The sequence below is a fragment of the Piliocolobus tephrosceles genome, chromosome 20 (assembly GCF_002776525.5).
Source record: "Piliocolobus tephrosceles isolate RC106 chromosome 20, ASM277652v3, whole genome shotgun sequence".
Lineage (NCBI taxonomy): Eukaryota > Metazoa > Chordata > Mammalia > Primates > Cercopithecidae > Piliocolobus > Piliocolobus tephrosceles.
In genome coordinates, this window is record NC_045453.1 from 52,165,834 (window position 1) to 52,237,922 (window position 72,089).

Sequence of the window (72,089 nt, forward strand, 5' to 3'; positions counted from 1 at the left end):
TTTCTTCCACTCCCTAACTAGTATTACCAGATCTTTTCTCTCTATGGGTGCCCCTTTCTCTGACTGTTGCCCAAAAGGGATGAATATGGTCCTGTGCTCATTATTTCAAGAACAATAGATTTGCATGAGACTCTTGTGCTTCTGAAAGTTGATGTTGAACCACTCTTGTGTTGTAGCTCACATCCCCTTGGCCACATTTTTACAGCAACCAGCTTTGTGAGAGTGTCACCGCCAGCACCTTGCATCAGTTGCAGCATTTATCTCTTGCTTCTCTGTTACCATCTGTTAAGATGCCTTCTGCAAACTACTCAGCCATTCTGAAGCAGGTGCAATCTTTGAAGTCCAAGATTGTGAACACCTTCTGTGCCAACATGACCAATGGTAGAAGAAAGCCAATGGATCATCCTTCCTCTCATTTGTCCTTTTGGTGGACAATTTTGAAGTGTATTCTGTGTAGTTTCTCAGAGTGTCCCCTGGAGAACTGTGTCTCATTTGCTCATAGCATTGTTCAGATTAACACATCTTCATGGTTTTACTTTTTCCTGCATGTACACACTTGTGTCCAACCCAACTTTCTGGGGAACACTATGCTGCTTGGGTCCACATTTCCCTGCTTCTCCCTTCCTAGTAGCTCCTCACACACCCCTGGACAAATTGTTCTGACATCAACATGGTCTCTATCCTTAAAGGTCTCCACCCTTAAAATGAACAAAGGGGTAAAGGTTTAAAAATGAGAGTCTTGCTGCTGACTAACTGCTCTGAAGCTATTAACCATGTGTAAAACTTTGAACAAATGTTTATAACTCTAACTTGTTGAATCTTGTTGACATACTTGTTGAAATTTTAAATTTTAAAAAACTTCCTGATTATACTTGCTAAACTTTTGAGAACTCTAATTCTTCCTCGAAATTGGTCCTTCATTCATCTCCACTTCTCTGTTGAATGTACAGTATTTACAACTATGGCTGCAGATTTTTTTGGGCGGTGGTTATTGATTCAGAAAAAAATGCTTATTAATATGTCACTTGGGCAGGCACTATTAAGAAGACAGAGAGACAAAAATGCAGTTGCTAAAATTTAAGGATAATTTAATAATGAAATGGGAAAAGCTTTACAAATAACCAGAGCAAGTGAAATACAGAGTATGATCAGCATAATGAATAAAGTGTTGACATAATACATAATACATGAAGTCCTAATACATAATGTTATGGTGACAAGAGAAGCCCATCTGGTCAGAAGCATAGACTGCACACTGTTTTTCAGTTGGCTCATGAAGGATGCTCCTCTTGGGCTGTGCTGAGACTAGCAAAGGCAATTGGCGAGGTTTTTTTTTTTTTTTTTTTTTTTTTTCTTTCACAATGACAAAAATGTTTGTATTTGGTTGGCTAAGACATTTTGAAGAAACATTTTTCAATTTAATTGTTAAGAACATTTTGATGGCTCTCAACATCTCAAGCTCCAAGGATATTTCAACAAGTTTCAGTGCTGTGTCATCAAACAGCATGTTTCTCTTTTCCAAGGTTGAGCTTTTAAGAGTTATGGGGTCTACTTTTCCTGAGGTCATGAAGTCCTAATACATGCACTTTTGAAGCATGATGACTCTTCATGCCTCCTGGGTATTTCTGCTTCTTTATGAGAATTTCATTGTTATTCATGTGTAGATGACAGTTTGAATGACCCAGAAAGAACAAAACGTAAAAGTAATGATTACATAATTCATGCCTTCTCTAATTAACTATGTTTTATTTTCTAAGAGCTGCAGATGTTATATTACTCATAAAAGTCTGTTCATATATTATTTACGCCACATGAATAAAATGTTTGTTAGCTTGAAACACTTAAGCAAATTCTCTGGGTTTCTTTAAATTAAAAAAGCAAGTATGAGGGTATACTAACCTTGTGTCTTTTGATTTTCTGTATTCTGAAGGCTTGACATCCAGAGCCTTGCTCCTGCCTCACAGGGTTCACTAATTTCTAGAGATAGTAAGTCAACAACTCTCCTGCTAGCAAACGTTTCAAATGCAAACCAACCAATTCAGAGCCCAACCACTTCCTTACCAGGTCCTTCTCACGCACCAGTCTCTCCACCTCCCCAAATCTCCCCAGGTACCAGACAAGGAAGGATAAGCCCTGTGCTCAATATTATTTTTACAAGATAAGCACATACGCATTTCACAGTAAGTCTAAGAAAAACTTGGGAAGAACAAATATCAAGCTCTGAACAGTGGTGACCTCAAGGGCAAAGTATTAGAGAACAGATTTTTGAGTTCTCCCTTTCATAGGATTTTTTTTTTTTAATGTGAGAATATAGCATATTTTTATTTTTATATTTTTTCACTATTTTCAAATTTTAAAAAATATAAAGAGAACTGGTGAAATTAGTTTACTTAAGCACATACTTCATAGCTTTGTAAATATTTTTATAAATCCTCCAAAGTTTCAGTCTCCTTTCTAAAATAAAATGAATACAATTAAATGAAATTTTCTCCTTGTAATTACGCCTATAAGACTGATAAAAGGTATGAATTGGGTGGGCAGGAGGAGCGTGCGAATTATGGTACCAAGTTGGGAAGAAGGAAGAACACAGAATTTTTTCATTTTAAATTAATGTCATTTGGAAGGGGAGGGGGACAATCATATTGAGGGAAGAGACACCCTACTGTGTTTCTTTGATTTGAGGTGCATAAATTGTAAGTAAATAAATACTGTCTTAAAAGTTTTTTATGACACTCTTTTGAAAGACATATTTGAGAGTTCTATATATTGTCTTTCTCCCTTCAGCCCCACCTGTCCCTCCAGGGATCTTTGACATTTAAGGTTTTAGGAAATAAGGCACTTGAATCAGGAACTGAGAAAAATGAGAAAATAAGAATACTGAGCCAGGATCATGATTCAAATAATTTAGTGAGAGCCTTAAACAAAATTAAGAAGTGACTAAAATGAAGAAAATAGAATGAAAAAATGACCAAACTGGGTCAAACATTTGGTAATATTTTTAGTGTTTATTTTCAAGGATTCAAGTGGTATTATCTTTCAACCCTGCAACTTCTTGCTGTGGCTGCATGTGGAGATTACATCTGGAACAGGATGAGGCCTGCTATAAATGTGAAGCCTGAACCCTGCCCCTCACCCTCCCCATGGCAGGCACTGATGGACAGACCTCACTAATTCCTCCATCACTGAGAAACACAGAGTGGAAGCTGTGAGTCCACTGTACTATGCATGTGCTTAGAAAATGCCCAGTATTCATTTCCATATTTCTTATGATAATGAGGCAAATTTTATCTCACTTTCATGAAGTAATAAATTTAAAATGAAATTAAATGAAATAAAATGTTCTTATCTGTTGGGGAAGCTATGAGCAAAACCTAAGAGAAACTGTTACACCTTTCTTGTGTGGTGTCAAAGCAGTGCAGTGAGGAAGCGATGAATGTATAAGTATTTTCACTTTTTAAAACACTCGCCTATGCTGTGTAAGTGTCTCTAGCATAGTGTCTCCTAAATTGACATGCACCTGATAAATGACTATTGACTGAAAAGATAAATGAATAAATATATGATGCAATTTTGAGGAGGAGGGGATCATCTTGTTAGCCATCCAAGAGGACTGAAAATTCATGTTGAAGTAGGTTATTAAAATATTAGTTTAAGTACTATGTACTTGTAGGGAATTCCTTATTCCTATTGGTTACCAAAGAAAGCCACACTAGTTATCATGACAGACAAACAGATCAGCATGGCCATGGTACGATTCTTTTTTTGGCAACATTAAATGCTTCTGCGTCTCTCATATTGGGAACCCAAATGTGGTCATATATATCCATGCTGTAGATAAAATGAGGGATGACTGTGGTATTTGAAACTGGCTTCCTTCAGCTGTGATTGTATAGTGGTTAGTAGTCCGCATTGTGGAACTGGCATTCTTCAAACTTAATGGGAAAATCTAATTACTACTCATAATAGAACCCTTACAAAGATATTAACCTTGATGATTTGATCTAAAAATATTTAAGTATTTAATTTTTAATAAATTCTCTTAACATTTAAAAGTAATCTAGAACATGCTAGGTGTTACAGATTTCTAAAACAATGAAACATGGCCCTGACCCTGTGAAGCTTGGGGTTTAGTAGGGGAGTCAGGGCTATATATACTATCACAATACAAAATAGTGCTATACTTAGGAGTGTGAACAAAACAATATTAACTCACAGAGGTGGTGATGATATAGGAGTTAAGAAAAAATTATTTAGGCAGACAGTGAGGGTATGGGAATACTTGGTAAAGTTTTCCTTTTAATGAAAACCAGCCCCCAAATCATTTTCTTTTCTAACAAAGAGCAGCCTGTAAAATCGAGCTGCAGACATAGACAAGCAAGCTGGAAACTTGCACAAGTGAATGCCAGTAGTTGTGCCAAGAGGAAAAGGCTACCTGGGACTAGGCATGTTCAAAATGGTGACTCCATGTTCCCTTCTTTTGTCAGCTATGCATACAGTAAGGAGCAGACAAGATGGCCCCAGCCAAATGAAAAGCCGACTTGCGTAATAAGATTAGGGTGGGCTGGCCAGCCTTCCCTGTGCGCTATGTAAATATCACACCTGGTCCAACCAATCTGTGGGCCCTAGTAAATTAGACACGACTTCCTCAAGCCTGCCTATAAAATCTGGTGCAGTATATACACCACAGGCTGGTTTTTCCCTTTCAGGAGCCCCTCTGTTTCACAAGAGAGACAGCTATTCTCCTTTCTCTTTCTTTTAGCTAGTAAACCTCCACTCTTAAACTCCCTCCCCCTGTGTGTCCCCTTAATCTTCTTGGGCGAGAGACAAACCTTGGGTATTTACCCCAGATAATGACACAGCTTCAGTGAGGTCACTAAAAAGGAGAAATTTTAGTTTGAACTTATTTATTTATTTATTTATAGTTTCAATCTGTTTTGGAGTTCACTGGTTAAAAAAAGAGAAGAAATGAATAGTGAATAAATAAATGTAATGCCTCTAAGAGACAACAAGGGCAAAGGCAGAGAGGAATTTAAAAACATGGTATCACAGCACACTCACTGTGCAGTAGCTGGAAATAGAATACAAATCGTGCGTTGTTCTTCAATGTCAAATTACTGAAGGCCATATGGTATCTATTTGGCTTGTTTAAACTGCACTTTCAAATACAAGAAACAAAACAAATTGTATTTCAACTTACTTGCTTCTTTCTTAAGGAGGAACCTACCTACCCTTTCTAATCTCCTTGTCTAGAGGGAACAAACAGGTTTGCATCAGCAGCTATTCTGTTGGTGTAATATGCATGCCCAAAAATAGCACCAAATCAAATAGTTTTAATCCTCAATTTTGTTAAATAGCTGGATATACTGGATATTTTTCCAAAATAAATCTAAGTAAATATTGAAAAACAAATACATATACCAACATGGTATACTTTAGAACTTTGAGTGATAGTCCATGGGGTAGCCAGGCAGGTGTAGAAACAGATGTTGCCCAGCACAAGGTCTCTGGGTCTGTTTCTTCCAGCCTCCACCCATCATCACTCTGGCTGGACTGCTTGATCATCAACCTTTGTGTTTTACTCATGATTGTGCCTTTTATTCTTTATTTTTATTTATTTATTTATTATTATTTTGAGACAGAGTCTCACTCTGTTGCCCAGGCTGGAGTGCAGTGGCGCAATCTCGGCTCATGGCAACCTCCGCTTCCTAGATTCAAGCAATTCTCCTGCCTCAGCCTCCCAAGTAGCTGGGACTACAGGCACCCGCCACCACACCGGGCTAATTTTTTTTTGTATTTTCAGTAGAGACGGAGTTTCACTGTGTTAGCCAGGATGGTCTCAATCTGCTGACCTTATGATCCGCCCGCGTTGGCCTCTCAAAGTGCTGGAATGACAGGCGTGAGCCACCATTCTTTGTTTTTCTCCATTTGTCTTACTACAAATAAAGATACAATCTAATTTCCCAATAAGCCCATATTTAAAAAAAAATCAAATATGGACATACAGACAGTTCAGACAGGAATGAAATGAAAAAGAAACTTCTCTCCTTCCCCTGCAAGTTTCTTTCCCAAAGAAGTAATTGGTATCAATTTCTTGTGATCGCTTCTAGGAAGCGAATGTGTAAATATGTGCTACATTCTGTGACTGGAGTCAATCCTGGGAATTCTGTTTTTCAATACAATCCTCAATATCAGGAAAAATTTCCAACTTATTTGTAGTGTGCAACGTACTTTCTTTGGGTAGTTTTAGGTTCCTCTCTGTTTTTGTTATTCTTCATTTTCAAATTTTAATATTGTGCTTTTTCCTTTTGGTGACTAGGTTCATTAGCAAGTTACTTATAGTTACTATTTCACTCTTAGTTGCTTATTTTCAATCTATTTACCCACTTTGTTCCCTAATTAATTTTGCTTTTATCTTTATTATTTTCTTCCTTTTCTTAGGTTTATTTTGTTATTGTTTTCTAACTTTTGGTCTTGAGTAGCTAAATTCTTTTGTTTTTATTCTTTCCTGCTAGTTATATAGATATGCAAGGCTAGGTATTTTTCTCTGCTTTTAATTTCTAATATTTATTGTTTTAATTATAATAATTTCTAAATACTTTGCAATTATAATTTTGATTACTTCTTTGATCTTAGACATTCATGGGAAGAAAATTACAAATTTCAGGGTGGTTGTAGTTTTTCTCCCTGATTTTCATTATTACTTTTTATGTTTTGTGTGTGTTTGTGTATGTGCATCAAGAATGTAGTCTGTACTATTTCTGCTATGGGGAGGTGGACAAAACCACAATTGTTGGGTGGAAATTGTGCTCTGAGTGCTTCAAGGTAACTGGTTTTGAAAAAAAGTCATTTTTTTATAGAAAAATAATTTTATAGATGTCGACACAGCTGGCTAGATTATTGAGATTTTGAAATGATCCTCTTTAAAGTCAATTTGGAGACTTGTCCTGTATTTAACAGCACTGTAGCAATAAATGTGACATTTTATAATTATAAAAAAAATGCCAGGGCCAAGTGCAGTGGCTCACACTTGTAATCCCAGCCCTTTGGGAGGCTGAGGCAGGCAGATCACTTGAGCTCAGGAGTTCAAGATTAGCTTAGGCAACATGGTGAAACCTTGTCTCTACAAAATAAAAAAATACAAAAATTAGCAGGGCATGGTGGTGCACACCTGTAATGCCAGCCACTGGGGCTGAGGGAGGAAGATAGCTTGAACCTGGGAAGGCGAGACTGCGGTGAGCTGAGATCACGCCACTACACTCCAGGCTGGGTAACAATGTGAGACCCTGTCTCAAAAAATAATAATAATGATAAAAGCCAGAATATAATTGATCTACTTCCTTTTTTATTTTTTTTTATTGTGTTCAAATATACAGAATGTAAAATTTACCGTCTTAGCCATTTTTCAAGTGTACAGTTCAGGGACATTAAGTTCATTCACATTGTTTTGCAACCATCACTACTGTTGATCCACAGAACGCTTTTCCTTTGGACAAAACAGAAATCCTGTACCCATCAAACAACAATGCCCCATGTTCCCCTTCCCCAGTCTCTAGCAACCACTATTCTACTTTCTCTCTCTATGAATTTAACAACTCTGTGTACCTCATATAACTGCAATTATATGGAAGTATTTGTCTTTTTGTGACTGGCTTATGTTATGTAACATAAAGTCTTCATCCGGGCACGGTGGCTCACACCTGTAATCCCAGCACTTTGAGAGTCCAAGGTTGGCAGATCATAAGGTCAGGAGATCAAGACCATCCTGGCTAACATGGTGAAACCCCGTCCCCATCTCTACTAAAAATAAAAATAAAAATAAAATAAAATAAAACAAACGTTAGCTGGGTGTGGTGGTGCGTTACCTGTAGTTCCAGCTACTTCGGAGGCTGAGGCAGGAGAATCTCTTGAAACTGGGAGGCCAAGGGTTGCAATGAGCCAACATTGCACCACTGCACTCCAGCCTGGGTGACATAGTGAGACTCCATCTCAAAAAAAAAAAAACAGTCTTCAAGATTTATCCATGTTGTGGCATGTGTAAGAATTTCCTTCTTTAATGCTGAATAGTATTTCATTGAATGAATACACTACATTTTGTTCATACATTCGTTCATCAATGGACACTTTAATTTCTTCTGCCTTTTGGTGTTGTGAGTAATGTTGCTATCAACTTTGGTGTACAATATGTATACCAATATGCTTTCAATTCTTTTTGGTATATGCCCAGAAGTGGAACTGCTGAATCACATACACTACTTTTTAATTTTTGTGGAACTGGCATGCTCTTTTCCACAGTGGCTGCACCATTTTATGTACACAAGAGTTCCAATTTCTCCCATTCTCAACAAAACTTATTTTCTTCTGCTGTTTAAAAATAGTAATCACTCTAATGGGTATAAGGTAATATCTCAATATCTTATTGAGCATCTTTTCACGTCATATTGGCCATTTGTATATCTCCTTTGAAGACATATCTATTGAAATCCTTTGCCCATTTTTTAATCAAGTTTTTATTTTTGTTGTTGTTGAGTTGTAGGAGTTCTTTATATATTTTGGATATTAATCCCTTGTTAGACACATGATTTGTAAATCTTTTCTCCTATAATGTGGGTTGCCTTTTTACTCTGTTACTTGTGTCCTTTGATAAAAAGTTTTTAATTTTGAAAAAAAATTCACTTTTTCCCTGTGTTTTTGGTGTCATACCCAAGAAATGAGTGACAAGTAGTTCATTTACCTTTAGCAAATTCTTTCTGATAAGTCAAAAAAGATGATTTACAATGCAAAACAATTAGATTGTCTGGCTTTTCACATTCAAAACACAGATATTAAAAATAAAATCGAAGTTGGCAAACTCTGGGACTTTATTGAAACTTTAACTTTTGAAAAAGCATTACTTTTTTTTTTGTTTAGTTAATTACTTTACCTGAGGTTTCTAGTTCATGTTTAGTTCATGGATGCTTTCAAATGGAAATAAAATGAGAACTCTTTTGAAGTCTACATCTATGTGTTATGTTTCTTTGTTTTGCCAAACCCCTTAGTAGAGTTAATAGCAAAGAATAGCTACTCAATATACCCTTAAAATAATACTAACCCAGGTGGTACTCTTTGATAGTATTTACACCATATATTCATTTTATAGTTGAACAAATTGATATCTTGGGAGGCAAAAAAATCCAAGTGATTAATACTGAATATAAAACAGATACCTTGCTTGTACATAGAACAAAAATGCTTAGGTTTAGATGTTCAGATAGCCTGTCTGAACACACAGGACAATGGATACTTGTGGGATGTAGGTATGCATATCACGTTGCACTTTCATCGTGAGCAGGTGGTGCAAGGGGGACATGAAGATAAATGTCGGGCCCCCAAGAAAATTTATTCTAAGAGTTTACCTTTAGTCCTATAAGTGCTCCTGAAAACTCTCACCTTGCCCCTGAGGCTTCCCACAACTCATGCATTTCCCAGGTATTAGCAAAGTATAGTGACAGATGCTGAGAAACCATCTGTGTAAATTGCCATCTTGGCCAACCAGGTGTCTTTTCTTCCCCCCTCCTCCCCGCTCAGAGATGAAATCTTGCTCTGTTGCCCAGGCTGGAGTGCAGTGGTGCAATCTCGGCTCACCACAACCTCCCCCTCCCAGGTTCAAGCAATTCTCCTGCCTCAGTCTCCTGAGTAGCTGGGATTACAGGTGCACACCACCATGCCCAGCTAATTTTTGTATTTTTAGTAGAGACAGGGTTTCACCATGCTGACCAGGATGGTCCTGAATTCCTAACTTTGTGATCTGCCCACCTCAGCCTCTCAAAGTGCTGGGATTATAGGTGTGAGCCACCACGCCCGGCCGGCATCTGACTTTTAAACTCATTTTTTTGGATAACATTTGTAGTAGTTTAGGCCTTAAGGGGACTTCCAAGGCATTAGTTTCATATGCCCTTCTTTTCAGATGGAGAAAAAGAGGCCAAAGGAGGCAGTCACTTGATACAAATAAACGGCCAATAAGTGGTGTGGTCCAGATCCTAAAGGGACTCCCAGATCCAAATGCTTTTACTGTTATCCCTCTGTATTCGTGGGGGATTGGCTCCAGGATCCCCAGTGTTGCCAAAATCTAAGGATACTTTAGTTCTTTATATAAAATGGCATAGTATTTGCATTTAATCTATGCACATCCTCCTGTATACTTTAAGTAATCTCTAGATTACTTATAATAGCTAATACAGTGTAAATGCTATGTAAGTAGTTGTTACACTATATTTTTTAAATTTGTGTTATTTTTGTATTGTTCTTTTAAAAATTTTTTGAATATTTTTTCATACATGGTTGGTTGAATTAACAAATGTGGAATCCATACACAGAGACAGCCAACTGTATATTGTTAGAAATGTCACCAGAGGCAGAAACAAAAAAGAGACTATAGATATGCATTCCAGGAACTGACTTTCTCCTTGTCTTCTGGAAGCTTGCTCACCCTCAGCCTTCCACCAAGCCAGAAAATCTTTAGCTTCTAACACTCTGACTCCCCCAAACCTACTAATAAAGCCATGAGGATCCTGAACATGGGGACTTCCTTACTCCAGCCCCAGGGCCTCTTTAACTGAATCCACTGCCACCAGAAATGTGATGGCTGGACTCTTTCCCAATTTTCTCCACTCTCAGCTATCTTTGATGAAGGGGGCTTCATTCTGTAAAGATTAGCATAGCTTGCTACTGGAGGTGTTCCTGTTGCCGTATTCACAAAAAATTGTATTGGCAAGATTGACAATTTTCTAAAATGCTCAAATTTATCTGACCTTACAAATAACATCCACTGGAAAATTATCAGACATCTGTGAGAGTCATTTTGGGTTGAATTAAATTTTTGATGTGCTGTGAAATTGGGTCAGTGCATTAGAATTACATTTTAATAGTTATGAATGCACTCATAAAATGTTATTCTTCCGTGCAAATTGGCAACATTCCCAGACTTGAGGAAGTTTTGAAGAGATGAATTTCAAAATTCCTGATTAGCAAATATGTGCAAGAAGTCAGAAAAGACACATCAAGAATTTTCTAATAATGTACACAATAAATTCTAGATTTATCTTCCTACTATGATCTTAAATGGGGTATTTGCACTGAAAAAGGCAACATTATTCAATGCTTTGTGGAGAAAGCAGGAAATTTATAAAAGGAGAAGCTAATCTTTCTTCTTAGAGTTTGTGGTTCCTGTGAAGTCATTGTACTTAGTCAACTGTTTTCTGGATTGCTTAACAGAGTAAAAATAGGACAAAGCAATGAAAATTGTAGAGACTCAGATTTCCACTGTATGTTGTAAAGAACTTCTTAACAACACACTGCCTTGTGAGGGAAAAAATTGCAGCTCATGCAGAATGGCTAAGCAGAAGTTGGACAACTATCTTTCAGGGATATTATAGAGGAGGAGTTTCCAATCTTTTGGCTTCCCTGGGCCACATTGGAAAAATAAGAATTGTCTTGGGCCACACATAAAATACATTAACACTAATGCTAGCACATAAAATACACTAACGCTATCACACAAAATACACTAACACTAACGCTAGCTGATGAGCAAAAATTGCAAAAAAAATTTCATAATGTTTTAAGAAAGTTTATGAATTTATGTTGGCCCACATTCAAAGTTGTCCTGGGCCGCAGGCAGCCCACAGACCGTGAGTTGGACAAGTGTCTCATAGAAGATACTTCATAATATTGGATGAGAAGTGGACTCAATGACTCTCAAGACCCTTTTGAATTTTAAGAGTGGGCTGGTGTAGTCTAAAAAATAGAGCCAAAAGGTTCCTGGTTTGCCTGGTGGAATCACTGATAAATAATAAGTCTCAGAAATGAATTTTCACCTGACCGAATTTATAAGTTAGTAGTACTAAACTTACATTTCTGGAACCCACATAGAAATTAAGGGACAGACAGCTTTGGATGCAAAAATAACTCAAGTGGAGGTGAAGGAACCTGGCAGGTTACACAAACTTAAACACCTTGCGGGGCCAGCAGGTCCTCTGGAGCCAGGTATAAGACAGGAGTGCAGTGGATGTTGAGGACCAGCTTCAGAACACGTTCAAAACGTAAAGCATTTTTTATTTCCTTTCTTATCAAATCATTGCCATCAATCCTAATCCCTTACATTAGGAACACATAGGAGATAAACAAGAGAACTCTGGAGCAAATGGCCAAGACCACACAAGAAATCTTTGTTGGGGTCCAACCATGGCCCATCCCCAGTGAATGTTAGCACAGTAGAGTGTAGAGTTTTCTTCAGTTTCCAAAAGCTTACACAAGGCAAAGGTGAATGTTCACCTCGGTGCCCTTCAATTTCATCACATCCTGCATTCACATCATGTCTCTTTTCCACACTCCTCTTCCTTATCTCTGCCCCTGAGTTCTTCACCGTGATACCTGACTTCACCAGTGCCTCACATGCAGGACCTATTCTTCTGCCTCTTCTGAATCAACATTTACCTAAGTTATTACTCATCTCTCTAGACCCTCTACATATGTTATGGAGTAAAATAATGGCAAGATTTAAAGACAAACAGAAACATACTCTGGGCGCCTCTTCCAAGATATTTGCATAGTAGTCAAGTTTTCTTATAACTGAAAAACCATTTCATTAAATACTGCTTCCATAATTGTAAATTCCATGCAGGTAATCAACAATTAAGGGCAATTTTTTTTTTTTTTTTTTTTTTTTTTTTGAGATGGAGTCTTGTTCTGTCGCCCAGGCTGGAGTGCAGTGGCGTGATCTCCCAAGTTCATGCCATTCTCCTGCCTCGGCCTCCTGAGTAGCTGGGACTACAGGCCCCCGCCACCACACTTGGCTAATTTTTTTGTATGTTTAGTAGAGATGGGGTTTCACCGTGTTAGCCAGGATGGTCTCGATCTCCTGACCTCGTGATCTGTCCGCCTTGGCCTCCCAAAGTGCTGGGATTACAGGTATGAGCCACTGCGCCTGGCCAGGGCAATTGTTTAAGGTATTCTTCAGTTGTGCATCCCCCATCCCTCCAGGTAGGTCAGCCCCTCTACTTCTGTGCATAAACCTGGAAATGATGCAATGGAGATGATTTTAAAATCCCTTACTACAATCTGTACTCATTCGACAAAATTTAAGCAGTTTCTTCTGTGGGGGAGCTATTGTACTCTTCAACAAGCAGCATTACTGATCTATGGATAACATTATTATACTAAAGCACTTTATTTTTTTTTTTCTAAAAGTTTATGCATTTATGGCCTCTGAGGTTAAGCCTATTATTTTTCCTTCATTGAGTATGATTTTGCTACATTTTTTAAGGAATTCATTTAAATGTTATTTGACATTTAGACTGAAATGATTTTTCAGTTTGTTTGGAAGAAATACTTTTAATAAGTTAAGAAGTCAGAAATCTACAAGTCAATGGAGATAAAATATGAAAACAAGGACTTGGTTTTAAGAAGTTGTAATCACAACTGCTAAAATTAAATCAACTTACTAGAACCTTCTGAAAACAAACATATGTGCAAATACTGTAAAATATATGGATTTATACCACAAAAACCCAAACACAGGGAACCTATGGTAGTCTTTTTTTCTATCAAAAACCAAGGCACAACTGGTCTAATTTGCTTCCATTGAACCAAAGTTGTGAAATAGAACAGGGATGATCAAAGCATCCATTTTCTCAAACTTTCTCTTATACCAAACCTTTTAGCCAAACTGCTAGAGAAGATTAAAACCGAAGTTTCATCCTCTTTTGCCCTTTGTCTAATCAGTGCTTGGGAGAGAAAATAACATAGGTAGGATTCCTTGGTTTACTGGGTAATCGAGACTCTCAGCTATTTATAGAGGATGACAACTCCAGTTTTGAAATCTAGAAGGCAGTGATTAAAAGACTTTGTTTTTCTCCTCTCCTCTCAAGAATGTATCGCACTTGCATTAAGAAGGAAAATGAAGCTTGGTGTCTAAAATGCTTACCTTAAAAAGTACCTCTCAGTCAGGTGGGTACAGTGTTCTGGAAGTCTTCACATGCCTCCTCCACCGCAGAGAGCTCCTCACTCTTCAGAAGAGGGGACCACTCTCCTTGGGCAGGGAAGACCCTTCTCCTACAGCTGGAAAATGGACCGGAAGCAGCTTGGAGCTGACTTTCTTTGCGCCACCTGCCAAAGGCTCCTCAGTAGCATTGCGAGCATCCAGTGCCCAGATTCAGGGCTGGTTGAAGTTACAGTTTTTTTCCATCTCCGCTTTGAAAATACAGAAAACGACCGAGATGAAAATACCAATGACAACCATTAAATAAAAGATAATAAAAATGGCCAAAGCAAGCGTGAGATCCACAATGAAAATAATCAGTTTTGCCAACATGTTGGCATTTCTTCTCGTTCACAGAATGTATTTCGAAAGTCCCAAAGGCACCTACCGTGTGATTATGTCTTTGTAAAATGTGGGCAGGAATAAGGACATTTCTAAACATGCTGAAGAGTGTTGTAATTCTTCTAAGTATCTACCAGGAAGGCTGGTTTAATGAAAGTTTTGATTTCCCAACTGGTACAAAACAGGGGCTAAAGGTAAAATGTGGACTATTGCTTCACTGTGGGGACTCTAATGGGGAGAAGTCCAAGAATTTATTTCATCCTATAACTGTGTAATTACTGATTTTAATTTCCACAGGGTATAGACACCCTAATGTGCATTTATGGCATAAAAGGTTATTATAGATATCTGATGTTTCTTAGAAAAGTAAAATGTGCCAGCCCAGTGTAAAGGGAAAATAAAGCCATTTTCAAACATGCAAAGCTTCAGAAAGTTTATTTCTTTTGTGTATGTTTTTTTAAAGTTACTAGAGAATATAATTCAATAAATTATTTTGCTTGCTGAAAGAGAAATACTTGGCATGTAAGAAACTGCAAATTTAGCCAATAGAGCAATGAAATTAAATCCAGAATCATAGCTCAGCAGCAGACATACAAGGCAATAAATTCAAATTAGAAAAGGAACTTAGTGAGCTACCAGAGATAGTCTTTAAGAAGACAGTCACTTTCCTAAGTGGTATGATGAAAAAGCATGATGATCTAAAAATAAAATGGTCAGTATATATCTTAGTTAACAAGGTAAATGAAAGATAATAAGACAATTCAAGAAAAACCACAACGTTGAATAATGAGCCATGATCCTCATATGAAACAAACTAAACTGAAGCACAATTCTGAGAAATTGATAGAATACAGGAAATGAGACTTTATTTGTCCTTAATATTCAGAACATTTCTTCTTTAAGTAGCACAGATTGAGAGTGGGAGATTGTACTTCCAAAGAGTTCAATCACACTGCTTGATTGTACAATGAAATTGCCAAACTCATAATATTTCAAATACTGTCACATGTTTTACATGTCTAGAGACCCAAAACAAGACAAGAAAATTAAACTTATTAAAGTGATAGAACAAAATAAAAAGGTTATGAACTTTAACAATTTAAAAGTAATGATACAGCTTGACAAAAGTTGGGAGGCATAGTGGGAGAGGTGGAGAGAAGTGAGGGAATATTAGTTTCTACACCTTGCATGGCTGGAATTCAAAGGATATTGTCTAACACTAGTATAAGAAAAGAAGAGTAGGTATAGTTTTCAAAATAATAAAGAAGACTGATGGGAGATCTAAAAATACATATTTAATGAGATTTGTAAGATAGAACGCATAGCACAAGATGTTGAATTCTTCATCTTTTTGGCAGGAAATTAGCAAATACTGTTTAAAACTGCTAAACAAAAATTTTGATTTATTTAGCATATTATCTAGATCTTTACTGTCCAGTATGATAGCCACTAGCTAATGTGGCCATTGAATACTTGAAATGCAGCTAATCTGAATTAATATGTGCTATATGTATAAATACAGTTAAGATAAAACATAGAATTTAAAATATTTTTAAATATTGACTATGTTGACTATATGTGAAATAACATTACATAAAATGTATAAATAAGATTACATAAAATGTATCATTAACATTATTTTCACCTGTTTCTTTTTACGTTTTAAAATGTGGCTACTAGACAGATTAAACGTGGTTCACACTATGCTTCTGTTGAACAGCAGTGATTTAGAATTTCCAAGCTAATCATCACAAGAACCAAAACCAAAAAAAGTTAAACATAGTCCTCTTTGGAAAGTAGGACAGTTGTAGGGATAGAGGAAGACTTTATATTTTTATTTTGTGCTCTTTTGCATAGCCTGAATTTTTATTATCAAGTCCATGCATTTATTGACTGAAATACACATAAAATATAATGTATAATGAATAAAAATTATAATACATTTTTAAAGAATGTATTAGCGGGGTGAACTGAAAGCAAAAATCAAACAAATGAAATAAGAAGAGTAATTTAGACAAACTGTAAAAACAACACACCTATAGGAAAAGAACGAAAGGGAAGTGTAGATAGTTATAATTATATTTTAGATATGAAATGTATTATAATCTACGTTTTAGATATCAAATTTAGATTTTAAAATGTATTATAGTAATCAATAGTGCATTTTTTAAACTTAAGGTCCAGTTTTAGAAATCACTGGGTAGTTTTTACATATTGGATTAAATAATAATTTTTAATAGCCAGTAGAAGATGGCAATGTAATGATTAATACAGTGTACTTAGCTTTATGCTGAAGTAATACACACATGCTCCAATTTAACAAAGATAAATTTGGCAGTAATCGTTCTCACTAAGGAAGCATATCCTCAACTAAAAGAACCAATGAAGAATTTCAGAATTGAACACCCTCAAGTATTATCTCAGCTTTGACTCCCTAATTTCGCAGAACTGCTGGAGAAGTAACAAAGGCAGGGAAAGAATCTAGATTTTTCTAATTGCAATTTTTAAAGATAGAATGAAAGTAAATTCACATACAACATTTACTAAAATCAGATGTAGAGTCAACATTTCTCAGGAACATCAAGTAAAACTAAATAAATATTAGTATTAATTGGAAAAAATACTGAGTTCAGTCTTTCACAACGGAGAGCAAATATTTAGAGGTCACTGGGGAGAAAACTCTGTTCCTTTAAGAATTTGTTCCATCAAAAATGCCAGTAAAGCTGTGAGAGGAGCAGACAGAAGTGTAACATCCATATGAATCAATTGTCCTTTTGAATATTTGTTTTTAAAATTGCTCCACTATGTGATTTTAAAAAGAGAGGAATATATCCCACTTTCACTTTCAGTTGTCTTAATTTCCCTTTAGATCATCCTTCCTTTGGCCAAAACTTTGTTTTCTACTGATACTTGCATATGATGGCCTATGCTAGTAGGTTAAATTTCCTCAGTCTTTAAGGTATCTGATGGTGAATTTTAATTAAAAATAACTTCTTTTAAAGAATAAATTTTGAAAGAAAAGATAGAAAAAGATGAAAAGATAGGAAAAGAGAAAAGGGGAATTGAGGCATTAAAAAACATCATGAAATTCAAGTCCGGGCCCGGTGTCGGAAGCCTGTAATCCCAGCACTTTGGGATGCCAAAGCTGGAGAACTGCTTGAGTCCAGTTTGAGACCAGCCTGGGAAACATAGTGAGAACCTGGTCTTTATAAAAAATAAAAAAATAAGCCGAGCATGGTGACTTATGCTTGTAGTCCCAGCTACTTGGGAGGCTGAGGTGGGAAGATCACTGGAGTCCCCACTGCACTCCATCCTGGGAGACAGAGGGAGGCTCTGACTGAAAAAAAAAAAAAAAAAAAAGAAAGAAAAAAAAAAAAGAAAAGAAAGAAAAAGAAAACGATACAGAAAGAGCTGGGCTCAGAGAAGATTATAGCCAACTTCACCTGTTCTACAGATTTGGAACTCCAGGTGCCTGGCTAGTGTGAGACCATGAGGGCATGAATTGGAATTGTGGCTTTTAATGTCCTTCCACATAAAAACTGGTGTGATTTTGATTGTAGATTGATTTGTGGCTCAAGACTAAAAGGATCACAGAAATTCTTTTCATCAAGTTCAAGAACTTTGGGTTCTTATCATAGAACAGATTTAAGAAAAGGTTTTTAGATCTAGAACTAAGCATGGTAGAGAACAGTGCTTTGAGATATAAAGAGGTTTGCTGACATGTATTTTATTGATGGATGAGTTTTTTCTGAATATAAATCAGATCTTATTTTTAACTGCCAAAAATCACGTTTAACTTGTCACCCTAAAGAGCTCCCAAAATATACTTCCAATTATTTAAAATGCATTTTAAACCAGTAGCAATGAAGGCTGCAGTCCATTTAAAACTACTGCAGTTGACTATTGCAGCTAAATCACCCATTTAATATCTCTTACTTTTCAGATCATCAAATCCCATAAGACTTACTATAAATCTTTTCGCTTCCACCCCAAAATGATTTTGGCAGATACATTGTGAATTAAATGATGCTATAACTTGATTTATGTACATCTGGACTTTCAACCCAGTGGCTTCCCAGAGCTCAATCAATCTTTATGAAGTCCCGGTAACATACTCAAAAAGAACTGCAATGCAGTGAGTTATAAATGAAGCCTGGATTTTTGCCAATGTTGCTAAATAAGGAGCTGTGCGACCTGGCCGGTGCTTTATAGCTGCTGATGAAGGAGCACTTCCACTTTGGGCTCAGCAGCTCCCTGGGCCATGTTTCCTGCCCTCTCAAGTCAACTACCATGCCCTGAAATGACTTTTTAGTTTTTTCACTGTGCCACTGCTGAGAAAGGTTGAGAAGAGTTTCAATGCTTAGACTCCTTGAATTTTTATTTTATAGAGTTAGTTGAAGTTTCTACAGCTTGCTTGTATTTTCACCCTATTAATTTATTCAGATAGGAGCCTCCTTATGCCTAATATAATGTAATTCAGTAAGTCTGATCATTGTATTTTCTTTCCCAATATTAGGGGACTCTCCATCCTTATAAAGGATTAAACTTTCCTTCCCCATTGACATCAGGCTTGGCCACATGACTTGCTTTGGCCAATGAAATGTGATCAGAAATGTCAGAAGCCAGTTCTGAGCCAAAGCTCTAAGAACCACTCTGTGGTTTCACATCATTTTCTTCTCACAGCCAGTGGCCCGGTAGGTCCCAGGTAGGGGCTGCTCATTCAGCCTAAGTGGGTTCCAGATACAAGAGCCTAAGTCAATCTATGATTGACATGTAAAATGAGAAAGAAAGAAAACTGCTTGTTGTAAGCTACCAAAATTTGGAGGTGGGGGTGTCTTTGATTACTGTAGCATAACACAGCACAAGCTGACTGATACAATAAACATCCCACATAGAAACTGTAAGAACCGCTTGAACAGGAATAAACCAAGAAAGCTCAGCAAAACTTTATCCAATGAGAGTGGTATCTTATTTTCTTAAGATTTGGGACTTCTATACTTCTGTCCTATCATCCTTATGTATCCTTGGGAAAATATTGGAGACTGCGCAAGCTGCTTTCAGGAATGCTATATTGCCTATACTTGAAGGCATCTAGTAATCTCCTTTTTCTTGCCAAAGTGAAGACAGGTCTGGAATCTTAAAGTCTGAAGACCACTCTCTTTCCCCTTCCTCCTTGAGGTCAGCAACTGGCCACTATAGACTTCTCAGACAAGAACCTGTAACTGGGAAGAGTCTTGGAAGGGCAGACTGACTCTATTTATTCTGAAACCTACAGAGATGGGTGGGCATGAAATTCCAGATAGCACAGTGGTCGAGTGCAGAGAAATATCTGTGGTAGACCAACCTACCACAGTCTGTGTGTAGACCAGTCTAGATGGCACATATATCCAAGGGAGATGTAATTTTTGGCAAGTCAGGAATTATCCAAAGAAAAATGAAATGTGATTCAAGGAAGATCATCAGGCCACAAATCATTAATACCTTGGTTCTAAATTCAGTTGCACCTTTAATAGCTTGTTATATAAACTTTAATGTCCATTTTTACCTCTAAAAATGATTATGCAATGATTGTGTGAGTTTTTCAGACTATCTGAGTTTTAATTCCAGCTAGCTTAGTTGTTGTATATCCTTGGGAAGCAACTTAACTTTTCTCTATTTCAGTCTCTTTTGTTGGAAAAGGGGGAAAATAATAGTACCTACCTCATACAGCCATTACAAGATTAAATAATTTAATAGGTATAAAGTGCTGGAAAAGTGCCTTAAAGTATTCAAACTTAAGCTGGCATTATTAGCGATCTTGCCTATCTTAAAAAGTTGCTTAGATTATGAGGTGCATAGAAAGAACTTTATAAACTTTATGAAGCATTATTTTCATTTTATATATATATTTTTTAGAGACAAAGTCTCACCGTGTCACTCAGTCTGGAGTACAGTGGTGCAGTCATAGCTCACCAAAGCCTCGAACTCCTGGGCTCAAGCAATCCTCTTGCCTTAGCCTCCCCAGGAGCTGGGACTACAGTTGCACACTACCACACCCAGGTGTTTATTTATTTAAAAAAAATTTTTTTAGAGATGGAGTCTTGCCATGTTACCCAGATTTGTCTCAGATTCTGACCTCAAGCAATCCTTCTGCCTCAGCCTCCAGAGCTGCTGGGATTAGAGGTGTGAGTCACCATGCCCAGCTGAGGCATCATTTTTGTTGCTCCCTATTTCTCACTTTACTGTACAATGCAACTCATTTTTCTTTGTTTGCAACTCTTCGAGGGATAGCAATAATTGAAGATACTTAATGAATTAGTTTGAAGAGGTCAGTATCTTCTTGTGTGACCACTGGAATCAGAAACAATTTATCTCCACAAATCAGTCTGAAAATGCAAGTCCAATATGGTAAAATATTCTCAGTTTGGTTGATAATTTGTGTCAAATTTTAATCCCAAGGTGACTTCCTTTTCACAGCTGGACATCTTTCCAAACCATGAAGACTGATTTGACTAAACTAACACTAGGATGATAAATACCATCACAGATAAAAAAAGAAAAAAATCCATTCTCCATGCCTAAAGCAGTACTTTAAAGAGACTTTACTATTTATTAACTATTCATATTGCTGCTTTTTCCTTTACCATAGCTATGCTTCTTTTGAAAACTGTTTTTAATTTTATGGAAGTTTATTGCAAATTATCTTTTTACTTTATAAACTGTATTAGTCCATTTTCATGCTGCTATGAAGAAATACCTGAGACTGGGTAATTATATAAAGAAAAGAGGTTTCATTGACTCACAGTTCCACATGGATGGGGAGGCCTCAGAAAACTTACAATCAGGGCGGAAGGGGAAGCAAATATGTTCTTCCTCATATGGTGGCAGGAGAGAGAAGTGCAGAGTGACAGGGGGAAAAGCCCCTTGTAAAACCAGCAGATCTTGTGAGAACTTGCTCACTATCACCAGAACAGCATGAGAGGACTGCCACCATAATCTCCCTGCCACGAGGTCCCTCCTCCAACATGTGGGGATTACAATTAGGATTACAGTTCAAGATGAGATTTGAGTGGGGACACAGAGCCAGATCATATAACAAACTTCAAGAGCTATTCCCAAATAGTTCTCTCTTTTTCTTTTTTTCCCCAAAAGATAACTGTGGAATAATTCTACCAAATGTTACGGAAATCAAATGTATTCTGAGGAGCTTCTGAATATCCTCTATTTGGAAAGACCCCCATTCCAGTGGGTGTATTTGTCTCCTCTGCATGTGGATGTCTTTTAAGATCAGCTGAGCAATATGAGAGATCTATTGAATCCTTGCAACCTTCATATAAAAATGACACGTTGGCCAAAGCTTTGGCCTGGAACACAAAAATTGAGCACTTCGGTTCAACAAGACAGTGATAAGGGGTGGAGCTCAGACAAGAGAGACAAAGAAATGACACTGCCACCTTTTGGAGAATTCAGAAGTTAGGGATATGTGTTTGTCTTGTGCTCTTTCTGGCAAACAGTTTCCCCCTATGCGGCATCGTGTCTTTTGCTGGGCATTACACATAGCAATAGCACCATCTATTGCCTATTCTGTTGATTTGCTGTCAGGAGGATTTTACTAACGACTCATATACAGATACAGAGGATGCAGCTCACAGTTTGACTTTTATCACCCTACCCTTGTTATCTTAACGAGCATCTTTGTTGTATAGCAGTTTTATGGTTAGCTCAAAAGCTCACCACTATTACAAAGACATTTTAAAATAAACCATTTCTTAGCTCCTAAACTCTCTCTTCTTCAAAATAACAAATTGTGTCAGTAGAGGGTGACTAAGTGATTCATCTCAGGAGGTATCTAAAGTTAACTTTAATAACACAAGCTAACTAACTAACCCAATTCTGTTTTATTTCCTTAACCTCAAGTACTGTTTCTGCTTTCAGGAATAGACATGCTAGAGTTATGAGTTGATGTTAATTTCTTTTTTAAATGCAACTACTCTTTTTTTAAGTACAACTATAAGTTGTACTTGGTATTTGTATGCAATGGAATCTCGGGAGAGCTTTATGAATATGTTATTTATTTAAAGATCCTTATTGGAGAAGGCATGGGAATTCTGTTTTATTCCTACTTTTGCTGAATTGTGAAACTGACTGGATGAAATATGAGTCAAGATTGTTTTGAAGTTGTGTGTAATGATCTTCAGATCCAGAATGACTTCTAAAGAAATAATTAAAGTGAGCATGAATGTCTTACCTACAGCTTCCTGATGTTGGGCTATATTAAGGCAATGACTCACCCACAGTAAGGGATGTGAAATGTTTGAAAAACCAGGGAAGGGAAGATGGAATTAGTACAGAGACTATCGAATCACAGCACATGAAGTGCAGGCTCAAAGCAGAGCCTAGGACAGGGATCCCTGTGTGTGTGTGATGTACTGAGAAATCATTCTTCAGGGTAAACCCCCAAGGGGATTAAAATAGATGAGGAAGGATTGCAAGGATGTGGTCTCAGGCAAGGTCTAACCTCAGACTGATCCCATGGGGGGAGCTCTAAAACATAAGCCCCACCACAGATTTGTGTCCCCATATCACTCAGTCATTGCTGTTTGCCCATGGTTATGTAGAGGGAAGACAAAACTTTCCTGGCAAGACACCACTTTTGCGCTGAACGCAGTCCTCTGGGGAAAGAGTGCCTGGAAGCCATTTGGCATCTAACCTTCACAGCAACTGGGTGATGGGCATATGGAATGCCTAGGAACTGAAGGTAGACTTCAGACAAGAGTGCAACCAGAAAGAACCCAGGCTGTTGCTGATGAGCTACATGAAGGCATTAAATGCAAAAGACAAGGAAAGGACTGACGGGAGAGACAACTGCTTTTTATTCTTTCCTAACACGTGGACAAGGCAGGGGTTAGGGAGACTGACCCCCTGCACAGTCTGAAATCTGTGTGTAACTTCAGACTCCTTCAAAACTTAACTACCAATAGCCTGCTATTGATTAGAAGCCTTTACTAATAACATAAACAGTTGATTAACACATATTTTACGTGTATTATCTACTGTAGTCTTATAATAAAGTAAGCTAGAGAAAGGAAAATGTTATTAAGAAAATCCTAAGGAAAATAAAATGTATTTACTATCCATTAAGTGGTACTGGGTCATTATAAAGGTTTTTGGTCTCATCATCTTCGGCTGAAGAGGAAGAGAAAGATGAGAAATAGGTCTTGTTCTCTCAGGGGTGACAGAGGAGGAAGAGATGAAGGAGATGAAAGGGGAAGCAGTAGAGGCAGGCACACTCAGTGTAACTTTTATTGAAGAAGCGTACATTTAAGTGGACCTGCACAGTTCAAATCCATGCTGTTCAAGCGTCAGCTGTGTATTATCAGTCAGTTACGTTTAAAATAAAATTCTGAAGCTAGATATATAATTCATTGAAGCTTATTTCTAATTTAACCAGACTAGTTAGAGTTATAACCCCTCACCCCAGAGATTAATTAGAATTTTTTCCTGCCAAAGGATCATGAGCAGGTGCTTCAACCATTTATTTTGTAGATAGCTCTGAACCAAGTTGAATCCTAGGCTAGGAAGCAAGACAACATAGAAGAATGACCCTTGTGTCTAGAATCACATAACTTATTTCAGCCTTGGCTAGCTCGATTTAAAATGGATATAACAAAACTGCATTAATCAGTGTCCCAACATAAACCAAATGGAATTCTCACTACAGGATAATTCCAAGAAGTTTTAACAAAGGGGCTGTTTACAAAAGTTTGGGTATAGGGGAACCACAATAGAGGGTGAAGTTGGTTGCAGCCACAATGATGAAGGAAGTGTGGTTCCCAGAACACAAAAGGAGAAACTCCTGTAGAGTTTGCTGCCTTGCAAGGAATGGTGACTTTTAGTAGATGGACAGAGCTAGCCCAGGATAATCTGTCTCTTCCCTCCCTCCAATTTTTTGGGGCTCCCAATTGGCCCAGAGCAAACAAACAAAGTCAGAGGACACAGCAGGACACAGATGTAGCCAGCATAGGTCTGACTTCCGGGGAGGAGAGCAGGATGACAGAGGAAGAGAGAGGATCTTTATCTGAAGGGGCAAATGGAAGATGTCAGGCACAATTACTGAGGTGTCACAAGGTCCAGACTTCAATCATGAGCATCAAAGCATTTTGTAATCCACAGATGGCTATTGATATATGGGATAGTGGTTACTTGGTTGCTGTTTATTATTATTCTTGCCAAGCCCCTTCTGATTTAGGAAGCAGTTGTTTAATTGATAGGAGATTCTGTGGAACTTAAAAGAATAAGCATTTGTCATCAACAATTGAGAGAGTTGGCTTGAACATCTGTAGAACTTTCCTCAATAATGAGCCATATTTTTCCAACTTTTTCAGTATCTATTGATTCTTTGTTTTCAGAACTGAGCAAATTAGTGTAGAAAACATACATTTATCTCCAGAGTTTAGGAGATTATATTTATAAATTTTGTATTTATAATCTATTTTGCAATCATAATGTCAATAGAGATTTCGTCTTAGTTTCATGTTTAAATGCATTTGAGATTTACTATCAATCATTTTATTTAACATTTCTATTCCTGAGTTCTTCATTTTTTTTTTCAACTCCAAATTGACTGGACTTGATCCTCAGGAATTTCTTTTTTTCCAAAAAGAATTCACAGGCATGATAGGTTGTATACTTGAAAGGTTTGTTTCATCTTTACATTTGAAGGGAAATTTAGGGGGTATAAAATTCTTGGGTCACACTTTTTTCTTCTCAGTAGTTTATAAATATCACTCTAATCTTGTGGCACTTATTATTTCTGGAGGGAGACAGAAGCTAACCTTTTCCCCATGTATGTCACTTACTTTTTCTGTCTATAATTCCCATATGATTTTTTATCCTTGAAACACTGTAATTCCAGCAGGATGTATATTGGTGTCTGTATTAGTTCGTTTTCATGCTGCTAATAAAGACATGGCTGTGACTGGATAATTTATAAAGGAATGAGGTTTAATGGACTCACAGTTCCACATGGCTGGGGAGGCCTCACAATCATGGAGGAAGGCAAAGGAGAAGCAAAGGCACATCTTACATGGTGGCAGCAACAGAGCTTGTGCAAGGGAACTCCATTTGTATAATCATCAGATCTTGTGAAACTTATGCACTACCATGAGAACAGTATGGGGGAACTGCCCCCATGATTCAATTATCTTCACCTGCCCCACCCTTGACGTGGGGATTATTACAATTCTCAGTGAGATTTGGGTGGGGACACAGCTGAACCATATCGGTGTCCATGGGAGGCTGACTGATGCCCCCTCTCCCCAAAGACAGCCCACATCTTAATCCCTAAAACTTCTGCACATATAACCTTATACGGAAAAAGGACTTAGTAGATGCAATTAAGGATTTTGAAATAGTGAGATTGTCTTAGATTAATCTAGGATGTGTGATCACTGTGTCCTTGAAAAAAAAAAACTGAAGGGGACATGAAGATGAGAGCAGGGTTAGGGAGAAATTTGAAGATGCTATACTGCTGGCCTTGAAGATGAAGAAGCCCCAAGGCAAACAATTCAGGCAGTCCCTGGAAACCAGAAAAGGCAAGGAAGTTATTCTCCCCTGGAGCCTCCAGGAGGAAAGCAGCCCTGCTGCCTCCTTGATTTTAGCCCAGTGAAAACCATTTTGGGTGTCCAACATCCAGAACTACAAGATAATTAACTTGTATTGCTTTAAACTGTTAAGTTTGTAATAATTTATCACAACAGCAATAGGAAACCAATAGAGTCAACCAAAACATATCTCTCCCTATAGTTCCCTTTGTATGTCTTCTGTAACTATCAATTCCTTTATAATTGTTTTCAATGCTCTTTTCCATTTTGTTTTGTGTGATGTTTTTCAAGCCTGTCCATCATGATTTTGATTACACTTTCCACAGTGATGTTTCAATACCTGTTATTACTAGCAGGCCCTTTATCTCAGGAATGCTTTTATATTTTCGTTCTGTTCTTTCCTTAGGCTCCGCAAGTTGATTTTTCATCTACTTTGTCTTACAAGTTTGTTGCTTGAACTCTTTTGTTTGATGACATCCTTTAAAGGGGTGATGTTTTTCCTTTTTCTTTCTTTCTTTTGTAGTCATCATGGTACATGTCATTTTTTTGAAAATATGGGGACCTGTAAGTTTCTCTGGGACTCCTCTTGTTATACACCATATTTTCTTCATCTACCTTTTACTTACATTATATCCTTTCCTTATTTTTATTTGGTGGTGTCTGTTAACAAGTCTCAAACTGGTACCTAATTGATATGCATTTTGAATGAGTACAGATATATGCTATATAATTTGTAGGGGAGTAAATCATCGAGGTTCTGTTACAGTCTGGCTCTAATAAAATCTGTTGTTTCTGGCATCCTTTGAATACACATGATTTTCCTTTGGGCCTTTCATATATATCTCTACTTACAGCCTTCAAGAAATTGATATGGTTCACAACCAAAGTTTTTAATTGCAAGCTGTCATTTGAAATTGACAATCACTTTCTCTTTTTTTCAGCATCGCAACCAGAGTTCTTGTATCTCACTCTAAGACTGTTAATGCAAGGCCATGTTTGTGCAGATTTCAGTTTGGGACAACTACTTTTCCATGGTTTGAGGTTGTAGCTCCCTTTTCTTTCCTTTTTTTTTTTTTTTTTTTGGTACAGTTTTAAAAATTGAGACAATTTGCATAATATAAAATTCACCTTTTTAAAATGTACAATCCCAGAACATTTTTATCACCTCAAAAAGAAACTTTACACTTGTTGGCAATTAATTCCCACTCCCTTCTCCCCCTAGTTCCTGGCAACTACTAGTTTATTGTCTCTATGTATTTACTTATTCTGGACATTTTGTATAACTGGAATCATACTCTGTGTGTGTGTGTGTGTGTGTGTGTGTCTGGCTTTTTTCACTTAGCAGAATGTTTTCAAGGATCATCCCTATTGTAGCATGTATCGGTACTTTATTTTTATTATCAAATAATCCTCCTTTGTGTGAATATACCACATTGTATTAATCTATTCATTTTTTGATGGACATTTGAGTTGTTTCCACTTTATGGCTATTATAAAGAGTGATGCTACCATGAACATTTGTGTACACATTTTTGCATGGATATATTTTTAGCTCTCTTGCATACTCCTTTCTCTTTTGAACATTTTCCCTCTCTGTTTATTATTCTTTTTGATACATTTCAAGAGGGAATTGAAATAAAATGTTTTTACTTTTCCATCCTTTGTCAGAAATACCCTTCTCTTATCTAAACCACAGTTATGAAAACCAAAATCCAAAAGCTTACGTACATTGCTGAAGGGCATCAGTCAGTTAACAATAGAGCTGGGAGTAGAGGGCTTTTTGACTTTAGGACAGAGCATTTTATTCTCACTTTCCATTATGTTCCCATAATACCTTGATTATTTCCCCCAAATCCTTCAGTTAGCTATTGCTGCCTAATAAAATATCTTTATGTTTAGCAACACAAAACATAAACCATTTATTATTTCTCTGGAGTTTTCAGGTCAACTGTGCGGTTCTGCTGATCTGAGCTAGGTCTGGTGGGTCTCACTCACTCATTTTGGTCAGCTGCTGGTTGGCCAGGTAGCTTTATTGCTTGTTACTGTGCTCTTTGACATATCCAGGATCTTGGCTGGGATGACTTTATTGCTGCTTCTCATGACCTCTCATCTTCCAGCAAGCTAGCCTAGACTTGTTCTCATGGCAAAGGCAGAGTTTCAAAAGAGAGAAGAAATATGCAAGTTCTCTGAAGGCCTGGACTCAGACCTGGCACACCATCCCTTCCTTACACTATGCTGGGTCAAACTAGTTACATGGCCGAGACCAAATTCAAAGGGTGGAGAAATAGAATCCACCTCCTCCTGATGGGAGGTGCTGCATCTTAGTCTGTGTGGGTGTTATAGCAAAGTATCATAGTCTAGGTGGCTTATAAACAGCAGAAATTTATTTTTCACAGGTCTGGAGGCTGAGAAGTCCAAGATCAAGGTACCAACAGATTCAGTGTCAACTGAAGGCTCACCTTCTGGTTCATAGAGATTGTCTTCTCACTGTGTCCTCCTATGATAAAAGGGGTTGAAATCACCTTTGCAAAAGTTGTATCAGTGAGAAAATTATAACAGTAAACTAAGATAACCCAACCCCCATGTTGCCTTCCCTTAATTATTCCTGGGCTATTGGGCCAAGCTAAATTTGGAAGACATTTAGGCTGTAGTGTAAATGATAATTGGCCTTGCTTTATAAAGCTAACAGGAAGCCATCAAGCTGGGGGAAGGAGTGAAGCCTGAGTCCTGCTAAGGTGCAGACATAAACAATTGTCAGCCATTTTGCTGATGTTATAAGATATGCATCTTCTGCAATTACTCCTGTGAATATCACCGTTACTGCAGTTGGCCTTTTGAGATATCTTTCCACTTTTTTTGCATGTCTGACATCTGTGGGTCCACTTGGACTGCCAACCCAGCTCCTATGGCCCTACTCAGAAGCCATTTTACCCATCAGGAGGACAGCTTCAACCTCCTGTGATTTCATCTCCTCCTTAACCAATCAGCAGCAAGCACCTGTTACCTGGCCACCTCCACCCCTTCCACCAAAATGCCTTTGAAAAACCCCTAACCTACGAGCTTTGAACAAGATGGTTTGAGTATGAACTCCATCTCCCACGTGGCATTGCCAGCCTCGTGTCTATTAAACTCTTTCTCTACTACAATGTCTGGCCTTTCTTTATGCAGTGGGCAGGAAGAACCCCTCAGGCGGTTACAGGGTGACTGAGCTCCCTAGGCCCGTTTTTAGAAGGCCACTAATCCCATCGCTGAGGGCTCTGCCCTCATACCCTAGTTTCCCTCAAAGGCTTCCCCTCCTAATACCACCACTTTAGGGGTTAGAATTTCAACATATTAGTTAGTTCTGTGGGGACACAGAACATAGCAAGCTGCATGCTCACATAATGTGGATACAAGAAGGGGTGAAAACTTGGGGTCATTTGGCAAGTAATCCACCACAGTGCTTGTACTAAGAATTATCTTGCAATAATCATATGACAGTTGACAGGAAAATGACAAAGAAAAAATAGTTTGAAGAAAAATAAAACTAGCACTGTGTATGGAATTCTTATTGGAGTCAAATACCTATTTAGGGTTTTCTAGTAACACTTTATTCTAGATAGGCTGGTATGAAGGCTGTCCTTCAAATCTACTCCTAATTCTCCTGGTCTCCACCATGGTTTTGATGGTGCTTCTTGTACGGCATGGTGTTCTGTCTTTCCAAATTCCACCAACTCTGGACTCTCAGCAGCATCTAGAATGTTCCTCTTATAACACATGTGGAAGTTGATTATACAAATTGTGCCATTCTTGTCACACCCAACTAAATCAGAGTTGAGGGGCCAGGAATAAAAAGCACATGAGACACTTAGCACCTGATCCAAAAATTTTGTTTTCCACAGGCCCAGCTGCTAAAACAGCCTGCTGTAGACCTAAGACCAATTTTACCTCATAGCTACTGAAATGACCTGCTATGAGTCTAATACTAGTTTCACCTACCACCCTCACTTACCATGCAGAACCTGCCAGCTCCCAAAAGCTTCCCTAGTGCAATGAGCTTTCCTTCAAAACAGCATACAACATTTCCCTTTCTAATAAATGCCCCAATTTCAGGCATACTGAAGACCACCCAGTCTGTGTGTATACCCCAAATTGCAATTCTGTGATTCCCAAATAAAACATTTAATTTAGAGATTTGTCTCTGTATTTTATTTTGACTTTGACACACATTCCTATAATAAATTTACATGTCTGCTCACCACATCCTGCCCCACTAGACCAAAACTCCTTGATGACAGAAGCATTGCCTAATACCATTTTGAATCATCTAGACCATGGAAGCAGTTTAATAAATGTTTGTGAAATTAATAAATTAATGAATGAAGCCATAGCTGCCTTCTCTGACACATTGCGATTTTTCTCCTATGGCTTATTTTATGTATTATCTGTATTACTCCATCTTTTTCCCGTTGTGATATACTGTACAATATGTGTATATACACACATATATGCACACATATATACACACACATGCACAAATACACACATTTGTGTATGTATACATCTTAATACATACACCTACATTTTTGGTCTTGTATGGTTATTTAATTATTCCACTGTTGTTTGGTTTAATTAACTAATAATATGTAATATTATTAACTCTAATTCTTAATTTATATTCTACATAATTTTAAAAAGAATTTGAGTTGACTTTTTCAAAGGTACAAAATTGGTCATTATAGGTAAATATTTTTTGAAATGGAAGATCCCTTTAATGGTAGCAATGTTCTGCCAACTCAATTTCATATCATTGCTTTAGCAATTATGGTAAGTAGGGAGAAAAAACTAGAGATCATATTTACAGAGAAACTATTCTAAGAGGAATTGACATGGCTGCTTATATAAGGAGTGTCATAGAATATAATCAATGTTATCTATAAAAGTAGTTTTGTAACATAAGCACAAAATTGCCTCACATGGCCATTTTTCACACTGACCTTCAATTAAACCCAAAGTATTAAACCATAGCTTAATGAAGGCTTTCCGTGGAGAGCCAAGCTCAAGTGACCTGGGAGAGCTTGTTTCAGGTGTTCCAGCTCAATAATGGTAAGGCTTAAAGAATATAGGATAACAAGGAACTGTTATACTCCTGAAGAAATGCCCTCAAGAATCTGCAACCTTCCTTTCTAATGGAAGGATTTCAAGATCAATGAGTTTAACATTGAACTCTCTAAAACATTCCAGAGATATAGGTTTTCCTTATTGATTGAAGTGTGATCCACGGTAAAGTTCAGATACAGATTACTAGAATATATTACTGATATATTTATAAAAATTAGTTTCATAATAGAGGGCTTCTAGCAAAATACAAGAGGGTCAAAGAAATGCTTCCAAGATATGTTTAAGCAGGTATGCTTTCTCGCATATCTCAATGATCTTTTCCTTATGAGTAAAGCTTGTTCTTTTGTTTCCCCAAATTTAATAATGCAACCAATGAATCCACGCTGAATACATGAATGAAGACACTGGAAGCTAGGATTTTGCTACAGTGGGGCCATTATTGATGCTAAAGATGCAGGGAATAAGGAAGGCAGATGCACTGGCCATTTTCTTTTGCCCTCCTTCCATATCCATTCCCAGCCTTCTCTGCTCTGCTCTGTGCCCCGGGAGGCTCATCACTCTAAATGGCAATACCTGCCTCCCTTGCACCTTGGCTTTCTTTTTGATTTGAGCAATGGGAGGCCCTTCTGGAGATCCCATGGTGAGAAAAGAGCTCGGAATCATTTCTTCCCCACTCCCTGTCAGTTTTGACTTTCCAGTTCTAGAAATGGTTGAGTCCTTGCATAACGATAGCATCTAACTGACAGCTCATCTTCCATGGCTCCAGCTCTCACTTGGCTCTGATAACTTCATCACTGCCCTGCATCCTTTCAGATCTATGGATGATAGCCATGGATGCCTCATCTTTCCTCTTTTTGGTTCCTTTAATGCTGCCCATGCCTCTGTTAATAGATTCTTCATTTGATGTCTTTCACTAAATCATCTGAACAGAGTGCTGTTTCCTGCTAGAAATCCACTTACTAATTATCTATTGCAAACTTGTATTCAATTGTAATATCCTGTCTCCTGTTTTAGTGGAGTCCTAGCAAGGAAACAGTGATGAGGAGTTTAATGTTATTTATAAAATTATGTAACCTGATCATCTATTTAGAAAATAAAGGTATATTTCAGAATATTTGCTAGGCCACCATAGAGTTAAAGTGTGAGTGGAAGGCAAGATTTAGGTATTGCAAGTAAAGGAATAGTGGGAATAAAGATGCAAGTCAGCTCCAACCTGGGTATGATGCTGTAGATATGTGCAGGTGTGCCTGTGTGTGTGTGTGTGTGTGTGTGTGTGCGCGCGCGCGCATGTGTATGTGCATATGTGTGTGGTGCCTTTGCATGAATCAGATCAGGTGAGGGGATGAGATAATCCAGATATATATTTTCCTGTAACAAACACTTGGCTAAGTAATTTAAGGTAGATATCAGGAAAAGAAAGCATATGAATTCCTATTTTAATTTCATAACCGTGACAAAGGATTAAGTGGTAAATAAAGACCCAATGAGAATTAACTGGCAAGATGGTGGCTTCAGGGGAGAAGCCCGTATTTTTGGTTTTTCTAGGAGCCAGAATATACAGGCTTTTCTTTCTCTCCTAGGAGTTACCACTACCGTGCCTATCAGGACAAACTTTTCTTTATAAGCCTCCAACTTCATCTTTCACAGAGTGATGTAATCAACAGATGGAGTTAACTGAAGGCTGGAGAGGAGAAGGGACTTCAGCAGAAGCTACCAGTCACTCTTTGATAGAGTCTGGATCCTGTCTGTGTGCTCACTTTTGCCTCCTTGTTGGACATTCTTTCCTTTCCAGGGTTACAGTTAAGATTCATTGAGACAATGTTGCATGAAAGCCCTCAACACTGTGCTTCGCCTGTAGAGGGCAACCAGTAATTTTATTTTTCTCTTCTGTTGCGAAGGATGATGATGGTGTAGCGTCTGAGGACACAGATCGGAGCTTGAACCCGGCCTCTGTCTTTTTAGCCCTTGTTAGCTGAGGGATCTTGAGCAGATTATTTAACCTCTTAGACTTTCAGTTCCTCATTGGAAAAGTGAGAGATCAGAATACCCAAGTGCGACTGGATATGTAATTCATGTGCAGCAAACACCATGTCGGTCTAAGCCCGTGTTTTCTCATCACGATAATTATCCTGATTCCATTGGATTGTTGCTGGGAGTAAATGAGATGACACATGTGCCAAGAACCCTCAAGGTATGTTAGTCTTAACCCTTTCCTCAACCCTTATGACTTTGATTTATGAACGAAAGATTCTATGCCACACAGAAGGGCCCAGTGGCAAGGCAGGTTTGTGCCCAGTTAACTTGAGTATAGGAGACCCACCAGAGTATTTCAGGCATTTCATTTGGCCCTACATTTTTTTAAAAAAGGCAGAAATGGGTAGAGGCACAAAAATGGGAAAGCACAAGACCATAATCTAGGGTTTTTGCAGGGAGAAAGCAAGAGAAATATTGAGGAATGATGACTAAAGCCAAAATAGGAGGGATGACCTTGAATGCAAGGCCAAAAAATAGGTTTTTATTCATTAAATGGTACAGAGCCGTGGAAAGTGCTTAGGACAGTCAAAGATCTGATCATACTGGATCCAGGAAGGAAGTCAGGCATGAAGAGGGATCATACATGCTCCACATTTTGGATGAAATCATTATTACTGTCTACTGAAATGTGAGAGTATAAGCAAGTCCCACTGAGTCTCATTAACGTGAGTGGGAAGAGAGGGGTGGGTGGTGGGAAGAGAAAAGATTATTTTGCTAACTGTTGTGTCCTCAAAACCAGCATGAAAAAGGACCTTGGGGTGACTTCCCCACGTGCCACAGCAAACATTCTATAGGTTACTTTGCAATTTATGTTCTATTTGCTCACCTTCCTCCCACCAACCAGACCCACTGTTTGCGCTTTTCTGCCCTGTTTTAGATACTGGGAGGGGATGGTGGTAATGGTGTCTATGTACTTCCTGGCCTAGACTCTTTTGCCCTCTGGTTTCTAGTTGGATTTGAGAGTCAGCAGCAAGAGATAGGATGGTGAGAGGACAGAGGGAGGTCAGGGCATTTATTCCCTTGACTCCCTCTCTGTCTTTGCTGTTTTTGTGGCAGTGGTTGCCTTGAGGTCCCTACCCTTATTAGCTTCATTACCGCTGCTTCCTCCCCTTTCCCCTTCAGGCGTGTGGTGGTAATAACCTCCTACCATGGCAAGTCCCTGGATGCCATAACAATCCTATGGTTTCCCTTACCCTACGCATACCTCCTAAGAAATCTCCTCATTAAAGTCTCTTGAGCAATCTTCATTAGGTCCTGTTTTCTTTTGTATTTGTTTGTTTTATTTTGTTTTTGAGATGGAGTCTCTCTGTCGCCTAGGCTACAGTGAAGTGGTGCAATCTCGACTCACTGCAACCTCCGCCTCCCAGGTTCAAATGATTCTCCTGCCTCAGCCTCCCGAGTCAGTGGGACTACAGGCGTGGGCCACCATGCCTGGCTAATTTTTGTATTTTTAGTAGAGATGGGATTTCACCGTGTTGGACTGGCTGGTCTCGAACTCCTGACCTCAAGTGATCCACCTGCCTCAGCCTCCCAAAGTGCTGGGATTACAGGCGTGAGGCACTGTGCCTGGGCTCAGGTGCTATTTTCCAACAGGATCTTGACTTACACAGTTGCTAAGCCCTGATACTGATATTAGTGCCAGGACATTCAGACATCCAAGAGGTTTTGCATTCATCTCTATTTATTTCCACTCACACTTCCTCTTGTCTTGACTATCTCAGTAAATGGTTCCACCACTCACTCACTTGTTCAAACCCAAAGGAACTATTTTTGTTTATTCTGGTTCTCTCCACTTATATTGTCCAATCAATCTATTGCAAAGTACTGTAACCTCTTTCTGCGAGGTATATACTAAATCTGCCCATTTCTTCTCATCTCCTCTGCTGACAACTTTGTCCAAGCCTCCATCATCTCTATCCTGGAATGTTTCAGTGGCCTCTAGACTGTTCTCTTTAATTCTTCCTTCCAATTCATTTTATACCCAGCAGCTAGAGGGACACTTCTAAAAAGTAAATCAGACTACATCATGCATCCCTGCTTCCTCCAAAGCCTTACATTGCTCTTAGATTAACATCAGCATCTTGGCATGAAATAAAAGTCCCTGCATCATCTAAGTTCTTAAATAACCCCTTACCTCCCTGCCTTTTTCTTCCTGGGATGCAACTACTGAAGCCTTCATTCTATCCTTACAACACATCACATTTGTGTTCTCAGGGCCTTTGCACTTGCTGCTTCCTCTGCTGGCATCTCCACCCACAGCTTGTAGGTATCTGGCTCCTTCTTGTTATTCAAATCTCCACTTAAATGCATCCTCCTCAGAAAGCCACTCCCTGATGGATCATCCACTGGAATTCACTGCCCTTCTCTGTTACTATTACATCACATGTTCATTTTCTTCATTGTCTCAAATTCTCATGGATGCTTTCTGAAATTTCTTTGTTTTTTTATTAGTTTATTTCTTGCCTCTCTCAGTTTCTCCAGAATACAAACTCTAAGGGAGCCATGGTGTTTGTCTGTCTTGTTCACCACCTGCACTCATAATGCACAGAAAAGGGCCTGGCCACAGTGAGTAATCTATACATATTGATTGAATGTGCAAATGAGCAAACATCCTAAAAATTAAGAGAAAAGCAGAATATACAACTCAAGTGGCCAATCAACAGTTTAAAAGAAACTGAATCTGATTAGTTTTCAGAAAAATGCAAGAATTTAAATTTAAAAAAAAGAAGAAGAAGAAAAAGAAATGCCAAATTCATCCATCTGATGGGGAAATTTTTTTTTAATCTGCTAAAACCAAGTCTTGGCAAAGTATTGAAAACAGTGAAACTTCTAATCATTGCCCTGAGAATGTCAAATGAGACACCCATTTTAGAGAGCAATTTGGCAGAATAAAATTGAAAATGTGCTTAGAATTTGACTTAACAATTCCACTTCTGAGAATTCACAGTAGATACATGATTGCATATATGCATAAGCAGATGTTAGGAGAGTGTTTATTGCAACAAGTGTACATTACAGAAAAATTAAATCAATCTAAATGTTCATTAATGAGGAAATAAATGAAATGTAACTTATTTATATGGTGAAATACTATACAGAAACCAAAAGAAATGACTGTTATGTATATGTACATAAACGTAAAAATATATGAAAATCAAATGGCTAGATCTCCAAAATATAACTTTAAGAAGAGGCAAGATACACTTTGATACTATTTATGTAAGTAGTAAACACATATATTTTATATTCTATTATATTTATTGTTTATGGTGTAAAACATGGAGTGGAAAGAAATCCACCATTGACCATTGTTCCCTTTGGGGAAGGAGTTAGAAAAATCCCAGGGGATTTCTGACTGAAAGGGACCACGTTTCTAATATTATATTTATTTCTGAAAGCAAATATAATCAAATATTAACAGTTGCTAATTCTGGATAACTATATGGGCATTTTTACCATTTTAAAAATCATATTTAATAATTTTTAATTTATAAAATTAAAAATAAAATAATTACTGTGACATAATAAAAAATATATAGGTAGTCTCTGTCCCCAGTTCCCGACACAGAATTCCTAAAATCCTTGTAATTCTGGGGGACAGAAGCAACTTTTGTTCTAATGAGGTGAGTCTTAAAGGTTGAGGACTGATCACCCCAGGAACCAACTATGTGATTCGAGGGTTGGAAATTTCAGCCCCACTCCTGACTTCCAAGGAAAGGAGAGGGGCTGGAGATTGAGTTAATCTCCATAGTGCCAACGATTTACTCCATCATATCTATGTAAAGGAACCCTAAACAAAAGTGTTCAAAGGGCTTCCAGGTTGATGATGCCCCCCCATGCTGGGAGGGAGGGTGGTGCACTCCAGCTTCACAGAGACAGAAACTCCTGTGCTTCACCTCACTCTGTGCCCCTCCCCATCTGGTTGTTCTTTTGTATCATTTATAATAACCGTTATAAAAAAACAGTAAGTCAAGTATTTCCCTGAGTTCTATTAGCCATTACAATAAAAATCCTCTATTAGTAGCCAAGTCAGACAGAAGCATGGATAACCTGGGGACCCTTTACTTGTGATCGGCACCTGAAGTTGGGGGCAGTCTTGTGGGACCAAGTCCTTGATTTATGGTGTCTGCACTAGCTCTGGGTAGTTAATGTCAGAATTGAATTAAATTGTAGTACTCCCTGTTCGTGTCTTCAGAGAGTTGGAGAATCGGTTGTTGGTGAACACACACACACATATTTGGTGTCAGAAGTGTTGTAAGTAGAGAAACAATTTTCTGTTTAAATGCTGCTAAAAATGGAGTAAATTATTTGCAAGTGGAAGCAGATGAGAAAGGACCATCAGAAAAAAGCAGAGACAGAGAGGAGCTGCATCAGGCTATTATCTGCACTGAAGGGCCTGGGAGGGGATGCTACTAGGCCTTATGCTGTTTACTGGCTGGGCCCGTACACCCACCAGCCTGTGCTGCCAGTGTCCGTGACTGCACAGTTGTCCTGTTTTCTGGAGCCTTGCTTGACCTTGCAGCCCCTGAGCTGTGTTACAGAAGACCCGAGGCCATTCTCAATTCTTGTACTCTTCATAAGGCCTGGATGAATGGCTGAGATGACAGTTCATATGTCCATGGGGACTTTATTTCAAATACTTCGTTAAGTCTTCCAGTACTTAAGATGACTTCTCTGAGCTTTTCCTTAAAAAGCCTAACCCAGTGAGCTCTGTAGAAGAAGAATGGATTCAAAGTAGCTCAAAGTGACAAAAAAATAAATTCTAGACCCAGGAAGGAAAAGATCCCTTAGTTTTACCATCCATCTGATCTCAATTTGTTGAGGCCCCTAACCCTAATATGGAACAGATACACTCATTCTACAATTGCAACAACAGCAACACAAAGTGTAGTGCCAAGAACCAGGAAATGTCAGTACATTTAATAGTTTGAGTATATTCCCCCTAAAATTATAGGATTACGATTGTCTGATCATCCACAGGGAGAAGATTTGAAATCCAGAAGTCAGCTGGACCCTGCATGTGAGGGAAGCCAAGTGCACTGCCTAGTAAAGTGAACCCATCTGCTAGAGACCCACTCTGCTATCTAGACCATGTTGCCAAAGGCAGGCCCAGTACCTAGACAGAGAAAAGTTGTGTCCAAAGGCCCCTCACCTTGCTACCTGGAAAACTATAATAAAAGCCCCTGCCCCTATCCAGATTCATGATGATTTTTATATGGAACATTTCAAAGAACTAGACAGAATTGGACAGGATACCAAGTTCCACCACTGAGTAGCTACCGTGGGCTATGAGTAAATTACTTAACCTCCCTGAGCATTTCATGTTTTGCATGTAAGATGAGATCTAAAAGTTGAAATAATGCATTACCTGAATCCACACTAGGCATATTGTCAAGGTCAGTTCCTTTTCTCTGAGCCAATGCAGGTTTGGCTTGGCCTTGATGGCAGTACCTGCAACTCCCTTTGGCCAGGGCCTGCCTTTATGATGCAAGATGATGGCTGTAGTGAGTGCATTGATGATCCCCTGTCCCATCACATTCATGAGGTTTCTAGCCCTAAATATGCTGCCAACTGTCTTCACTGCCCAGGAACTTAGGCTAAAGTGAGGCTATGGGCCATTTTTTCAATACCATACTCGAGCACTTAATCAAAAAAAAAAAAAAAAAAAAAATTAGACGTATGTGTTATTTATGAGCTTGCAGTTGCTCTTATCCTCCATCTATATGTAAAGTAGCACAATCACCATAGCTTGTCACTAGGAGAGGTTGGAAAAATACCTTGGAAAAAAATTCAATTCCCTTTGCTTTCTCCGCCCATTCCAAAGCAGCTGCATGTTTGCCTGATATAATGCATTTGGTGGCAAACAAACTGGTAGATGTTATCTGTTGCAATTTTGGGATATTGTTTCATTAGTGGGTCAAACAGGGATTGACTGTTTCCCATTTTCTCACTCATATCTTTGCCCAAATTTATTTATTTTCCTCCTATTTACTCTTTTGCTGGAAATATTTTGACATTTCAACTTCTTAATAGAGATGGGTGACTGAACACATTCATTTTCTGTCCCCCTGTAAACCTTATTCATATAACAGTAAACTAATTTTTTTTATTATACTTTAAGTTCTGGGGTACATGTGCAGAACATGGAGGTTTGTTACGTAGTTATACATGTGCCATGGTGGTTTGCTGTACCCATCAACCTGTCATCTACATTAGGTATTTCTCCTTAATGCTCTCCTTCCCCTAGCCCCTCACCCCCGACAGGTCCCCGTGTTTGATGCTCCCCTCCCTGTGTCCATGTGTTCTCACTGTTCAATTCCCACTTATAAGTGAGAACATGTGGTGTTTGGTTTTCTGTTCTTGTGTTAGTTTGCTGAGAATGATGAATAAATCAATTAAAAAAAAAAAAAGAATAAGACCTACTAGTACAAGGGACAGGAGAGGCAGCTACAACATAAAATATTAGAAGCTAGAAAATTGGGGAATCAGAAGAACCTGACTTAGCAAACCAAAGAAGGTCAAGTGATAAGCCTCAAGTGGGGACTGATGAGAAGCAATCCAATTAGCAACCACTGACCTCCAGCAGGCTCAGAAGTTGGCAGCACTGGGTATCCCTGGAAATGGGGAAGAAGGTGGTGCCAGTGCACTGTACCTAGATAGAGAAAAGTGGAAGCAGATGAGAAAGACCATCAGAAAGAAGCAGAGACAGAGAGGAGCTGTGTCAGGCTGTTATCTGCACTGAAGGGCCTGGAGCGGGGGATGCTATTAAGCTTTGTGCCCTTTACTGGCTGGGCCAGTACACCCACCAGCCTGTGTTGCCAGTGTCCATGGCTGCACAGTTGTCCATGGCGCTAAAATAGGGATTGGTTAGAAGTCTCTTGAGTTTGATTGCAAGATCCTACTGTCCATTCTATGTGGCCGGGCAATCGTCTTTCCGCATTCTGGTAAAATATCAGAAGTTCAGTAGTGGGAGAGAGTAACTAAAAGGTCTCTGGGCTGGAAGGTTGGAGGTAACAGTGAAAACGGGAAGGTCCAGGCCTGCATCTGGCATTTTCAGAGCCCAAAGCAAGAGGATTCATGGGGGCTGTGGCCCTGGCCTCCCTTCCTTGCCTTCACACCCTGATTTCTTTCTTGACTGTCAGGGCCTTGAATGAGCACCTGTGGACAGCCAGCCCTCCTGTGCAAGCTCTATCAGACTCCTGCAGATGGCCACTCTTGTATATCTCTTGGTTTCAGGGGTGCACACTGGTGGGTAAAATTGTTCACCCTCAGAGGGACAGACTGAGGGAACAGGCCCACACAGTCCCTGGAAGCAGGCTAGAGGCCACTTGGCAGAATTCTGAAACACAGTCTACAAACAGGGGCAGGTGCCCTTGACTGTTGGAAAAGGTATCAACAAGGAAGGGCCAGAGAAAGGTCCTTTAAAGAATGTTGTCCAGGCTAAAGTGACTGTCTTGGTTTGCCTGGAACCATACTGGTTTTAGCACTAAAAGTCTCACATCCCAGCAGACTCCTCAGTCCAGGGCAAACCATGATGTTTGGTTATCCTTCCAGCTTAGTGGTGGACCTGTATTTGCATACTTAACTCTGAGACCTCCAGCCTTCTTTTCCCATTTAGTTCCCAGAGTGCTGGCAGCAAGGCCTATATCCTCCAGGTATGAAATTAGAAGTTTTCCTCTGGGGCATCTGAGCAGCCCAAGGAGAAAGAGCTAAGAACTCTGACTTTCAAGATTATCTTAGAAACCTCCCTTAGACACCTCCACAGGAAAGCCCAGAGTTAACAAAGCCCATCCACTGGTTCAGAGCATTTAATGAGCTTTCAGGGCCCTAGGTTTAAATATAAGCAAATTGTTAAGGATCACTAGACATTTAGGAAATTCCTTATCATAAAAGATTAAGACCAAAATAAATAGACAAAAAAATCTATTTGGAGAAAACACATTGTGCAGTGAGAAGAAATTTTAAAACACCTAAATAATATGGTCAAAGTCATAAAGTAAAATATTGTATTTATGAACAATAGAACAAGATATTATTAAAAGAAAACTTCAAATAATTTTAAAAACGCTTAGAAATTAAAATGTGAGAACAGACTTAAAAACTCCATGGAAGTATTGGAAAATAAAGTTGAAAATGTTTCTACAAGTGAAATAATGTAAAAATAGAAATGGAAATAGGAGAAGAAAAAAGGAAATACTCCCAAAGATCTAAAAGCAAAAAAAAAAAAAAAAAAAAAAACAGAAAAAAAGAGAAAGATAGAAAGGAAGGAAGGAAGGAAAAGAAAAGGAAGGAAGGAAAAGAAAGGAAAGAAGAAAGGAAAGAAAGAAAAAAAGAAGGAAGGGAAGAGAAGAAAAGAAAAAAGAGAAAGGAAAAGAAAAGAGGCCGGGTGTGGTGGCTCACGCCTGTAATTCCAGCACTTCGGGAGGCTCACAAGGTCAGGAGCTCGAGACCATCCTGGCTAACACGGTGAAATCCCGTCTTTACTAAAAAATACAAAAAATTAGCCGTGCGTGGTGGCGGGCACCTGTAGTCCCAGCTACTCGGGAGGCTGAGGCAGGAGAATGGCGTGAACCCAGGAGGCGGAGCTTGCAGTGAGCCGAGATCGTGCCACTGCACTCCAGCCTGGGTGACAGAGCAAAGACTCCATCTCAAAAAAAAAAAAAAAAAAAAAAAAAATTTGATTATGGTAAAATGCAAATAACATAAAATTTATCATCTTAACCATTTTCAAGAGTGAATGAATGACTTTGACTTCAGTAACTTATGTACGGTTCATATTCTCATGACAATAGTGCCAAGTCAAGAATTAAACCCTGTAAGATGCCACTGCTTATGCCTTCTTTTTATGCTCTTTCTTATCTGTTAATTCCATTATATAGGAATAATGCAGAATTAGAATCATGAAAATGATTATAGAAAGAATATTTGAGCAAAACTAGGACATACTTTGAAATGGTCATTTTAATATAATTATATGTTAGGTCATAGAATTATGGAATGTTCGAGGAGACAAAGATCTAGGTATCACCAAGTCTATTTCAGTCACTTTACAGGGAAGGAGACTCTAAGCCAGGGAAAAGATGCAACTTGTCCAAGTTGCGTAACTAGTTGGAATCAGAAACCAGCTTTTCCTTTATGTCTGTAGTGACAGTCATAATTTTTTAAACAGTAAGTAACAGCAAACAATTGACACTAAGTTTTGGAAAATTATCAGCGATGTGATTGATAAGCTGGTAGATTGCAGTCATGGCTTGATCTAGGGCTACCAATAGTTTTGTTTCATTCAACTTTCTCTTTTTCTTAACCATTTTTAAAGTGTATTGCTCAAGAGTTTTCAGTCCATTCACATTGTGCACCTAATCTCTACATCTTTTTGATCTTGTATAACTGAAACTTTATACCCATTAAACCACTCCTCATTTTCCCCTATCCCCAGCCCCTGGAGACTATCATTCTATTTTCTATCTCTATTAACTTCATTACTTTCGTTACCTCATGGTCCTTTCCTTTTTGAAATTCTTTACTCTTTTGCCTTCCATGACATCAGACTCTCCTAGTTTCCTCTACAGCCTCTCTCCAAAGTTCCCCCTTCTTGGCACTTGTTTTCCTATGATAGTTTGGGTTTCCCCACAAGCTGACCCTGAGATAAGAATTTGAGTGCAGTAATTTATTTCAAAGGGCAATCCCCTAAACAGTGTTATGGAAGTGGAGAAGTAAGACAAGGAAGGGAAGCACTGATAAAATACGTATTATCAATAAAAGGTACATTTATAGACATCTGGAGCTCAATTCCACTGGGGGTCTGTGAAACAGTGTAGGACATAGTTCAGGGTTGTCCCAAGCAAGCAAGGAGGAGGCTGGGGGATCTATCTACCAACAACTCCCAGCTTTCACCAGCTGAGGGCTCTTCCTAGGGGCATTAACTCTATGGCATTTCCAGCCTGTTCACTGCATGTGCAACCATCTTCCAAGTACAGAAAGGCCTCAGACAGAGGGTGTAAGTGCTAGCAGAGGAGATCTGAGGGGCACTAAAAATATCTGCTCATGTCCCCATTTGTTCCTTACCCCTTTTTCTCTACACATGGTCTTGGCTGTTGCATCTTAACAATGCTCCTGTCTTCCATTACCTTCCACTTACTGAAAACTTGCAAATCTTTGGCCCAGATTTTCTTCCTATGATCTGACCTGTTAAGTTTATCGGTTTACATCTACTTCTGGGGGAGCTTATGGCATCTCAAAATCACCAAATCTCCTCCTCTAATTCTAACTTTGGCTATTGGTAACCCTGCTCTGGTTCCTGCCCTTCCCCCAACCCTGGCTAATGGAACTGTGACTCTGTTGGTCTTTTGGGCCTCAGCATCCCCGCTGCTCACAGCACTTCTTAAGGATAATCAGTTATTAAGACCTATCCATTCTAATTCCTTAAAAGCTCTCTAATCCATCTCTTCCACCACCACATTCATTTTCTTAATTCAGGTTCTTATCATCTCTCACCCTGATCACTGTGGTATTCTCCTAACTGGACCTCCTCCTACCTATAATTTAAACTTCATCCAGTCCATGCCCTAAGCAGCGGGAAGAGTGACTTTATTCTAAGTTATAAGAATTCAATTGTTGCAAATCAGGTCACATCACTCTCCTCTTTTAATTCTTTGAGTGTTGCAGTCATTTTTAAACTCTGTTTTATTTGATCAATTACAGAAAGATGGCCTTTTCTCTTTTGCTAGTTTTCTAGAGAAAGTGGTAAACCATAGACTTAACCCTTTCTTAAACGTTTGGGAGATCATACTTATAAAACCTGTTGGATCTGGGGGCGTTTATGAAGAGGAGGTCTTTTCTTGAATTCTTACTGGTCCATTTTAATTATCTCTGATTTGTGACAGTTTATATTTTTCTAAGAATTTGTTCATACCATTTATATATTCAAATTTAGAGACAATAATTTACAGTATTCTTTTTTATTTTATATTTCTGTTGCATATATGTATATATAGTCTATCCTTTTTACTTTACGGATTTGTTTATTTGCAAATTCCCCCTTCTCCTCTTCAGTCTCCCTAGAAATCTGTCCTTTTTATTAAGCATTTCAAAGAGCTAGTTTAATTATTGCTACTTGCCATTATTTCTATTTTTCACAATTTCATAGATTTCTGCTATTACCTTTATTTCTATGTCTTTGCTTATTGGATGTGCTTTCCTGCAAACTTTCCTTACTCTATTTGAATGTTTGACTCACTTTTTTTCTGACTCTTTTTGGTTTCTTAATACATGTTTTAAGCTACACATTTTCTTCTGTGTTCTACGTTTATGTCCCCAGAATTTGACATGTGGTGTTTCATTCATTCCTAAATATTTAATTCAGGTGTTTTGTAGAGTAGGGAAGTAGGAGTGAGCAATCTAACCTCTTAAATTCCTCAAGTCAAATTCCTTAAATTCCTTAAATTGCTCAAGAGGAATCTCTTGAGCAAGATTCTAGGAGAACAAAGCAAAGAGGTCATTAGAGACACTGAAAGCTAAAATATCAATTTCTTTCATGTGTTTAAATGTAAGCAATTGTTTTGGTCTCTCAACCTTCATCCCTAGAAAAGGGAAGAAAAGGACCTTTGAATGAATGAAAATGAATCAAATTCATTTCACTTTAACTGGTCTGTTTTCTAGGATTAGCCCTTGTTCTGGATACAAATCAGAGGTAACATTTTGTTAGACTTCTTTCACATTTGTTGTTATTAAATAAGAGAAATAAAACCTTTTATCAAATAATATCATGAGCTATTTATCTTGATTACAGTAACCTTATCTGGTTTCATCTTACAAATGTCACATTGTTTTTCTTGCAATTAAAATAATTAAATTATATACTTGCTGTTAGACCAATTTGTTTTTTAGCAGTTTCTGCTTTTCTTGTAAAGTAAATACATTGAGAAAGTTCAATCATGGGATCTAATAAAATATAAGAAATTCTTTCTAATTTTTAATACTAGTCTTACTTCATTAATCTCAAAAACAGAACAGCAGAATACAACATGCACACAAACACAAATATACTCTCATACATACACACAAGTCCAGATGTGTAAATGATTTGTTTTTTCTAAGACCAGCCCAGTGGGCACAAAAGAACCAGCGGGTAGACAACTGTAGGAGCAAAACTGCACATTTATTTTTGGTAACCTAAGGTGTGCGGGAGAAGTCTGTCGGCCTCCGGCAAAGTAGGCCGGCAGAGTCCCCCGGTGGGGCTCTCGGACAGACTTACCCCAGTCCCGACATCCGGACAGCAGTGGGACTGCCAGAAGGCCTCCGGGGCTGTGAGAAGACCACCTGGCTCAATGGCGGAGAGCGGCTTTTCTAGGAGTGGGAGGGCAATAGGTGGGGCATGGGCGTGTCAGGGGCGTTCCGCATGTGCGACCAGGTAAATCTTGGTCTCTTCGGATTGACGTCACCTGGCGCATGCCCAGTTGGTCTGCACCTTCCCGGGCGCCGGCTGCCTTTTCGCCGGGGCGGGAAGAGTTGGGGGTGGGGGATGAAGAACCCGGAAGTGCACCATCTTGCCTCCGTTCGTCCAAACAGTAAATAAGTAAATATTTCAAAGAAATGGTATGTTTTCTTTCATATTTCATTGTTTATAAATAATTCATAATTTTAACTACATTGAATAATTACAACTTAAGTAATGGAAAATTGTATATTGATTTATTATTTTCATTTTATAACACCATAATATTTTTCTCATGTTTTTGGTAATATACACCTCAAGATACATTCTGTAAGACAGGTGTTTTCATGTGTATCATAATATACCTGTTTGTATTGATTTTTGTTTTTCTGTTTTTCTTTTTTTTTTTTTTTTGAGATGGAGTCTCGCTCTGTTACCAGGCTGGAGTGCAGTGGCATAATCTCGGCTCACTGCAACCACCGCCTCCCTGTTTCAAGTGATTCTCCTGCCTCAGCCTCCCGAGTAGCTAGGACTACAGGCATGCGCAACCAAGTCCAGCTAATTTTTGTATTTTTAGTAGAGACGGGGTTTCACCATGTTGGCCAGGATGATCTCAATCTCTTAACCTCCTGATTCACCCACCTTGGCCTCCTAAAGTGCTTGGGATTACAGGTGTGAGCCACCACGCCCAGCCATCTGTCTGTATTGATAAATAATGTCCCACTTTTGCTGACAGAGAAAATGGGTTTGGCTAATCGGTTTTAAAATTAGGCCTAGCCTTGCCAGTTAGGTCATTCAGGGGACTTTTTAACTCATCGATCTATATATACCTCTGAGATTTTGATGAAAAAAAATGTATTGAAGGCATGTGGTATTTTAAGACATTTTAAAAGCATTTAAGAAAATGCTTTTTACAAAGTACAATACAAATTACAGAAATAAGCAATATTTTGATTTTCCAAAGATTTTCAGAGTATATCTCTGGTTGAAAGAGTAATAAACCTTATAAATAGTAGTTGATTAGCCTTTTTGCTATTTCTCCCAGATATTGGGATCTTGAACTACTCTAGGGATTGGGATAGAAATCCTTTTACAAGTCTGGGGATTCCCATTTATGAGCTTTCAGCAAAATTGACAGAGGGCTTCATAAAGCTCATAGCTGATAGAATCATTAAAAGGGTTGTATGATGGGCAACAATGTGATTTTGGCATATATTTGGAAAGTTCAAACAATTGAATGCCATTGCTGCATTAAAAATCCCTTTTACTCTTATGTACTTGCTTATAAGAGCAAGCTTTCACAGTGACTATACATATATATACATATAATAATACAAATAGAGTCCATGATTAGACCTGTGTTCTTTTAGCAATAAAGAAATATTTATGGGCCGAGTGAAATGGTTCACATCTGTAATCCCAGCACTTTGGGAGGCTGAAGTGGGCAGATTTCTTTAGCCCAGGAGTTCACGACGAGCCTGGGCAATGCGGCAAACCTTGACTCTAAAAAAAATAATAGCTGGTGTGGTGTTGGACACCTGAGGTCCCAGCATCTCAGGAGGCGAAAGTGAAGGATTTCTTGAGCCCAGGAGGTGAAGGAGGCTGTAGTGAGCTGTGATCACACCACTGTACTCCAGCCTGGTAACAGAATGAAACCCTGTCTCAAAAAAAAAAAAAAAAAGAATTGTGACCTTCATAGATATCCACAAATACATGAATTGGGAAACAGTCCCATTTATCTCATTAAGAGATGCATTTGTGATAAAATTTACTTTTATGTTTAATACTTATTTATCAAAATTTGTGATAGCTTTATAATACTTTTATCAATTGTGAATTACTAATAATTATAATTTTATTTCAATATATTTTAAAATATTTCACACTTTATGATCATCAACAAAAAATTTCAATTTGTTATATATATTTTTGGTGTTCATAAGAATGTAGAATGACTAAAAACAATTTTCAAATATAAAATAAGTTAGGATAAAACTCTATAGGGGAATCATACTAAAAATTTGATTTCAGGTAGTAAAAGAAATGATGTAAATTTTCTGACTGTCATTGGAGAATTTGTTCTTTTTGATGAATGATGCTAAATTTTAAAATGTCGTTTAGTATTGAGATTCCTTTGGGTATATTTAAAATATGATGTAAGAGTGTTATTACGTCATTGAATTCAATTTAAAAGTTGTGGGAGGATCTATACCTTTCCCATATTAGTTTTGGAATATGGCAACAAAATATTTAAACAAAGCATGAGGATTGCTTGAGCCAAGGCATTCAGAACCAGCCTGGACAACATAGTGAGACCTTGTCTCTACAAAAAATAAAAAAGTAGCATGTTGTGGCACACACCTATAGCCCCAGCTACTCAAAAGGCTGAAGTGGGAGGATCGTTTGAGCTTGAGAGGTTGAGTCTGCAGTGAGACCCTGAGTGAGACCCTGTCTCAAAAATTTTATTTTAATTTGGAAAAAATAACATTCAAAGACCATTATTTTGAGATGCCATTTATAGGGAAACAGGCTCACATGTGGGCAGTATTAGGGCCCATACAGCATCCCAGCCACAAGTGGTTAGAGTGCTTTGAAACTGGGATGAGTCATGGTAGAAGTTCCATGCAAATATGTCAGGAACAAAGCCCTTTGGCATACTGGCTGCCAGCACAGCCAAGCTCTCATCTCAGTTTTCATGACTCTTCAAGTGAAACTCAAGTTCTTAAAATTCATGGCTCCTTCTATTATGAAAAATTATCCAAAACTTTGCATTTTCATGTCGTGCTACAGTATTATTTAATAAACCTGCCTGTGGTTCATCTGAGGCTCTAGGGCAGTGTGGTCCAAGAGAAAGCTCTGTGATGATGGGCATGTTCTCTATGGGAGCTGTTACATATGGTTGAGCACCTGAAATGTGGCTAGTTTTGCTAAAAAACTGAACCTTTAGTGTACATAAGTTTAATTAATTTAATTTGAAATTTAAATAGTTACATGACATGCAACTTGACTACTGTATTGGATGAAACAGCTCTGGCATAATGTACCTTTTTTTGATTCACTATTTCCTATTGATTAGGGCCCAGACTGTAATCAAAAAAGTTAAATGTTAACTTCTCAAAGACTGGTAAATTACAAATGATTTCTGTCCTGTACTACAGGGCAATAAAACAGGGCCACAATTGTATTTCCCTGTAGTACATTAACTAGTTTTGTATCTAATTAACAATCTTATTTCAACATTCTTTCACTGCTAATATGTGCTTCAGTCTATTTAACCCTCCTTTGAACCAGATTTACCGTCCCACTGTTTCTGCCATTAAGGAGTTTCTGCTACAAATTGACACAGCTTTCCTATGTATTTATGAGAAAGTAGTGCTTGTGAAGTTTTCGGAAATTATACTCTGGTGTTGCATCCCATCTGACTTTACTTACTATTTACTGAGTTCTGCTAGTCCTCACATTTTGCTCCTGGCTATGATCCTGAAGCAACTGCTAATCACTTAGATTTGCTTGGGACCCAATTTCTATTTGCATTTGCTAGAGGAAAGAAAGTGGCTTTAGAAGTCAGATAGAGTGGATTAAAAATCCAGCTCTGGGCGGGGCGCGGTGGCTCATGCCTGTAATCCCAGCACTTTGGGAGGCTGAGGTGAGTGGATCACCTGAGTTCAGGAGTTTGAGACAGCTTGGCCAACATGGTGCAACCTCGTCTCTACTAAAAAAAACAAAAATTAGCCAGGTGTGGTGGCGGACGCCTGTAATCCCAGCTACTCAGGAGGCTGAGGTAGGAGAATCACTTGAACCCAGGTGGCAGAGGTCGCAGTGAGCCAAGATCGCACCACTGTACTCCAGCCTGGGTGACAGAGAGTGAGACTGTCTCAAAAAAAAAAAAAAAAAGAAAAAAAAAAAAAAAAGAAAAAAACCCCAGCTCTGTTGCTTATATCGTTGTATATCCTGAAAAAAATTATGATGGTAAATATAATAGGAACTGTCTAACATGGTTGCTATGAGGAACACATGAGTAATTTGCTCAATGCACTGCCTAGCAATTTTAAGTGTTCAATGAAAATTACTACTTCACTGGTTTGAAGTTTCTAGCCCTATCTCCTTTCTCCATATCCACTGGCCTTTTGCGTTGCAGAGCTCCCTCACTCTGGAAGCTTTCTTCCATCCCCACTTTTTGCTGAATGGCATTTACCAAAAGTCACCGTTATGGTCTGAATTTTGTCCCTCCAAATTCATTTGTTGAAGTCCTAATCCCCATTACCTCAGAATGTAACCATATTTGGAAATAGGATCTTTAAAATGGTAATTAAGTAAAAATATCATCATTAGGGTGGTGTAGTTTTAATCCAGTATGACTGGTGCACTCATAAGAGGAGAAAATTTGGACATACGCATATACAGAGGGAAGGCTCTGTAAAGACACAGGGAGAAAATGGCCATCAATGAGCCAAAGAGAGAGGCCTCAGAAAAATCCAACCTTGATGACACTTTGATCTCAGCCTCCAGGGCTGTGAGAAAATGAATTTCTGTTGTTTAAGCCACCTAGTCTGTGATACTTTCTTATGGCAACCCTAACAAACTAATTCTGTTTAAAGATGAAACATCTATCATCTCAGGTAAAATGCAGAGGTCTATTAATAAGAAAAATACTTTGTCTATTAATCGTTTATACTATAGCATGAAGTTGAAAGGTTTGGGCCAAGTATTGAAGTGAAAAAATCAGGGAAATGAGACAGGAGACTTCGGTTTCGAAAGAGTTACTACAGAACTGTCATTGGGTTAGGGGAAAGGTCCACGGGTGGGTCAGTTTGAAGCCTCTGCTCTAGGATGGCTTTGACCTGAAAAATTCAGCTCTCTTTCTAAGGGCCTCTCATCCTTTCACAAGCTAGCTCAGGCTTGTTCTGCTGGTGGTGGCCAGGATGGAAGAGTAAAAATGAAAGTAAAGTCTCTGGAGGCCCAGCCTCAGAACTGTAACACTAGTTTTAGCTCATTCAATTCACCAAAGCCAATCCCAAGGCCAGTTCAGAGTTACTGGGTGGGGAAATCTCTTGATAAGGAGAGTGGCAAAGTCACATTGGAAAGATAGTAGATTCAGGAAGGGGCAGATAATTAGAATCATCTTGTAATATACTAAAATATAAGCTGATTATATATTACATTTTGATGTTTTTGGAACTTCTGCACTTTTTTTTCTTTGCATCAGTGCCTTCATAATATATCTTTATATGTCCTTCGAACAAGATGTGCTTTGAGAGATGTGAAATGTGGAAAATTAAAAATTATGCGGATTGAATTCTCATTCTCTTCAGTGTCCACCTAATGCAAACAGTTATTTTAAGCATGTCAGAACCGCCAACAGATAAGGATTGTGCTTGTTTTTATAAAGAAACTGAGGCTTTGATACTTTGCAGGGAGAAAGATAGCTCAGGATATGGGTGAGAATGAGGGCAGAATGAGAAATTCCTCAATGGACATCCTTTGAAAAAGTCCACATTTGAAACTAGGGAGGAAATTAGTAGACCTACTAAATACCTGAAGGTGATATCCGTGAGTCCAAGCCCAAGAGGGCATATAGGAAATCAGAGAATGACCCATCAGGGCCAGGTACCAACCCACTTCATTAGAGCAAAGAGTTGCACTTACTACTGAGAAAGCTGCAGAGCAGAGGTCTGCAAACTGTTCCTGTGAAGAACAAGGCAGTAACTATTTCCATATGGTCAGAGGTCTCATGGTCTCTGCCACAATTACCCAATCCTGACCTTATAGTGTGAAAGCAGTCATAGACAGTAGGCAAATAGACTGGGTGTGGTGTCTCGTGCTTGTATTCCTAGCACTTTGGGAGGCTGAGATGGGAATATTGCTTGATCTCAGGAGTCTGAGACTGGCCTGGGCAATATAATGAGACCCTGTCTCTACGGGCTACAGTGCAGCCTCAAACAACTGCACAACTGCACTCCAGCCTTGGTGACAGAGGGAAACATTGTCTAAAAAAAGAAAGAAAGAAAAGAAAGAGAGAAAAAGGAAGACAATTCTCAAACTAATGGAGATAGCTACATTTCCTTCATTTGCAAATTTACTTACAAAACATTATTTATAAATACACTTTATTTACAAAAATAGGTGATGGGGCCAGATTTGGCCTATGAATCGTAGTTTACCAATTCCTGCTCTAGAAGAACATTCTTCTGTCATTGAAAAATACATCATTGAGAATGCAAGAGACTTCTGATACTGAAGACTCAAGTAAATAAAATGAATGAGAATAATTAATCAGCAGAAGAAAATAAAAGTCCTCTAGAAAATGCAGAAATTGAGGTAACACGTACTTGAAAGGTGGTTTTGACCTGTTGGGAGAGGCTAGTGATTCTATGAGAACTAAGAAACAACAAATATAGAAACAAGTAAATACAGAAGAGCAACCATGTGTTTCAGGCGTGAAGAATGTGATTCTTTCAGGCAGGCCTGAAACAATGGATCATGGGATGCCACAAGCTACATTCCCTGTAGACTGCAGGGCAACCCTGATTCTCATGAAGAGCCTTGTGAGTGAATAACTCATAGTGCCTTATCAAGAAATTGTTCATCAGCCAATTTCTTCCGGAGGACGTTTCTTCTAGAAAGAGACAAAATGAAAGACAGCACAACAGTTTTGTCAAACTTTAAGACTACCTTAAAATCAATAAAAATTGTCAAATATGAACAAAAAAAGCAACAAAGACTTTTTGGGGCAGTGAAGATCAAGATACAAAAGAAAAACCTCTATGAAGAAGTTTCCAACTAGAATCTTTTCAAAAATGAATAAAATAGCCAGTGAAATGCTGGTAGGAAGTGTACTTGTTGTTTTTGGGAAAACTAGGAAGTATAAAACGTAAAACACAAAAGAAAACAAACAAACAAAACAAAATCAAACAACCAGAACAAGGTGTTGGAAGGCAAAAGATTGCTAAATATATCACAAATATTTTCAAGGAATTTTTTGAAACTTTCAAAGTGAATAAAAGCCTTAGTGAAGCTAAGCTCAGCAAAGAGAAGATGAAGTCTGGCCTCTGAAGGTTCAAAAGAAAAATCTAGACCTAAAGAGGGCATGGAGCAGTACCACAGGAAGCAGAAAACTGGATGAAGGGAACACTTGGCTGAGAGAACTAATCAAATTACAGTTTATTATAAAATTCGGAAAGGCCTAGAGGAAGCTTATTTTTTTTTAACCACACACAAAAAAGAATTTGACATTTTGAATAATTACATTGGGCAGCTGAAATAACTGGCAAATCACCAGAGTGAGAAGATAAAATAAATCAGAGATGACGGATGATATATATCTCCTGGATAGAATCTTTGTTAACAATAGCTAGAGAAGATTGAGGCCATTTCCCATCCAAGCTGAAGGATGAGGTGTCACCCAAGCATGGACTGGAAGAACAAATAAAGAAAGTGAGTTTTGCTCACTGTGTTCAGCAGAGCTCTCCTGGAAAATGAATGCAAAACCTTGCAGCACAGTGTAGAAATCCTGAAGGGACATAAAGACATACTTCTGTAAAAGCAGCTGATTTAGGAAGAGAATACATGGGAAAAGAGAGCAAAAGCAATCAGCTACAAAGGAGATACAAATTATAGAGGCAGAGAATTCAAGAAACAGAGGAAGAATTGCAGAAATTAGTAACATCCATATGCAATTCATAAGAAAGCCCATCATTACTTGAGATAAAAAGTAATACCAATGCATAAAAAGAGAAATACTCCGAAAACCAGAGACTCTAAAACTCAATCCAGGAATACATAATCATGACAATCCCCCCTGCAACAAAATTTCTAACTTGGGGGACAAACTATATTATGCATTAGAATCACCAAGAGGCTAGGGCTAGATGAAACAAGGATGGTTGGGCCTCATTACAAGTTTCTGATTCAGTAGATCTAGGGTGAGGTCTGAAATTTTTAAAGAAATTCTTGACTGGGCACGGTGGCTTACACCTGTAATCCCAGCACACTGGGAGGCCAAGGCGGGCGGATCACAACGTCCGGAGATTGAGACCATCCTGGCCAACATGGTGAAACCCTGTCTCCACTAAAATACAAAAAATTAGCCTGGCGTGGTGGCACGCGCCTGTAGTCCCAGCTACTCGCGAGGCTGAGGCAGGGGAATTGCTTGAACCCGGGAGGCGGAGTTTGCCGTGAGCCGAGACTGTGCCACTACACTCCAGCCTGGTGACAGAGTGAGACTCCGTCTGAAAAAAAAGAAAGAAAGAAAGAAATCCTCTGGTGATGCTTATGCTGCTGGTCTAAGAACCACACTTTGTGAACCACTGCTGTAAACCAATCCTGGTCACATATTAGAGTTACCTGGACCCGTTGCACACCTATTAAATCAGAATCTCTGTGGGCAGGGCTCAGGTATGGGTATTTTTTGAAGTGTTTCATACGATTACAACACAGCCAGGCTTAAGAACCACTACAGTCAGCCAAGATGGTTCTTTTGACCAATACACTAAAATTGGAAACATATTTGCTGTCATCCCTACTGATGACATATTCACCTTTGATGTCTTTCTTTTCTCTTAACAGAGGAAATTTATCCAGAAATGAAAGTGTCCAACGCATGATCCTCCACGTAGTCTTAGAGAATCATCTGATCTGTTAGTGAAATAGTAGCTGCCTCTGATTTGGGTTCTGGTGAAGCTTCCATGAGAAACTCAAGGGGCCACTTAGAGGATAGATAATGGGTTTAATTCCAGTGCCAAGTCCCCCACCTCCTTATCCATCCTTTCACCCTTTCCCAGGCATGCTGAGATCTCACCAACAGGAGGATGCCCATCACCTTCTGACCTATTTAAACCTCTTCCCAAAGCCCAGGGAACTCATCTGTTTTCACTCTTTTTTCACCTCTGGTTTTTGCTGTGCATTTATTTCTAGACCTAAGTAAATTACCTTGGCTTTGACCTGGAATAAAGAACTTGCCTTTCACCCCTGTGAGAATGGATTTGTGCATCCAAGATTTAGATATTCAGACTCTCCTGGTTCAAGAAAGTGCATTTTGTCTTGTCTTGGATCGATATCTCTAACTTCAATCCCTAGACAAAATCCACGTAGTTTTTCACCTCTACCTTAGCAAGATCCTTTTCAGCTTTGGGTTTATTCGCATCCCTACCACATGCGTGAGCACACGCATGCACACACACAACACACTCATCCACACTTCATAGCAGTGCAAAGGACAATTCGTAGGCCTCCATCAGGCTTTCTCGTTGTTTAAGACAGTAAATAGATGATTTGAACATTTCACTTGATTCAAAATCTCATATTTTTTCACTTTTCTTGACGTAAAATCTATAAACAGAGCAATGCCTAGCTTTTAAATATAAAATTGGATGAATTTTGACAAATGTAACATTACCCAAATAGAAATTTTTGTCATCTTAGAAAGTTCTCTTATGCCTCATTTCAGTCAATTCAATAAGTAACCTCTGTTCTGATTTCTATCACCATATATTAATTCTCCCTGTTCTTGAACTTCATAGAAATGAAATCATACATTAAGTACCTGTTTGTGTCTATCTTTCTTTGTTCAGCGTAATGATTATGAGATTCACCACGTTGTGTGTCTCAGTAGTTCATCCTTTTGTGTTGCTGAGTAGTATTTTATTATGTGAATATAACATAATTTATCCATTTTCCTGTTGATGGACATTTAGTTTATAACAGATTCTGGCTGTTATAACAGGTTCTTACTGTTATCAATAAAGCTGCTATGAAAACTCTTGCACAGGTCTTTTTGTTGACACATGTTTTCATTTCTCTTAGATAAATTTTCTTCCAGGAGCATCAGGTTGTAAATGTTTTAACTTTACAAAATATTTTTCTTTTTTATGAAATTGATTGTACCATTTTATATCCCAAAACAGCAATGTATGAGAATTCTAGTAACTCTCCATATATTCGCACTAACATTTGGTGTGGTTACTCTGTTGGTTTAGCTTTTTCTTCTTCATTTTAACCACAGTAGGTGGTTTGAAGTGGTAAGCTTTACTATTTTTGCAGAATTTTTAAATGTATGCTGACCTGAAATTGTTCGTATTTGAGCTGAGAAAATACATTTTGAGGTTCATACTTAATGTTTACAATTTTGCTGTAAAGGCGTAAGGATGATACAATGGACTTTGGGGACTTGGGGGGAGAAGTGTGTGGGGGCAAGGGATAAAAGACCACAAATATGGTGCAGTGTATACCGCTCGGGTGACGAGTGCGCCAAAATCTCACAAATCACCACTAAATAACTTACTCGTGTAACCAAATACCACCTGTACCCTAATAAGTTATGCAAAAAATAAAAATAAAACTTTAAAAAATAAAAATAAATAAATAAAACCTAACTGGGTACTATGCTCAGTACCTGGATGATGGGTTCAGTCATACCCCAAACCTCAGCATCATGCAGTATACCCAGATAACAACCCTGTGCATGTACCTCCTGAATCTAAAAGTTAAGATTATAAAAAATAATAAAAATAAAACTTTTCTTTATATGCAAATCATCTTTTGAGTTTCAGTCTCCCTTATAATATGATTTGACTGGCTTAAATTTAATTATTTAGATCTTGCAATAGTAAACTATGTACAGTATTATAGAAACACATAAATGCCTTTTAAATTAAGAGAACTTAAATGACCAGAAAATGGAGCATGGACTGGAAGGGAAATTTGGACTGTAGAGTGTAGATGAACTTGATTTAAAGGTAAAACTTGGCACTGTAGACTAAATAAAGGAAGGTTGTGACATTCTAGATCAGTATTTGGTAAATGCCTATTGTGAGATTAACCTGCAAGCTCCATGAGCATTTCTTTATTGCTTCTTCAGCATTAAAACACAACGAGATGTTTCCTAATTAGATTAATACTAAAATTGTGTTAATTTGTTTATGTAGTACATGCTTTCCATTTTCTTTTATTGTTTTTATTAACTTTTTGAGTGGCATAAATTTAAAATTATTTTTCATAAGTGTTCTGCATGGAACAATTGCTCAAAGTGAGAATATCTGATGTGCATGATCAACAGTAGTGATCCTCCAACTTCAGTGAATGTCAGAACTTAGTAAATGTCAGAACTTAGTAAAAATACAAAAGCTCAGGCCCTGTCATACTTCAGGAGACCTGGTCGTATTCTTTATTAATTGTCCGGGGATTCTGGGTTTAATAACTACTGCTCTAAAGCATGTTTCAGCAGGAGGCCGCATTGAAAGAAAACAAAATACAGCTTAATTATGGTGTAATGTCAGCAGTGGCCGACAGGTGGAGCACTCGTTCACAATGCTAGCGAAATAGGAGTATTAGCATAACAAGCCATTTCCAGAGAAAAAAGTAACAAGTGGAAATAAAAAGTACAGCTGTATTTGTAGAATAATTAAAATGACCTTTCTTCTTTAATGTCTTTGAACTTGTGACTCCTAACAAATCTTCTAGAGAAACATGTAGGAACTTCCACTCTTGAATCTAAAAGTATCTCTTTAGACTTTTAACACCAAAAGTTTTGCCATCATCTTTCCTAAGAAAAATTCAGTTGTGTCAAAATGAAATCATCAAGAAAATGCTCTATGCACTATCCTGCACTTGACTACACCAAAAGGTCAGAAAGTGGTTCATTCTGCTATAGTTGTGGCTCACTAGGGGTGATTAGCCTGAAAGGCTCACACTGGGAATTACTTCAAGGATTAAAAGGCTGCCTCTTAGGCCTGGCTTTAATAAAACTGATCATGTTGTGGTGAGTCTGGCCACAGAGTTAGCTTGTTTTGAGTTTGCTGAAAAAGTGCATGCTAGGTGGAAGAACACAGATTATTTTCTGGGCAACAATAGGCAAGGATAATGACTTTACTCCAATACCCCAGTCAAAGGCAGTGATTTTCCAGATATGTGCTTGCAGGTAGAGTTCAAATGTCCAATTCAACTTGGAATTGTTCCACATGCTCATATTTTGCAAATAAAGGGCTCGAATAAGCCTGGGAAATACACTTCGTTTATTCACTGATCATGAGTAAACATTTGCTCTGCCAGACAACGAGTAAGAGCTGAGCATTAAGATATAAAAGATATAGCTTAGACTTGGAGAAGCCAAGTGATCAACTTGCTACAGTACAGTGACACTCCTCAGCCATGTAACTGATCATCCATGCCTGCCTTTTTCACTGCTCCATCCTTGTGGCCTAGCATAATGCTTTGCCCTTGGCACTTACTTGCTTTCTCAACTATGTAGTTAATATGTTTATAGAAGGTATCCCAGATCTGTAAGAGAGCACAAAGGACAGGTACATAACTCAAATGCGGGTGTGAGACCTTGAAGATGTTCCCGTGGATTAGTTTCCTTTGACTGGCTATGTTTACAGAACAATCTTTACGTTTGGGATTTTATAGTAAAACAGATATTACTATGCCCATATTCCCTCAACACTCAACTTCTATGCTACAGACAATTTACTGGGAACCTCAAACATTCACCACCTGAGGGCTTCTTCCTGGTTTTGGAACACACCCAATTACTGCCTTAGTTTCCCCAAAGAAGCCCTCAACCAGTGACTTACAGGAGTTGGTGGATAAATATCCCAGCTTTCTGACTTTGCAGTTGAGACAGCTCTGAAGTTGTTCTACATCGTCCTTTAGAGTTCCTCTGCAGGACAGAGTTTCTCTTCTTGCCCACAGTGGTAACTGGTTTGATAACACACACTTTATCAGATTCTTTCCATTCTCTGTCTCACTTCCCTCTTCCCTACTAGTGCTTCCTGGCATTAACTCCCACATTAAAAACTCACACTCCAGTTCTTGTCTTAGGATCAACTTCTGGGGAAACCCAACCCAAGGGTACTTATTAGCCATCCTTAGGCAGGTGGATGAGAGTTTGGGAGGTGTTGGGGACATGCTTACAAACAGAAACATGAGGGAACTTGAGAATGTGAATAGTTTGCAATTGACGGAACATAGGGCACAAGGGTTGTAAGTGATGGTAATGGATCCTGCATGCTAATCTAAAGAATTAGGTGAGCGGATCACAAGGTCAGGAGATTGAGACCATCCTATCTAACATGGTGAAACCCCGCCTCTACTAAAAATACCCAAAATTAGCCGGGCGTGGTGGCGGGTTCCTGTAGTCCCAGTTACTCAGGAGGCTGAGGCAGGAGAATGGCGTGAACCCAGGAGGTAGAGCTTGCAGTGAGTCGAGATCGTGCCACTGCACTCCAGCCTGGGCGACAGAGTGAGACTCCATCTCAAAAAAAAAAAAAAAAAAAAAGACTTTGCATTCTTAGATTATGCAAAATTCTAAGAATGGAGGCATTGGGGATCCACTGAAATATTTTCTAAACTAAGGGAAAAAACATGTTATGACCAGCTATAAGGTCCAGGCAAGTGCATATGAAGCTTCCAAAGTGAACAGACAGCATGTCACTCATTCAAAAACAGACACACAGACTGACGGAACAGAGTAGAGAACCCAGAAATAAAGCCACAGCCATCTGGTCTTCAGCAAACTTGACAAAAATAAGCAATGGGGAGAAAACTCTCTGTTCAATAGGTGGTGCTGGGATAACTGGCAGAAGAATGAAACTGAACTCCGACCTATCACCATATACAAAAATTAACTCAAGATGGATTAAAGATTTGACTGTAAGACCTCAAACTATAAAAATCCTAGAAGAAAACCTAGGGAATACCCTTCTCAGTATCAGCCTTGGCAAAGAATTTATGGCTAAATCCTCAAAAGCAATTGCAACAAAACTAAAAGTTGACAAGTGGGACCTAATTAAAGAGCTTCTACACAGCATGAGAAACTATCAAGGAAGTAACAGACAACATACAGAGTGGGAGAAAATATTCACACACCATACATCTGACAAAGGGCTAGTATCCAGAATCTATAAGGAACTTGAGCAAATCAACAAGCGAAAAAACAAATAACTCCATAGAAAAGTAGGCAAAGGACACAGACAGACACTTCTTAAAAGAAGACATACATGTAGCTAACAAACATGAAAAAATGCTCATCATCACTAATCATCACATAAATGCAAAATCATAAACACAGTGAGATACTATCTCACACCAGTCAGAATGACTTTGTTAAAAAGTCAAAAAATAAAAGATGTTGCTGAGGCCACAGAGGAAAGGGAAAACTTATACACTGTAGTAGGAATGTAAATTAGTCCAGCCACTGTGGAGAGCAGTTTGGAGATTTCTCAACTAAGAGTTGAGACATCCTTCAACTCAGCAATCCCATTACTAAGCATATCCAAAGGAAAATGAATTGTTCTACCAAAAAGACATAGGCAAGTGTGTTCACTGCAGCACCATTCACTTAATAGCAAAGGCATGGAATCCACTCAGGTGCCTATTAATGGTGGATTAGATAAAGAAAATGTGTTACATATACGCCATAGAATACTAGGCAGCCATAAAAAAAAAAAAAAAGCAAAAAAACAAAATCATGTCCTTCGCAGCAACATGGATGCAGCTGGAAACCATTATCCTAAGAAAACTAATGCAGAAAAAGAAAACCAAATACCACATGTTCTCACTTTAAAGTGGGATCTAAACATTGAGTACACACGGACATAAAGATGGGAACAGTAGATAGCAGGGACTACTAGCAGGGGAGAAGAGAAAGGGCTGAAAAATTACCTATTTTGTATTATACTCACTATCTGGGTGATGGATTCATTCAGACTCCAAACCTCAGTATCACACAATATACCTTTGTACCAAACCTGTGCATATACTCCCTGATTCTAAAATAAAAGTTGAAAAAAGAAAAAAAAAGTGAATGAATGGACACAGGGGTACTCCTTTTAGAATGTGATAAAAATTGTCATTTTCTCCACATAAAAATGCGCATAAACATATACATACCATCTTGCAAAGGAATTCCCAGATGTTCACAGATCCATTTTGAAGCACAGTCATGGACCTCCTCGAGGTTTATGGAAGGGGGAATAAGAACTCTATGAGCTGAGTAAGAAGACAAAGGAGGCCAAGGAATTGAGGAATTGAGAACAACCTCCAAAGTATATACAGGAATAAAGAAGGTGGAATAAAAAGCTGCCATACGACAGGAAAAGACTCAAAGCAGAGTCTTACAGAGAAAACCAAAAGATTCTCTTGATTGAGCTACTTTTGAGTAGTAGATTTTGGAAGAAGATGATAGAAGACTATTGCTCTTTTGTTCTCTCAGTTTTTTAGTTGCTCACTGACAGTGAAAAAGACTGATAATTACCAACCAGGAAATATTCCATGGCAGTGGACACAAACCAACATTTCCCAAGTGAAATTCAGTTAATAGAAGTATGCATTGGCTCCTATAATGTTAGTTGTTGTTAGGCTATCTGTCAACATCTAAAAATAAGGAAGTTTTAGATACAATTTTGAATTTCTAGATTTTTTTTTTTTAGGATAAAGTATCAAAATATCAAGGCCAGCATTCCCAACCAGTTTTCATGACCTGGGAGAGCTGAAAGGTTTTGGCCCCTATAGGCTGTTGTATGTTGCTCTCCAGTTGGCCACAACCACTTTTACTTGTTGGCATGACCTGCCTGTCTCTTATATACTTTTAATCTTTTGAATCTTTGCATTCTTACAGTAAACATTCGTATCTCAACAACCACCCCAGTATTCTTTAATTCATTCAGTTATTCACGAGCATTTATTGAATGACTGTTCCATGCAAGAAACCATTTCGGATGCTAGAAATAGAAAGACAAAGCTATTTATAGAATGCCCCAAGCTGTTTATAGAATAGCCAATAGTAGCAAAAAAAAAAAAGAGAAAAGAAAAGGAGACTAAAAAATCCTGGTTGTCATTTGTACAACAGGGCTCAGGGCACAAACTTTATATTATTGTGCCTTGATCACAAAATTTAAATGTCTATTCTTTCTTGATAGGCCATTACTCATTCACAGGTTGGGTCAATTATTGAAAGAATTATACAATCACTCATGTCTTTCAGGAGTGGAATGAAGAAGAGCTTGAGAAGGAGCTCTTCTGAAGGAGAAGAAAGTAATTATTTAAGAATACTGCAAGGCATTCTTACTTATTTGTGGGAGATAAAAATTAAAATAACCGAACTCGTGGAGATAGAGATAAAAGGATGGTTACCAGAGACTGGAAGGTTAGCAAGGATGGGAGTCTTGGGGGAAGTGGGGATGGTTAATAGGCACAAAAAAAATAGTTAGAAAGAATGAAGAAGACTTTTATTTGCTAGCGCAGCAGAGTAACCATAGTAAAAATGTAAAATTACATTTTTAAATAATTAAAAGAGTATAATTAGATTGTCTTTAGCATGAAGGATAAATGCTTGAGGTGATGGATATTCCATTTACCCTAAAATGGTTATTATGTATCACATGCTTGTATCAAAATCTCTCATGTAACTCATAAATGTACACACCTACTGTATACCCACAAAAATTAAAAATAAAACAAAATAAAGAATAAAGAATAATGCAAGATAAAGCAACCAGGAAGTTTTCCAGGATGGAAAAGAGAAGGGAGGATGTTTTTGGATCTTCACTGTCAGGCTGGCGCACCCATCTGCCAGGGTACCCATATCTCAAGTTCTATAAACATTGGTTGCCAATGATGCATGACTGCCCTGTTCTGCACAGAACTGCCCTTGGCCAATGGGAGCTGCCTTCTACAGTAGGTTATAACCCTTCCTTCAGATGGAAGGGGATATCCAGCAACCATGGGTATGACAGATCAGGAGAGAAGGGTACAACTCACACTGCAGAAGTCCCTGTGGGATGAGGCTGAAGCCGAAGGCCAGTCGAGAATGTGTCCTTGCTTAAGTTTTTTCTCACGTTCTGACCTGTTCCTCTACTCCTTTTCTCCTAAGAACACTTCCTCAGTCACCTAGTCCTGAATCTCTGTCTCAGGCTCTGCTTCTAGGCAATTCTGGCCAAAATGAAATACAAAGACCAACAAAATATTTGTTTTTGATTGTATCATTAGCAGAAAATAGTACAATATCAGCATCGTAGGATGGGATCAGATTTTTTTTTTTTTTTTTTTTTTTTTGAGACGGAGTCTTGCTCTGTCGCCCGGGCTGGAGTGCAGTGGCCGGATCTCAGCTTACTGCAAGCTCCGCCTCCCGGGTTTACACCATTCTCCTGGCTCAGCCTCCCAAGTAGCTGGGACTACAGGCGCCCGCCACCTCGCCCGGCTAGCTTTTTGTATTTTTTAGTAGAGACGGGGTTTCACCGTGTTAGCCAGGATGGTCTCGAACTCCTGACCTCGTGATCCGCCCGTCTCGGCCTCCCAAAGTGCTGGGATTACAGGCTTGAGCCACCGCGCCCGGCGGGATCAGATTTTGTGAACTTAGATCACAGCATGAAGACATGCTAATGGAACTGCATGATTTATATAACACAAACTCAAAATTAAATGTGTAGTTCTCTTTAGAGACAATAGTATACTGTCCTAGGATTATGTACATTTCCACATTGAAGATGAGAAGTTGTTAACTTTAATTTCCTATGAGAAAAAAGTGCCAGTCGCCTTAGGGTTCTGAGGGACTTCCTGCGAAAATGACAGCAAAGTTGATGTCTGTTTGTGCTGGGCAGATGGATTAGGGTCCTAGGCAAAGTCAGTGATTATTAACTCTGGCCTTCTTATTTCCAGCAAATGTTTGACCTACAGATCATCTAGATTCTCATTAATTCAGTAGATGAGGAAAATGAAGTCAAAACGAAAAAGGCTGCAAGATCATGTTTTTTAACATTAAGGGAAGTCTTCATGTCCTTGTGCAAAAATTTTAGCAGCCACCTCATTATTTTTCCTTCTACTGCTTTCAAATCTCCTCCTACTTCTCTTTCCACCTCCACTTATTTTTCAGACCACATGATGCTGGGAGGAAGTTTGCATTTTCAAAGGACTGAGAAGAATTAGAATTCAGTATTTAGAAATTTCCATTTTTGACCAAATAAATATCAGGATTATCTTGTCTATTCCAGCTCTCCTTAAATGCACTTGCACATCTGGGGTATGCACCCAAGCTCCCACACACACTCAATTACTCACTTATTCACATTCTCTTCTCCAAGTTGGTTTAAAAAGGTACAATCCTATTTGAGCAAAGAAGCAATTGGGCTTCTGCTGGAATGACACGAAAGCCGAGCAGAAGGAAAAGAGAAGAAAAAGCAAACCAGTTATTGTCCAATTGGAACTGTTGAACATCAGATGCTCGGACAAGTACATAAAAAATTCTTAAAGTTGTCAGGCATCATGTAGAACATTTTCTGAAGCGTATCAATCTTCTGTCACGAGGTTTTGCGTCCATTCCCAGAGTAAAAGCATACGTTGACAGTCTCAGCTGGGAAACAAAATTTCCATTATTTGCATTCTTACCTTTTTCAGGTAAGTATCCCATTCCTGCTGTGATGGTTAACACAGAGAGTAAACTTAATTGGATTGAAGGATGCAACGTATTGATCCTGGGTGTGTCTGTGAGGGTGTTGCCAAAGGAGATGAACATTTCAGTCAGTGAACTGGGACAGGCAGGCCCACCCTCAATCTGGTGGGCACAATCTAATCAGCTGCCAGCAAATATAAAGCAGGCAGAAAAACGTGAAAAGGTGAGACTGGTCTAGCCTCCCAGCCTACACCTTTCTCCCGTGCTGGATGCTCCCCGCCCTGGAACATCGGACTCCAAGTTCTTGAGTTTTGAGACTGGCTCTCCTTGCTCCTCAAGCTTGCAGTCAGCCTATTGTGGGACTTCGTGATTGTGTAAGTTAATATTTAATAAACTCATATATATGTGTATGTATATATCTTTTTTTTTTTTTTTTTTTTTTGAGACAGAGTTTTGCTCTGTCACCCAGGCTGGAGGGCAATAGTGCAATCTCAGCTCACTGCAACCTCCACCACCTGGGTTGAGGTGACTCTCCTGCCTCAGTCTCCCAAGTAGCTGGGATTACAGGCACGTGCTGCCATACCCAGCTAAATTTTTGCATTTTAGTAGAGACAGGGTTTCACCATGTTGCCCAGGCTGGTCTTGAACTCCTGAGCTCAGGCAATCCGCCTGCCTCAGCCTCCCATAGTGCTAGGATTACAGGTGTTAGTTCTGTCCCTCTAGGGAATCCTGATTAACACACTTGCCAACATGATCCCCCTTGTTCATTTTAATTTCTCCATAAAACATATCTCTACCTAACCTGTTATTTTATTGTTTGTTGTTTATTGTTTGTCCTCTTCTCCCACCATAAGAATATAAATGCCATAAACCAGGTATATTGTCTGTTTTATTCACTCTTCCATCCCCAGTCACTAGATTGGTTCCTAGCATATAGTAGGTGCTTAATAAATAGGTGCCAAATGAATGCACAAATGATAATGGCAATCTCAGATGTATGGATTGCAAATTAGAAAAATGTGGAGTGCAAGAACAAGTAATAAAAGAAACATCTTGAAAAGTACACCATTCTAGAAATATCTTTATCCCATTTTCTAATTGTTTAGACAGATGCCAGTGCATTCCTGCCTTGTACTACTGTAGCAGATCACGAAAGCAAATCCTGGGAAGGGATTTTTTTTTTTCTTCTTAGTAAAGAGTTAATTCTTGGGGCCAAAGTAAGCAGACCATACAACGTGCTGTTTTCAGTTAGGCGCTGAGGGTAGGAAAACAGTGTGAAATGGCCTATGGCTGAATATAAGCCACATCTCTTGTTAGCTGTGAGACACACTTCAGTTAGGTAAGTCCAGGCCCAGAGTGAGAGGAAATCTAAAATGGCTCAGATAGCACTCACATATTTCTTTCTTTTTCATGTAACAGCAGTCTGGAGCTACTAGTCCTGAATTGGAAATGCAGCTTCAAGGTCACCAGGAACCCAGGCTCTTCCTATTTTTTGGCTCCACCATGTTAGCATATGGCCTTCATCCCCAAGGTCACCTTGTGGTTAAAGATGGCTGCCAAAATTTAAAAACATCAAGTGATCATAGAAGGTCTGACAAAAGAAGGGAGTCAGAAGGGTGACAAGTTCTTATCTTATAAATTGCTTATTTGCTTGAAGTCTCAGCTCTCATTTTGCATCGTCAAGCTCTATACCACCTTCCTGTGTACATCTCCTTGGCTACATGCTAGTATCCTGGCCATACCTACCTTCAAAAGAGGCAGTTATTTTTATTTTTCAAAAATTTTTGTAGAGTTGGGGTCTCACTCTGTCACCCAGGCTAGTTTCAAACTCTTGGGCTTAAGTGATCCTCCCACCTCAGCCTCTCAAAGTTTTGGGATTATAGGCATGCGCCATCATGCCTGGCCAAGAGAGGCTTTTAGCTAACTGCATTGGTACCCTACATGGAATTGAGTGTCTATTGCAAGAGAAGAAATGAAGAATAGGTATTGGATAGCAAATTGTAGTCTCTCCCATACCTCAGGTTAAGTTAGTTATTCTTTTCAAGCCCAGTTTTCTCATTTGTAAAGTAAGAATAAGAAAGTTATTGAGAACACTGCATGAAATAATGTATACAAAGTCTGTACAGTGCCTGACACATAGTAAATGATTCATGCTAAGGATTAGTGTTAATTGATGGAATTGTTTTTGTTATTACTATCCCTGGCCTCCTAAGAGTTTAATATTTTCTAGGAAAGACAAGTCAAGCAAAGAAAATATGTAAATGACAGTGAAATTCAGTAGAGAATTTTATCTCTGAATCGGTAGGGCAAATGAATGTTACAGGTATGGGCAGGGACTATGGGGTTGGGGAAGATTTTAGCTGTGTCAAGCAAAGCTGGTAAGGTGTCCCGAAATGTCTTCAACAGCACTTTTCTGAAAAACCCTTTTTATGCTTGTGATTTAGTTTGCTGAGGATAATTCAATAACATAGTGTCATTGATGAGAGTCATTATATTTACATTCCAAGTAAGCTAGCAGCCACTTTGTGATTGGATAAGGAGGAAAGGGTTGTTTTGCTATATTTTTCTCTCTGATTTTTCCTGACGTCTTTAAGGAAGAAAAAAGGGTGAAGAAGCTCCATCCAAACAGAGAATTTCTTTATAGAAGGCAGTCACAGAATAATTCCCATAATTAAGAATCCATAATAAACAGCTGTGATATACTTCTACCCTGATAAATTGATCTACCTAGAGTTAGACCAGTGTTACTCAAAGTGTGGCCTATGGACCAGCAACATTGGCATCATCCGATAGGTTGCTAGAAATGCAGATTCTCAGGCACCATTCCCGACCTGTTGAATAGGAATCTGCATTTTTTCAGGATCCCTGTGTGATCTGTGTGATCTCAGTTTGAGAAACACTGCTATACAGTACACTTCTGCTTTCAAGAAGTTAACATTTGAGAAGAAATAAAACATAAAAATTAGCAAAAATAGCAAAACAGGAAATGCACACAAGCTTTCAAGTGATTCCAAAATAACAAAGGATCCAAACTGATCTGATACCAAACTGATGTGAACATTTAAACTGTGCCAATCTAAGAGAATTTCATTAGGAATAGCTATTGTTTGTTTGCCTAATATCCGTTACTTTTTCTGAGAACTGCAGCATTTCCTTCTGGCAACTTTGGCATTCACTTTATCCACATAGTCTTCATGTTGTAAACAAAGAAAGCCTTTTATCTGACAGCATCAGCCCCCAGCCCTGTTCATGAACCCACACTCCCTGGGAGGAGCCTGTGCTGTGGAGAACAGTCCTTCATTAAGAATAGGAGAAAAGCCAGGTCCTTGTTGATGGCTTCTGTTTGCTTTACTAGCATTGTCTTCAATCCAATTTTCTCTGGAGGGAAACTATATAAGCCACTTGTCCATTTAACATGGTTTTATTTTGTTATAACAAGATCATTTATAAATCACTTAAACTGGCACCTGTAAGCTCAAATCTGTCATGACACACAGAAGTCCAGCAGGGGCGCTATTGCCAATTCCTCAGCAATGTAGCATTTCACTCTTTTTCCTTGGGGTACTTTGGGTACATGTGTGACACCTGATCTTCCTTTGGGTACATGACATCTAAACCAAGGGAGGGAACCAATGCAAATGGGCATATTAAATATTTTTGTTTCCTGTATTTTCTTCTGGCACCCAGAGGGTTGTTTTTAGCAACCTCACAGTCCCTTAGACGCCTCTGGTTTAAATTCCAAAACACTACCAGTCGAGGCACTCACTGGTACCTGGGAGTAGCATAGCTTGCTTATAGGAAAAGATCCTAAGAAAGTAAATGTCTTTTTGTGTGCTGAAAACATAAAGCTTGTTAAAAAATACTGCCCAGAAGTGGATCAGGAAACATAAGTGAAGACTTTATCAGATGTGAATAATTGTGTCTTTGTTCAAGGGAGTGTGAGAGCTGCAGAGACTGTGGAATCTCATGTTGTCAGCTTGGACAGAATAAATTATCTTCTGAAAATCTGTGTATGTAGGTGTGGCCGAAGATGGTGGTGGTGCTCCAGAATTAGAAGTGAGAACAATGTCTGTCACAGAGCTGAGAAGCTGGGCTAGCTGGGGTATTTTATAACCACATACAGCTCATGTGTGGCCCACATATAGGTACATAGAACACTTCAAGGTTTCACGAAACTTTTTGCTTTCTCTCAGTGGACTCGATATCAATGATTTTTTTTTTTTTTTTTTTTTGAGCTCTGATAGCATTGCACTAAATTCTGAATTTGCTGTAGATCCCCCTAGAAATTAATAAGTTAATCAGGGAAAGTAAGGTTATAACTACTTTACATCTAAAATAATAGTGAACTTCACCTTCTCATCAAATTCTAAAGTATTTTATTGCCTATACTTGGCATAGATTTTTAAAATTAACATACAGTATAATTGGCTCTCTTTCTGGTGTATACTTCTATGAGTTTTAATACTGTATAGATTGTGTAACTACCACCACATAAGGATACAGAACATTTTCTTCTCCCTAATGTACTCCCAGAGAGAGATTTCTACAGCCTCTCCCGAGCCAAGATAATGGCTGAGATTTGCCTTAGACTTGTCCATTCTACCTTCACAAAGATTATGCTCCTCAGTCCTACAACATCCTCTCGTCCATACCAGTTGTTGCTGCTACCCTGTCCATGAATGGCTAAGTTACCTAGTCTCCCTGTGACTTCATCCACCTATTTAAATATACCCTAATAGCTTTTTAAATTTGTTTCCCCACTAAACAGTAAGCTCAGTCAGGGTAAGAGCTATACCTGTCTTGGGTATAGCTAAACTTTAGACCATCAATGTCTATATAATAAAGGAACAAATTAATGAATTCTATTTTAGTGGAAACTATTCAAAGTCCTCTCTGTATTTACCTGACAATTACCATGTGTATCAGTTAGCTATTGCTGGGTAACAAACCACCCAAAAGCTCAATGACTTAAAGAAAAGGTCAAAAAGCTTTTCTGTGAGGGCTAGAAAGTAAACATTTCAGGCTTCACAGGTCAGTCTCAGTTGCAACTACTTGTTGCAACTACAGTTATAGGTAACTCTGCCATTACAGCATGAGAGAAGCCATAGTCAATATGTAAACAAATGAGTTTATCTTTTGCTATGGTATGAATGTTTGTGCCCCTCCAACGTTCATGTTGAAACTTAATCCCCAGTGCAGTAGTGTTAAGAGGTGGGCAATGGATACAAAAATACAGTTAAACAAAAGAAATAAGTTCTAGTATTTGATAGTACAGTTGGGAAACTGTGGTTAATAATAATCTATTGTATATTTCAAAATAGCTAGAAGAGAAGAATTTCAGTGTTCCCAACACAAAGAGAAATGTTTGAGGTGATGGATATCCCAATTACCCTGATTTGATCATTACACATTGTATATCAGTATCAAAATACCACATGTATCCCAAATATATGTATAATAGTATTAATGCCTTATAAAAGGGCTTGAGGGACCAAGTTCATCCTTTCCATCTCTTCCATCCCTTCCACCATGTGAAGATGCAAGGCAGCATTCACCTCTTCTACCACGTCAGGATGCAGCAATAAGGCACCATCTCTGAAGCAGACAGAACAACTCTCACCAGACATGAAATCTGCTGGTGCCTTGGACTTCCCAGCCTTCAAAACTGTGAAACATAAATGTCTGTTGTTTAAGCCACCCAGTCTATGGTATTTTGTTATAGCAGCAGGATCAGGTGAAGACAGCTGTGCTTGTATAAAACTTCATTTACAAAAAGAGGCAGCAGGTCAGATTTGGCCCATGGGCCAAGGTTTGCTAATGCCTGGCTTAAAGCAACAGCCATGTAATTATTGTTGATAAATTTATGGGTTGGTTGATCTTGGGCCACTCATTCATCTGTGGTCAGCTTGTGGGTGAGAAGAGGGCTAGATTTCTCAAGGATGGCTCATTGGTCTGCCTGGGATTTGGCCTGGCTATTTCTTAGAGATGCGATGACAACTAGCTTGAGCTTGTTCACACAGCAGAGGCAGAACTGAGAGAGAGAGCGCACTAAAGTGTACCAGGTCTTCTGAATTTTAGTCTCAGAACTGGCACTTGATCACTTCTGCTGCATTATGTTGGCTAAGTCAAAAAAAACTCCACCTCTTGTTGGAAAAGACTTCAAGTTTACATTACAAAAGGGATGGTGAGATTTGGAGCCACTTTAACAATCCACCTATCATATTATCTCCGGATGCTATCCATAAAGAATGGCAACCCAACCTTGCAAGCAGCAGGACTACTCCTCGTGGTTGCTCACTGCAAGGTCTGTGGCCATTTGCCACCCAGATCATCCTTCCTTGACATTATTTCCATTAGTCGTTCCATATCCATTAATTTTACTGCTATAATTAGTCCAACAACTCAAACTGCCTCTCAAGAAGAAAGAGTAAAACATGTTTTGAATGTGCAATAATTAATGGAATATTGTTCTCAAAAGCTCTTCTCAAGGAGCCTACCAGCAGACGAAGTTTGGTCACCAAGAGCTAGATACATACCCACTAGCATATAAAATTAAAATAACTGACAATAACTTTGGCAAGGATATAAAAGCATGAGAACTCTTATAATTGCTGATTGGAGTGTAAAAAGGTGTGTTTTGGAAAAAGATTTGACAGTTTGTTATAAACTACCCAGTAATTCCAAGGAAAATAAAAATATATGCCCAGAAAAGTACTTGTACACATTTATTCATAGCAGCCTTATTCATGAAACCCCACCATGAAACAACCCAAATGCCCATCAGTAGAATGGATAAAGATATAATCATATAGTAGTATGCTACTTAGCAATATAAATGAACAAAATATTGATATGTATGACAAAATAGATGAATGTCAAAATGAAGTACGGTGAAAGCAGCCTTACACAACAGAGTACATACTGATAGACACATTTCTATGAAGTTCTAGACCAGGCTGAACTAATCCATGATGAATGAATCTGAACACTGATTGTTTCTGGAGGTGAGGGAAGGCAAGAAGGAATTTATGAAGGATGGAAATGTTCTATATCTGGATAGAATTGCAGGATACTTGGATGTATGCCTTTTCCAAAATCCGTTGCTAAGATCTGTGTATTTCACTGTATGTAACTTTGCCTTAATTTTAAAATTAGAACAATTAGATACTAGATCAGATGAGGATGATTGCTTATATGTCCAGATCTGACAGTGTGGAATGACTCTGTGGCCAAAATCGAGGGCTGACTCCCAGCCTGAAATGAACCCATCCACGTGCCATGGGCAAAGCAGCCGGAAACTGCTGCCTCTCTTATGATAGGGCTTGGGAGGCCCTGCTGAGTTACCATACCATAATGGGGCAGCAACAGAGAAAACATCCAAGGCTCTCAAAGGCACTGGTCCCAGAAGACATCATCAAGAGGGTCTGGACTGCACATAACAGTGAGCTTTTTGCTAAACAGATGCCATCTGTCAGAACAAGTGGGAAACAGAGAGATGGGCAGAAAATTTCTCCCAATGCTCCCAAATGGCTGAAATTCCTCTTAGGGATTGAGGCAGGATCAAAGGCAAGTGGAGAAAATATTTTTCTCCACAGGTTTCTCCCAAGTTAGGCTGCAGAAGAAAACTGCACAAGTGTGTCTTTTATACCATTAAAAAGTCAGATTTTGGAATACCACTTAGGCCAGTACCTCTTTTATTTGCTTTAGAACTGCTTCTTCTCCAAGCTTCTTCAAACCATTGCTACTCCTCAGAGTTTGCTGCTCAGTGAAAAACAAAACTGAGGCCATCAAGCAAGAGTCCCTTGCCCTCACTTGCCCCCATAAAACCTTCCTCCCTCCATTCTCAAGACAGGAAGCATTGCTTCTCTCATCCAAGACTAAACCTTCTCCTTGTTATCTTACTCCCATCCTCTTATCTATTTCAACCACTTCCTTCATTGATTCCTTTTCTCTTCTGTAACTTCCACCAATCCTCTGTGTTGGTTCCTTCCTCTTCATCTATAAACTTATTCCATTCTTTTCTATCCTAAAAGAACCCTCCCTTAATGTTGCATCCTCCCCCAGACACTACTCTTCTCTTTCTTGTCACAGCTCAGCATCTCCAGAGTGTTGAATCCTCACAGCTACTCCTTCCTTTCCATCTGTCCACCCACTGACCCACTGCCTCCTGCCTCCACCATTTCACTATAACTGCTATCCTGT